General features: G+C 38.0%; 2 protein-coding genes, 1 long non-coding RNA gene and 2 pseudogenes across 3 annotated transcripts; 2 read left to right on the top strand and 3 right to left on the bottom strand.

Annotated features, from left to right (window-relative positions):
* Positions 1 to 3,934: 3,934 nt before the first annotated feature.
* LOC122147595 lies at positions 3,935 to 5,215 on the bottom strand (annotated as a pseudogene).
* Positions 5,216 to 7,050: 1,835 nt separating this feature from the next.
* LOC109102174 (transcription factor HES-7-like) lies at positions 7,051 to 8,056 on the top strand. Its single transcript, XM_019115507.2, has 3 exons — positions 7,051 to 7,162; positions 7,359 to 7,454; positions 7,544 to 8,056. Exons 1-3 carry the CDS (start codon positions 7,115 to 7,117, stop codon positions 8,054 to 8,056), a joined length of 657 nt encoding a protein of 218 aa, XP_018971052.2. The 5' UTR covers positions 7,051 to 7,114.
* Positions 8,057 to 19,818: 11,762 nt separating this feature from the next.
* On the top strand, positions 19,819 to 45,743 carry LOC122147474 (annotated as a pseudogene).
* Positions 45,744 to 54,440: 8,697 nt separating this feature from the next.
* On the bottom strand, positions 54,441 to 59,275 carry LOC109102163 (neuronal PAS domain-containing protein 4A). Its single transcript, XM_042770319.1, has 8 exons — positions 58,733 to 59,275; positions 58,206 to 58,369; positions 57,959 to 58,061; positions 57,564 to 57,870; positions 57,340 to 57,449; positions 56,964 to 57,099; positions 55,083 to 56,866; positions 54,441 to 54,972 (listed from the first exon to the last, which is right to left on the bottom strand). The coding sequence occupies exons 1-8, from the start codon at positions 58,905 to 58,907 to the stop codon at positions 54,944 to 54,946; spliced, it is 2,808 nt and encodes a 935-aa protein (XP_042626253.1). The 5' UTR covers positions 58,908 to 59,275; the 3' UTR covers positions 54,441 to 54,943.
* An 8,905-nt stretch (positions 59,276 to 68,180) lies between these two features.
* Positions 68,181 to 68,775, bottom strand: LOC122147473. The gene is made up of 2 exons (XR_006161648.1): positions 68,710 to 68,775; positions 68,181 to 68,508 (listed from the first exon to the last, which is right to left on the bottom strand). It is a non-coding gene; the product is annotated as an uncharacterized LOC122147473 (long non-coding RNA).
* Between the last annotated feature and the right edge of the window lie 3,314 nt (positions 68,776 to 72,089).

Raw genomic sequence — 72,089 nt, 5'->3', positions numbered from 1 at the left:
CCCATACATTAAAGGTACAAAATATGTAGAAATATTGGAGGGTTGCTTGTAATTACTACAAATAATGTTTATATAAGGTAATCCCCTGTACGTAAATGGTTTAAAGTGGTAGAAATATTGGAGAGTTGCTTGTTATTACTGTCAAATAATTTTATATAAAGTAAACCCCCGTATTTAAATGGTTACAAATATGCAGAAATATTGGAGAGTTACTTGTAATTACTGTCAAATAATGTTTATAAAAAGTAAACTACCGTATTAAATGGTAATAGTATTTAGAAATATTGGAGAGTTACTTGTAATTACTGTCAAATAATGTTTATATAAAGTAAACTACCATATTTAAATGGTAATAGTATTTAGAAATATATGGAGAGTTACTTGTAATTACTGTCAAATAATGTTTATATAAAGTAAACTACCGTATTTAAATGGTAATAGTATTTAGAAATATTGGAGAGTTACTTGTAATTACTGTCAAATAATGTTTATAATAAAGTAAACCCCCGTATTTAAATGGTAAAAATATGTAGAAATATTGGAGAGTTGCTTGTTATTACCGTCAAATAATGTTTATATAAAGCAATAACAGTTAAAAATATGTTTCCGAAACTTAATATCACAAGATCTTGATTTTTTTGTACAGGATAAAACCAATATTTAACAGGAATTTACTGTAAATAGATTGAATAATGACATAAAATAAAAGTTTAAATCAATCAATATACTGGTATTGGGCTTTAAATTAAGGTATCTGAAGGTAATTATACAACATTTTCTATGTGTTTTACATAGAAAAGTCTTTACTTTGACGAGGAGTTCTTGTAGAAGGATTGGATTATCTTAAAAATATATCAATAATACTGTATTAATACAGAAGTCTTTGTTTTAATATGTAATTTTAAGGTATTTCTGCAATATTTTTTAAGTTTTTATACAGATTTATACATTCGTTTAACATTCAACCGAGATTTTTTAATGAGATTTTTTTTTTCTTTCTACAGCAGTTTGACTGTAAAAATACAGAAAAATGTTTACGGTAAATACCCGTTTTCAAAAAACAAAATTTTTCTGTCAAAATAATTTAAGGTTGTTTACTGTAATTTGACGGTAAGTGGTTGGCAACTTTGCTGCCAGACTTTTTACCGTTATTTTACGATTTTTTTTTTTACAGTGCATTAGTATATCAACATTACTGTGTTTAAAGCTCTTCTACTAAAACTATCTGTCTGTAAAGGTATTAAATAGACAGAGAGCAATGAAGACACATATACATACATCCTCCCATAACAATTGTATGTGTGTGTGTGTGTTTTAATTATTGAGTCACTTCTCCAACAACATTTTTTAAACATAATTCCCTGCGGCTCTGACATAATCTAACAAAAGTTTTTCAGAATCTATGGAATGAGGAAATGAAATAGACCCCCATTAACCAGATCTGTCAACATTACAAGGAAGCTGGAATCATTAATGAAGACTCATTGACCTTACAGCTAAACATTAAGATTGAACACATGCAGACATAAGGTTTGAGAATGAAATAATCTCTTTTTCAAAGTTAGTTGATTCTGACTAAAATAACATTCATGGGACATCACTCAATGGATATCCATAACACAAAGACATATACAGAGAAATTCTGCACAAAATGGGATCCATTTTCAATGAAACCACAACATTTGTGCATGTGCGTGCCGGCGAGAGTGCCTGTGCTTTGAAGGACAGGGCATGTACAAGTGTGTGCCCGTGTGATGAAAGTGTTTGACAGCAGCCCTGCCTCAACAAATTGCTTTTGAGATGTGCCAACACAAATGTATTTAACTCAGAGTCCAATTAACCGTGGCAGGAGCAGTGACATCTCTGTGCTGGATCCTTGTCAATGTTTTCTTTAAGTCTCTCCCTCCCCGTTTTGTACCAGATCAGGAATGCATGAGTTGCATTCACTATTAACAAGACTAAGACTACACAGGTAACAGGATCAGCTCTAATCAGTGTGACCTGAGAAAGCTTGTGTGGGGATTTGAGGCTTTTTCTGAGGTGATTTCTTCCCTACCACATTTAATTATGATTACTGAAGCAGCATTCCTCCGTCCAGGCAGAGCGTCCTCTTTAATTTGCGCTTCACACTCCTTTATTGCCGGTCATTGCAAAACCTGCAGAAAGACACCAAATGTGCATCATGTGCTCTTTTACCTCACAATGAACAATGGCCATCTCATAAGTAATGGCACTGGTACAGAGAGAATCTACTGAATGCGAAGACGGCAGGAGGAGAGAGGGAAAAAATAACCATTATCCAAAGACATGTTCTATCTTGTCAGAAACCCTGTTTTCTCCAGCCAAATCCCCTGCTGCCTTGCTCAGAAAATATTCAGGCTTTGTAATAGAGATGTGAATGGCAGATAGGGAAGAAGTTACGGATTTATCCAAGACTGAAGGAGTGAGAGAAAAATTCTGACATTTATGAGAGAGAAAAGTCATGCATCCTCGGCTAACCGCCCAGGAACACCAGGCTCTCTGTACCTACAAGCCAGAGCTGGACTGAACCTGTTACTACTATCTTATGTTGCCCTCTACTGACCAGTAGTCTGAATCAGTGCAAATCTTTGGAGAAGCTTTCCGATGTAAAACCACCTCATATTTTTATCAGAACTGGGTTTAACTTATTAAAAATGCAGTATTTTTTGTCATACTGAAAATAGTTATATATGCTTGCAAAATTTATTTTAAAGGGTATAGGCCTACTGCAATCATAGATACCACAAGATGGCAGTAAAGTACTTTAAATTGCAGTAGGCCTAAGTGTTTGTGGGGGGGAAAAGGGCACACATTTTTCACTAATATTGACAATTTTTATTTTATGATAATGAAACTGTCTATTATAATACCACTTATAAAGCTTTGTGTATTAGGACTGATGGAAATTTTAAATCCTCAGCTAAGCCAAGACGATATGGTTTTTGACCATCAGGCCGAAGAGTTCAAATTGTATTTTCATTAAGTGGAAGTGATGTGACATACAGCCAAGTATGGTGACCCATACTCAGAATTCGTGCTCTGCATTTAACCCATCCAAGTGCACACACAGCAGTGAACACACACACACACACACACCGTGAACACACACCTGGAGCAGTGGGCAGCCATTTATGCTGCGGCGCCCGGGGAGCAGTTGGGGGTTCGGTGCCTTGCTCAAGGGCACCTCAGTCGCGGTATTGCAGGCCTGAGACTCGACCCCACAACCTTAGGGTTAGGAGTCAAACTCTCTAACCACTAGGCCACGACTTCCCCACAATGTTCAGATTTCTTGTCAGGGTTAGCAAACCATGCTAAGGTGTGGATTTGGAAGGACCGTAGTAATGTAATGTGTATCCAGTTTAATATATCATTATTATACTGTTTGCTGGTTCATGTCAATTTAACCTAATTTGGGAACTTTTACCTTTCTAAATAATGTGGTGATCCTCCATGGTGGCTAGCTCCAGTGAATGTTTACTCTTGTGAGCATTCTTCCATATTATTGCACCACAATAGCAAAAAGAAGCTGCTTATTATGGCTTCGGCACTAAAATTAAAAGAAAGTTCACCTTTAAAAAAAATGCATCTCTTTACCTTGGTTTTCCCTTCATTTCACTGCCCTGTGTCTTGCTTATTATAACGCAAACACAGGTTCTGTGTAAACGCTTCCCTAACATTTCCAGCTGCACCGGATCGGCAAGCTCGTACTTTGTACTTTAGTTGCTAATACTTGATAAATCTATATTTTATCCAATGTATACATCTCTTAAGCTAGTCTAGACTCATGTAAAAAGAAATCATATAGCTTTTCTTTTAAAATGAACACATGAACAGATAAAACAGATTTTATTCCACTACTAAAATTACAGGTACCAATGAAGACAAACATGGGTCAAAACAATAAATAGGCAAGTTAAAAGTACATATCATTTAAAACATGACAAAAGTAATACTGACTGGAGGCAAACATAAGTGACAACCCTATGTTCATGCCACACCATACGGTCATTATGTCCCTTTGAGAGGCAATTTCTCTATTGGAGCAGTGCCCAAGAAAAAGGAATCACATGGTAAGAGTTCAGCTCCATGGTCTCCATTTGGACTGGGTTCGAAGAAAAAAGGGTTCAGGTCTAAGAGCCAGTACAGGAGACTGGCAGCCTTGGAACTGATGCACAATAGCAGGCGGAGTGAAAATGGTGTTATGAGAGGAGGTTTAGAGCAAGAGGAGCAAGTAGAGGACAAAACCGGAAAGATATGGTGGCGAGTTTCTGGGAGAGGAGGATAAGCTTGTAAAAGTGGGAGATGATGGCAGGGAACTACATTCCGATGAAAAGTTTAGAGCCATACAAAGATTATTGAGGGTGTAAGAGAAGTTCCTGGTGGTAGTTCTGGTCTGATGGTGATAGTAGGAAGCCTGTCTGGGCCACTGGTTCATTTACTGCTTTGGAAGCACTGGTTAGATTGACCCTGAGTTTCAGAAGAACCTCTTTCTGCTCAAATGATTTAAACCTCCAGTAGAAGTCTGATACGTAGAGGTCACTGGTGGGGCCCACAGAAGCAGATACAACAGACTGGTTCGGAGCGGCTTTGGAATCCATTTGATTAGATGTCACAGCAGAAAGAGAGAAAAACATTAGATAAATTAGGGATGTTACTACAATAAACAACAGCTATTAAATTCAGATGGGTGAAGTAAAATCTGTAAAATCAGTAAAAACCAACCCTCTGTTTTTCTTGTGGTCTTTTTGATGTATTGAACTGCAAGGTCTAAAATCTCTGCTTTTTCCATTTTAGGATTTTGTAAACACTTTGGTAGAAGAGAGGAAAGTCGAGAGGCATTTTAGGGGTTTGTCAAGGAAATAGTGCAGAAATAATGTGAAGCAATGCATCATAAATTGAGGGCAGCCACTAACCGTGTCTGCAGTGTTCTTGAAAAGCAGATCTCTTAATGCTTCTAGGTTATGGTCTATTCGATCCCTTCTCTTCTTCTTCACCACAGGCTTTAACTTCTTTAAACAAAATTAAAACATGAACATTGTTAGTAATTGAATGAACAGAATGAATCAAATGAACATGTGCAGGCCAAATTAAATAGAATCAGAAATTATTTCTCAAATAAAAATATTTGAGAAATAATTGTTTGCAGTTGGTTTTAAAGAACCTTACTCTTTTTGATGCCTTCTATCTTTGCCATGTTGAGAGATGAACAGTTTGCTCTCTTCACGCTGATTCGTAGATGTGGGGAAACTGCTGAAATTGAGCCAAACTGGAATTTTAAGCCTCTGGTGTGGCATTTGATTGGCGGAGAGGTGGCAGTGATGTAGGCACCGTGAACTTTCCACCCATCATTCTACGGCCTTAACTTAACAGTCAGTAAACAGACGTGTTATGACATCTAAGGACAAGCAAAACTACACTGCCTATTTTTAAATATAGTATTTAAAACAGCCATTAATAAACAGACTGAAGCTGTATTTTAAGCATATTAAGAAACATTTGATGGCGCAATTGGTTGTGGACAAAAAAAGTTTGCCATATTTGATTGCGTGCTGCAATATGCAAATATCAGCAAATGGTTTTGAATAAACAGCTGAGGGCAATGCTTGATGTGAACTCCTAAAACACATGGCAAATGGCATCTGTCCTGACATTTTGGTGATTAAAACAGCAAAAAAAAAAACAATTCAGTAAGCATACACACAAAGAAACCTATATAAAGTCAAATCAAAGTGATGCACTTTTTAAACACATTTTAAATAAAATTACTGATAAAGAACACTGAGCTGACGCTCTTAATTTAATTGCATATTTATTATGATACATTATATGGATTGAAACAAATATGATATATCATAATAATAAGAAAATTCTCACTAAACGGAAAATACGATGCATTTTTGGAGTCGCGCGCCAATGCGAGATCAGCTCGTGGCAGTGAGAAGTACACGCGCATCCTGCTTTATGGTGAAATGGGGGGTGTGAAGAGGTGTGTGATGCCCAGGCTTTTAGAGCAAATCTGTTAAGTGTGCTGTATGGGAGTGTTTTGATAGAAGTGTGAGCGATTAGGCCAACCATTTTTGTCCCACGCTTAAACTTGTAACTGTTGGAATGGCCAAGTGGATCATCAGGAACTAAGCAAAGCAAAACAATTCGAGTGACATTTGAAACTTTCTGAATTTGATGTAACGGCCTGTTGGAAGAGAGTACAATATGTTTATAAATAAGTTTAAGGTTTTTTTTCCGTTGGCAATTTTTTTCCAACTGAAATTAGGTGTAGGCTATTCCTATAGCCCTCAGACGTTAGAAAGCGAATTATTTGCGAACACAAGAAAAGACCCCACACACATCAAAAGACCAGCAAAAAGACCACTTTCAATTGAGGCCACACTCCAGTGCCTCAACCAAGTCAAAAACACGTCTTCTTTTGTTATACAGGGCTTCAGTGTATAGGGAGGAAGACTGTGATCCGACCTGACAGCCTAGCGGCATAAAGTGGTAGTAAACCAATTTAAACAAGTAAAAAATACCTTCATTTTATTGTGAGATTGAATTTTCGAGATGAATGGACTTTGCACGGAAATAGGCTATCTATGAAAGCACCTGGGCAGAAAACATTCGGCATGTGAGGTATCGTTCTAACAATACTGTGCAATGTTATAACTGTCGAAATGGCTAAACTGTGCACTTTTTATTGTTTATCAATAATCATAAAGATTTGAAATTACAGCAGATAAAAGGCCTAATCGCCTTTCAGTAGTTCTTTTAAATATAACGCATGTGAATGGTTTAAACCTTCTTTGATAATCTTTGACAATACCTTAACTGAAAAGCCATCGTTTAAACATCCCAGTGGGGGACTAAATGGGTCATTATCGGCTCTTACTTCACAATTGACATTATTTACAGGCTTTGTCGCTTTCATCCAGCATGTATGTGAATATTAATGAGGGGCTAGCTCAAAGACGCATGTGATTGGTCCGTCTTCTTTTATCATTCATAATGAGAAGAGTAGGCGTGTATTGCCTGTACCATAAATGACTTGAACTCCAAAACGATGCCTTTAATCTCACTTTTAATTTCGTGAATCGCCAAAATGAGCAAACAAGCTGCTGACATACCGGAACAAAAAGACTCGAAACGGGTAAAAACGATACTTTATTTGTTTTACAATGTATTTTCAGACCTCTGGTAGGCTATATAATTATAATTCACATAAGCCTTACATATTAGGCTATTCTGATTAAATTTGAAATAAAGATTTGTTACTTATCATGTTAAGGCTTTTAAGATTGATATTTTACCATAATATTTAAACTACACCACTTTTGATGTTACAGGTCTCAAAACCTCTCATGGAAAAAAGAAGGAGAGATCGCATTAATCAAAGCTTAGAAACTCTGAGAATCCTGTTACTTGAGAACACCCACAATGAGGTAACTTAATTAATTTTTTTACTAATGTAGAAATGTACCCTGTATATAAAATATCTTTATCTGACCACATTTCTTCTTCTTTTTAATAGAAACTCAAGAACCCTAAAGTGGAAAAGGCTGAAATCCTGGAAAGTGTTGTGCACTTCCTAAGAGCTGAACCAGGACTGGGGACTGACCCTTTTCAAATCACTAGAGGAAAAAGAGCACGCACAGAGGACTCTGATGAGGACCTGAGTTCACCTTGCAAACGTCAGAGCTATCGTGATGGAATGAGGACATGTCTCATACGAGTCAGCAATTTTATTGCTAGCAAGAGCCATGAGTTTGGACAGGGAGTGGAAAAGGCATGTGAAAATCTTAACAAATCACAGCCAATGCAAGTCCAGCTACTGTCCACCCCACCCCACAGAGGAACTGAGGTGCATCTCTGTGAGGACTCATCACTGCCATTACAACAGCATTCACTCATGTCCAAACTGCAATACCTGCACCCATCTGGCTGTGCGAAGCTTGCACAAAGAACTGTTCTGTCTGCTCCCACCATGACTTCAAGAGCTAAGCAACCTGTAATGCTCTGTGATGCTGTCTGGAGACCTTGGTAGATGTTCGACGTCCGTAGTCCCTGCAATGCTCTCCAACGACTGAAAAGGGCCAGCTTGATCTACAGTAATTCACGATTTCAGCTGTGTGGGAGCAGCACTGGGACAATAGACTGTGAATTGTGTAAATATGTTGATTTTGTACAGTAGATGCCAAAGATTTATTTTGTTATAAAAAGGCATTGAGAAATCTGTGCCTGTATAGTGTTTGGTGTTCTTACAGCCAAACAAAACAAGATACACATTTGCGCTGAGATGTATGTATCTCTTAGTTAGAACTTTGATACTTTTATATCAACAGAACTTTTTTCAAGACTTTTACAAATCTATTTTTGGATTGAGAAATCATGTACTTAGTGGGGTGAACATTTCTAGTTTTTTTTTTTTTTTTACTTGAGTGCCAAGGAAACTTTTTTAGAGAAAAAGTTCATGTCATTTTTATTTTTTCTGTGTGTGGTTATTGCCATATATTTGTGTTCTTCTCTAACATTGAAAATGTTCATATCATCAAAAGATTCTGTTTTTTTTTGTTGAAACGAATAACAAGACATTTTTTTTTGCTGTTATTTTTCTTGTCAGCAGACTGTGAAATGTTGTTCATAAAGTATTTTCTTATACTTTGAACAAAGAATTAAATCCTCTCTGAGGATATATTCTTTTATCTTTGGCTCTTTCTAATATTTGCATGTCCCTTAAATAATTTCCTGAGAGATATTCAACATTGAACGGCATTGTTCTTCAGACACGGTGTGAATGTTTAGCGTTCCAACGTGATAACGGTTGGATAACTCGATAAAAGGTCTGGCATTTGCAGCTTTTCATTGGGCAATCATTTGGTCATCTCAGTGATGTTGCACTTAATGTATGGAAGATATAAAGTATTGAGGTGTAGATTGCTTAACCGTTGGTCATTACGGGCCTTTGTCAGAACATGATGTTGGAGTTTGATAGTACTTTGTCTATTTCTGTAGCATGTTCAATAGCAATATAGATACTCGATCCAATACGGTAGCATATGATGACAAAATTTTTTTAATTCACAGACCGATAATATTAGCAACAGTTGGAACAGATATTTAAGGAAAAATAAAGTTTTGAGTTTGGAAAAGTCCTTTCAAGTACTTTTTTAATACTTAAAACAGGTCAAATTTAATTATGATTTTATTAACAGCCATCCATTCTCTCTCTTAATTGCATCAGATTTTATAGCATATTATTTGATTTGGCTAGGGCACCGTTCTTGTCTGTATGTAACAATTATCTCAAGCTCACTATACGTGAGAATCCAGCATGAAATACACCCATTTAAACAATTAAAAAAAAAAAATTATTATTATTATTATTAGTTTTTTTTTGTATTACACTTAAGCTATTGTAATGCATTTAAAGGCGCCTCTTTTATATAAATACTTTCTGGATAAATTAATAAAACCAAAAGTTTGGTCTCAATTATCCTCATCAACATATCATCGGGACATCCAAATCAATCTGAGAGCCCAAATGATTGGAAAATTCGACTGCGCGTGACAAATGATTTGTGATTTGAATCATGAGGTCGTTTTTTTTCTTTTATATTAGGCTACTTTGACATAATAGGTCAAGTCTACTACTTCAACGACTGCGCTATCTACATGTGACAGTCAAACGGAAACCATACAATAAAGTATTTACAGAATAAAGGTTATCATAAAATAGTATGACCTGGACAAGTAGATTTACCACTAGATAGAATGGCTTAGTTGTACTTAATGCTCATACTCTTCCCTAAATCAACCTTTGCAAGCTTTGTTTCGCTTTGTGGTCGCTCTGGATAAGCCCTTAGATAAACGAGTTTGAGTTGAAATGAGATTAGCCCTTTGAAAGATGCCATGCACACGGTTGATGCCTGAACCGGTTATTACAGACAGATAAGTCTCCCAATGCCATTCAACACAAAAGGTGTAAATAGATTATCCAGACCGGATGTGTGCTTTTGTCTGTTCTGATCACCAAAGAGCATGCAATCAAGTATATCAAATGTACAATTATGAAATGTAGATGTGAAATAAAGTAGTCCTATATTATTCTTTGACTATTGGATGTTGTGCTACCCATTAGTTCTAATTAGGTTTAGCAAAATCCATACAAATTCATTTACTAAGCTAACAAGCCTTGTGCTCCATGCACCGTCTTTATTTATTTATTTATTTGACCGTGTAAAATAGTTGTTTAACCATAAAATTTCTTCTAAAAACTATTCAGGCCTGTTTTGTGCATCTTTTTGTCACTTATTTAATTTCATCAAGCCTAAAGTTAAAGAACTTTTACTTTTCAGTTACAAATATTTTAAATTGAATTTCAAAGCTTACTTTCAGTGTAATTTATGTATACTGACATCCCTCTAAGTGTTTTGAGAATGGATGGATGGATGGATCTTAACATTTAAAAAAATGAGTTTGTCCATACAGTTTACGCACAAATTCTATGTAGTTTTACCACGATGTGTCAAATTCTTGTTTTCTCAGGAGGTGTGTATAGCGGACACGAGTCTGGTTCATCTATTAACAAAACTTGGACAAAATTTAAATTTACATCCTAAATATTTTCCACTAAATTTTATTTCGCTTGTGTTGGGATGATTTACAGACATCTCTTACAATGTTTCTGTAAATATGGTCAATCTTCTTTTCAAACAAACAAGTTGTGAGTGGTCGATTTTTTTGCACCATGTAATGAGACAGGTCTCGCTCTCCAACGCTATCCCACAGCCAATTCAACGTCGATTTATTGCAGCTCTTGCCAAATTACGCACGAGCGTTAGGTGCTGACTTTCTCTCTGAATGTCACCTAACTCATGGGAACAACGTTTATAGAAACGGACATCTCACTTCACCTGGTATGTGGTCCTTCTGGCCATTTGGCAAAAAACTGTAAAATTAAACCGACGCGTGTCCTGACCTGGTTATGAAAACAAAACGCACAGTGAAGAAGGCACGCGCAGTGTTTAGGCGCACGCGTTTTGCCATAATAAACGTGACAATCACTGCCACACTCTCAATCAAACAACAGAACAAAGTGGAAAGCAGTGTATAATTGTTTTTTTAATAACCTATCATCACCACCAAACATAAATTACATTAAATATTTTTGTTACATTTACAATTTTGGAGGCTTGTGGCATCTCAAAGTCTGGAATAATAAAAGCTACTATTAGGACTACATCCCATGTTGCCGTGCATAATTCACCCTACTTAGTACTTCAAAAAGGCGAATAATACCTCAAAGACTGTCTGTTTTTAATTAGCTTTGCATAGTATTGCTTCAAATAAATAGCTAATCCCTTTAGAAGCTTTTCGCCACTGTTTACGATTTGGGACTTAGTGCGGGTGTGTTGGGCAACCTGTTTTTAATCGTATACAGCTCCCTTACAAGTAGCGCCGCTCTCTTCTAATGCCTTTTATTAAAATGCCGTTAATCCCCCGGCGGGTGGGAAATGAAGGGGACCAGGTCCCCCTCCGCGGGATATTAATTGGAGGTAAGCATCCACAATGCGGACGTCTGTGCTTCAGCGCTTCTCCATTGCGCGTCTGATGTCCTGTTGCGCAGAGGCGGATACACACCCTGTTGACCGAGCGCTTCATTGACATTACCCCTGAGCAACATCTGGCCGTATGCACCACTCGCCTGCCCCCTTTAATTAGAAAAAACGAGTCGCCTCACTGGGCAAACTCTGCAAGGGCTTTGGTACATGCTGATGCACAGCCAGTGGGAAGCATTACCTGACTTGGGTCTGGTGCTTTTGGAAATGTTAAAGTTTTTATGCATACAGACCCATATGTCTTCCTGTTTCCTTTTATTACTATTAATATAAATAAATCTATAAATAGCTACTTACTTGAAATATGATCTAAGATACTCAACATCATTCATTTTCTAAAGAAAATCTAAAAACTACACACTATCATGAAACCCAATGAAATGAACTAATGAGAAACTTCACAGCGTCCTGTTTTTTTTAAGTGACTCTTTCACTCATTGAGGTGTTGAATAAAGCCTGTCATGAACCATTTTGGAATGATCACAGAAACACAGTAGAATATCCTGCTCTAAATGCAAATCAAGCACTTTTGACTTCATGTTTATGTGGAACATTAAATTTGTATCACCACATCCTGAACTTGAGTTTTTGACCCTTTATCAGATCTGTGCTGGACCATGTCCTGGAAGGTAGGGAAGGGAAATGTGCTTGTAATGCAGCTGGTTTGGCTGCCATTCATTAGACACGCCAAGAGCTACCATTTTCCCTGGTACTTCACAGACAGAAAACAAACAAGATTCTCCAGAATTCCCAGAATAAAAATAGGAAAGGGAAATATTGTAATTTTAAACTGTTTTGTAACGGTCTTCCTTATTTTACATTGTTAAACACACGGAACCCTTTCTATTGTTTTGTTTGTTCAGTTTTAAAATGGTTTACTGCATGGTGCACCAAGCACCATTGTTGTTTATTGGCATCCAAACTTACCATTCTTCCTAAAAGATCCATGTATTTGTGTATACAACACATTTCTTGAAAACTGCGACAAAAACATCATAAACATTAAACCAAAAACTGTAATACAGTGAATGTTTGAAATTTTAACTGAAGTTATTTTACTTGCACAGTTCTTGTCCATTTATCTGTATTTTAAAACTATATATAATATAATATAAACAAAAAGTGTTATTTGTGTTCATTGTATCTGTGTATTTTATGGATTATGTGCCATACACAGATCTATAAAATATAAAAATAAAAGACAAAGAATTGAACAGTGTTTCATTTTGTCATGGAAGTTTATGGTTGTGAATAACCAAGCTTACAATTATTTTTAGTCTATGCACTTGTTTCATGTTAAGTGATTCATGTTCATGAATTTAGTGTAATTGAAATGCTTAATGAAAAGTTTAGCAAATGATGTCTCGCTTTAAAAACTTCAGTGTAGTGTACTTCGTGGCAGACAGTTTGAAGCCCACATAGTGCACAGTTGTTGTTCACAATTTGTAACAGAAAAACATGGACACAGGACTGTCATGAGGAATTTTCATTTATTATCATTGTAAAAATAAGGGTTTTTTTTTCTAATATATTTTTTATATTTATAAAAAAAACCTACATTTATAACACTATACTTTGTGTATAATGATGTTGCCATTCACTTACAGAAAAACTAGTTAACACCTGCTCCATGTTTCTAATACAACAGGTATTTGAGTGTGTTCAAACTCTAGAGATTTTTCTTTCTGATATCAGAGCAAATAGGAAATTATATGTTTTGTAATTTATATTCACCTCTACAGAAATGTACCCAAAACTCTAAACTTATGGACGATTTCGCTCATACTGAGAATCCCAACGACCATGTGAAAGGGCAAAGTGATATGAAATTAACATGTTAACTGCGAGGACAAAAAGAGGAGGCCTGAACATAAATAAACAAATTTATTGATAGCCTAATAACCTCAAACAAAAAACCTACAGAATTCTGTTAACAGACATGTAAACAAAATGTGTTATTATAGCAGGCTATTCAGTCTGATGTTTTGCTGGATAAGACTAGTGTCCAGAATATAATCCATTTAGCGACCTTCCCAACAGCCTGACCCTGAGCACGCTGGTACTCCTGCTGCAGGATGGACAGAACTTCCGATGCTGCTCAGACTTTCTCTCCATCTCCTTCAGTACAGTTTCATTAGGCGCTGACTGAGATGAAGAGAGAAGATCAGTTAGTGGTTTGTCTATGAATACAACAAAAACCAAGCACAACGTCCAAATTCTTACACATTCAATGCAGTGGCGAGTCATTATTCATACATACATTTCACCATTTTATGTATTCCAATCTCTTGCTCACTGTTGCTTTGGCTTCATCTAGATCTGGTTTGACCAAAATGGTCCAATTAGTTTGTAAACTGTATTTTGGCAATACAACAATGCAAGCTCTCCAGAGGGATGACATGCATGACGTATGTAAAACATCATTAACAAAAATAACCATAATGTCCATAACATGGATCATAACATATTATATATGACAATACAATGTATATAATACCGCATGATATCATTAAAATGCAAATATGGAAGATATCCTTTGTAATTGAGCTCTTACCTCCTTAACGCGATATTATTTTCAGTAAAACTGTGCCTCCAGTTTCTGTCTTATGAAAGATCATACTTTTACTGACATCTGTGAAAATAAAACGAGTTAACAGCTTCTAAGCTCAATAACAGAAATCAGTGCGCATTACAACAGCAAGCAAGCTAGCGTTACTGCGTTGAATCTAACACGTTTTCAACAAGAATTAGATGTGTCATTCTCTGTGCCTTGTTAGAATAAACTTCATTAGATAATCTTCTCTGTGCATGGTTAACGTAGTCAAATATAGAATAGATACTGTTTAAAATGCACGTCAATATGCACATAGCAGAGTGGCTGGAGAATTGCTAGCATGGCTAGCTACCATTATGATGCTATATTCTTTTTTGTAGTTGGGTTGAATTTCCTCCAACTCAGACTGTAATTTTCTATGAATCGCTTCAGCCATCACACCCAGCTATTCTAATTTCTGATCCCTTTTGTAAACCGCTTAACCGATAACAAACAGAGGTAACGTTATCTTATAACAAAAGCAGCACAAACGGGGCAGGGCACACAGTCCTGGGGCGCACGGGAAATGACGCAATGGTCGTTGAGGGTTTTGAAATTCGATAAATAGCGTCTCTTCGCCATCTAGTGTTAAAAATTAAGCATTTTTTTTTTATCAAACGGCTCTTCAAATAAACCCAGTGGAATGGGCAATGATAAAAAATATCATAGAATTTCAATCATTTGCTTGCCTATAATATTTTATTTAAATATTGCGTAGCGCGTTCAATATAATGTCATTTCATTATATACACAGTAAGTATAGGTGCAGTCCTCCTCCTGTCATAAGGGGGGGGCCAGTCTTATCTGGTTTCACCCAAAACCATCAGAAGTGCACCGTAAAGGCAACATGGCAGCGCGCCATGGTTCAAAATAACGTGAAGGTCTTTTTTTTTCGGGGTACGTGGACACATATTATCCCAATAGAAGGTACTGTCAGGTATATCATAATAAATATAATCTTCTGTTTTAACACATGTAAACTGAAGTTGCTTATTAACCATATTTAGATTAAAACACTGTTCATGTGCTATATGCATGTAACGTTAATGATGAATTACTACTTTTTAAGCTCCGTTATATTTATCATCATTGTTATTATCTCTACATTTTCGTCAAACATTGTTTTAATCCATTCATTAGCAAAACGGTGCGGAAACTACAAAATACAAGCACTACTTTAATTCTACAGGGTTGTGATGGCAGTCATGGGGCTCTTTGTTTTCCACTGTGTAATTTTTCCACTATTTACTATTGTGAGGCAATGATATCTTTACATCTATTTATGCGTGCATATGTACTAAATATGTCTGTTAAATGTGTATTACTTACGAGATGTCACATGCTTTCTTGTATAGAGACAATCAAAAGGGCAAACTGGATTTAAATCTCTCTGATCATGTGACTATGTACACCAGCCATGTAAAAAACCAAGCCAAATTAAAAACACCTATTTGGATTAAATAGTTTATTTTCATTAAATTAACTGGTCCTCTGTCTGTTAACCAATCACACAAGAGCTGTGTTAAATGTTGGTTAACCCAGTACCATTAATTGCTGATATATTATCATCATTATCATATTATTATTTAGTATTATTGATTATTATTATTATCAGCAGGCACAACTGCAGGTTGGATGTGTTTTGGCTATGTTAGAGATTGTTAGTGTGTTGTGGTACTGTAATGTTTCTCCGAAGTGCATCAGTCTTAAATCTTAAAAAAAGTCATAATCTTGTGAAGATTATCCATCTTATAAGGGGGTTAATCAGAGTGTCTGATTGTGTTTTGTGCAGGAGTGAAGGGTATAATTGGTTTAGGACCTGTGCTGTAGGTTCAGTCCAATAGTTGACATAATATCAACAAAAGGAACTGACATCTTCTTTTCTGGTGTCATTATAAAACCACAGATTAGATGCTATATTCTGGCCACAGAGGACTATAACCATCAGATAAAAGAGGAAGAGAATCCTGTGCTGGGTCCTGGTTTTGGGGTACCTACCATTCTGGATATTTTGGCTGTAGAACGTGTTGTTTAGGGGACATTGATCATTTCAAGTAATGATTTTGTTTGTGTGGCACAGCTCAGAGCTGTTGTTGTAAAATGGCGGCTTTTGAACACAATAGGCAAACCTGGCAAGCCTGTTTTGTGAGGATGAGCCAGATAAACTGCTCCAGTGCTGTTGCTCATTTCAAATGCAAAAAAAGACCGCATTCTGGTGAAGGAGCAGCAAAAAAACAGACTGCTTTATTCTGAGAAATGATCAAATTTGGTAATAGAAACTATTTTATGCAAACCGATGTTATAAGATATTGAAACCGATAACTGACCCTAAAATACACTCTCTAAATTTATCACTATAATTTGAACCATAATATCCTCACAATGTTACATTGGTGAATGAGTCTAGTGCTCATGAGTGTTTTAATGCCATTATATTTGACAGCAGTGATACTTCAGTGCCATTTGAGTATTCCCTATCTTTTTCTGGTTTGCTGTTGTAAATTAGGAGGTAGGTTTAGCCTCTTTGCAGAGGTTATCACAAATTGCACTCTGCGGTCTTGTCAAAATCAATATGCACCCGGAGGGTATCAAAGGAACTGAGCTGAATTCTGAAAAGCAGCCTGCATGCTGAATTGGGGCATATGCTGCATCACTGTTTGTATAGATTAGAGGAGGACAGAATCTCAGTTTTTGTATCTATGCTGGTTCATTTAGTCGCATTTAGTGAGGCAAATGTTTTCATTTTAAAGCAGGAAGGCCAATTCCCCCCATATCTTCCCAATTTGGCAAGCTGGTAGAAGGAAATATATAATTTTACCAGTCATTTCTGCCAATGCTAAATGTTTTATGCACATTCCTCCTCATTTATTTTCCAGCTTTTGTTCTACTTTGCGAAAACCACAATTGCTTGCTCAGCAGTATTTTAAATGGGACTATTCTTGCCTCAACAACATGTTTCCCATGTCCGCAAGTTCAAGTTGTCTCAAACCAAAAAAAGATATATGCAAGAGAGTGAGAATCCAAATGAACTGGCTGGCTTTCAAAAGTTGAGCTTGTAAATCTATATATGTAAATGTGAAGCTGCAGGGGGAATGGTTTTTTGAGGTTCTTAAATCACTTCATAAAGAGAGTCTGTTCTCTCTTTGTCATCTTAAATCAGGAATGATGTAGCCCTGCTAATGCCATTGACTCCCTTGAGTGTTTCATTTTCCTCAAACCTGGTTTTATCCCTTTGAACTGAAGTTTGAACCGAACAGCTTTAGGTCTCTGCGGTCTCTTGTACTATTGCTTTCTCTGAATTTGCATTAAGATATTAAAACACTTTACTGAGTCTAGGGATTTTTAACATCCAATTTTTTTTTTTTTTGCTCCACAAAATAAATAAATTAACCTGAGCCACGTTCATTTATTGCTAATGGTATATTGCTATATTTTCCCAGTGCAATTTAAAATCCCAGAGCTTGGCTTTTCCTTTTTATCATCATGTTACAGCCAAGATACTTCAGTTTGAAACATTGCAATTGCAATCTATTTCAGGGCACCAATTGTTTGTACACCTGCTTCATTATTCTTCTTGTTCAAACAATATAAAAAAAAAATCAAATAGCACTTTGGCTAAAGATACATTTGTAGCAAACAATCAGATACGGATGTACCATGCAGTGATGGTTTCAGTGTTTCCAGAACATTGAGCCTAAAATCTGAAATTGTAGACCTAATCAAAGCATTATATAATAATTATAAAATTTTGTCATTCAGTACATCTCCAAGTCCCCAATATTAAGCAGCACAACTTTTTGCAATGTTGATAAGAATAAGAAACATTTCTTGAGCAGCAATGTTCCTTGATCATGTGACACTGAATAATGGATGCTGAAAATCCAGCCTAGCCGAGTTTTTTACATTTTAGAATATGTTTAAAACTGTTTTGATCAAATGAATGCATCTTTGGTGAGCAAAAGAGACTTCTTTCATAAACATTGAAATCTTACCAACCCTACCAAGGTGGTGTATGCTGTTTCTTATTTCCTAATCATAATATTTCAAACAAAACATGTTTTTTTCCTTAGAATATCAAATATTATTCTCAAGCAATTTAATCTAATTTGGAAAGCCGAAGAGTGCTTCAAAGCAGTGAACGCAGCAAGCACAGTGAAGTTTGACAGAACATGCCTGCAGTCCATATTCACTCATCCTCAGACTTTTTTTCTTTCATCGTGTATTTTATATCCCCATCACGTCAACAGAGTTTTTTTAAATTGAAAATACATTTCATGCATTTTTCTTCAAAACAGTCAGAAACACTGTTATTGTCAGCACAAAGTAAACCATCCCCCCAAAAAATTTGGTGCCAAACAAAATATTCTGAATAAATTGCTTCAATTCAACCCAACAGGATTGTTGATTGTCCTCTTCTGCCTTCTGAATATGTTAAAATGGTTGGACCTCCTGCCAAGAAGTGGAGGTTTTACCAGCAGCCCAACCTTCCGTGACTGCCTCTTAAATTGATTTGAGCTTCAACATGATTTTTAAAACAGCAAAAAATATGTTTGAACGGCGAACTGAAAGGCCAGCTTGTGGGATGGCATTTTAAAGAAAACCCAGAGAATATTTTAAACGCAGTGTATTGGTGATTGGCGGGAGCCTATATGCTGCTGCTTCTGCTCTCTTCAGATAGTCTGTGTATTCTGAGATCCAAGACGTTTTAGTGCTTGTGGAAAAGCTCTCTTTGCTTGTACTCCTTGCGCACAAAGATGCAAGGCTTAACTTGGCATTAAAACCAACGGCGCGTTTCAACGTGTGCGAGGTGTGTTTATTTCACCTCTGTCCTCATCTCCCTTGCATTTATGAATATGCAAATAGTGAGGTTAACCTGGGAACAAAGCACTGTGAATAATTTAGAGATGTTGTTTTCACCTGGGTTGAACAGTCACAGAATGAGTCAAGTTCTCCCGTCATATTTGCAATTAGCCGTGCTGCGAATGACGTTAAACGCAGAGTGTCTTTTATTGCATTTGGTGTATATCAGATTATGGAGTGTGGTTTTTATGACTCATGCTTCCCTGAGCGCATATGTTTCAGGTCATTTGAACCACTCACCTAATTGATTGAATCATGTAATTGAATTCAGTCTTGAATGGAAAAACCAGATACTACTCTTTTGACATTGCTTCTGGTGCTAATTCTGTGCATCGCCAGTGATGTTTTGGTGCTTGGTGGTTGCCATCCAATCTGCTCCATCGGCCCTGATCTAGACCCATAGAGTGCTAGCTAAGTGTAATGGATCAGCAGAGTGCAAGGAACCATTGAAGGCAACCAAGCAAAGAAGCTTTGTGAGTGTGTGTTGCACCTGTACTTTTATCCCTTATCTCTGAAGGGCCTGATGTCTCATAGCACTTCACCTCGTCTTCACTTACAGCATCTTTAGATAAGGCCGCTGTGCACCTCCTGGGAGAGCTTTTATGGATTGGAGAGCTTTTGTGTAACTCACTTTTCAACCTCTGGACAAGTATTGATTTTTTTTGTGTTTTCATTTTTAATGAATTAAGGAGACCTCAGTAATTACCTTTCCCAACAGGCAAAGGGGACGGACAGACGTGTGGCAGGCCAGACACATAGACAATGTCTAAGATATCAAAAGCAGCCAAGGCGGTGAAAAAATTGGACTGGAGGTGTGATCAGAGCAATTGTAAGGTCTGGACAAGCGGCTCCTGGGCCTCCACTGGGCCCCATCCTGGGACAGGTAAGCTTTCAGACCTCCCTTTTCACCATTTCATTTCAACTTTGTTATTTTATTCTTTATTATGTTCATGGCCTTTGTTATGCCTCAGTGCAGTGGTTCTTAACCAGGGGTACTTTCAAGGGCACCACAAGATAATTTTATAAATGGACCAAACAAACAATAAAATCAGCAGAAGAAAAATTAGAAGAAAAAACTCAGAACATATTAGCACATCCAGTTTTAAATGGTGTTTTTGGTTAAATGACTGAAATAAGGTCTGTGGTTAACACAAGCTTGAGATATTTAAATTTTTTATTCTATGACATACAATACATCAGTAATACTCATAATTTTTGAAGCTTTTACTTAACTTGAAAAAGGCAGTTGCTAACAAGTGGCTAAATGGGACAACAGAGGTTGTTGGTGACGTTAAACATCACATTGAACATGTCAAGTCACCTGTATTTCTGTAGCGTTTTATTGAGTAGAGATGGTTTTGAAGCAGCTTTACAGTATTAAATGGGAAACTAACAGAATCGATGATGCAAACTTAATCAAATATGAGGCAATCTACTCATAAACTCAACAGTCTACTTTAACATCCTCACTGTTTATATTAGGAACTTGCAAACTATTCTAACTCAAAATTTCAGGGAAAATGTTTTTTTAATAAAGACTGAAAGAGTTATCTGAAGCTTAATGGTGGTGACATTGATGGTCATGCGATCGTGGTGTATAGTTTTTTTTTGCCTACCTTTAGTTTTTACTTCTCATGATTGTATTTAGGCTTCAAAATTCATAAAATTTGTGTTAATTTGCAAAGATTATCATGATGAAGATAACAGGTAAGTATTATAAACTTTTGTTGGTCACAGAGCTTATTTTCCACAATAATCTTAAAGCCAATGGAAAAATCCTATTTGGTTTTTGTCGATGGAACCAATGTGATGCTAACTTATGGGTTAGCCTACAAAAATATGTCACCACTGCAGCACTCTATTTGGTCTTTAAAACTTTTGGAATCCTGTAATTAAGTTTACAGAAAATAAGAGTGTCTGGCCTTTGAATATTGTTGCATATGATGGTGGTCTTTAAGGTTAAAAAGGTTGAGAAAAACGAATGGTTAGGAATGTAGCAAGAGCAGCACGACATAAAAATTGCTGTTACAAGCATGTCTCTTGTCGTTGCTCCTTTGACCATTTCAAGCTGTCTTCTGCAGGAGTCGAATGTTCAGAAAGAAAATCTGATGTCATATATTTACAACATAACAAAAAAGTCTGTCTTGATCACTGTAATGTGATGTTTCTCTACAGGTTGTACTTGTGCTTTTCTCCACCATAGGGACTGACTTGAGAAACTGTTTAGCCAAATGTTGACACAGGCTTACCTCTGCTCTCATATGTGAAGCACATTCATAACTAACAATCTAATTACAGCTTTAATGATGTCATTACAGTCCCTTGCCCATCATGATGATAATAAATGAGACACAACCTGGCCTCCTGAGTGTGCTTGCCTGTTGAAGAAAGCTGTTGCGAACTAAATATGAGGTGTAATGAGCATCAGTCAAGCAAAGCAGCTCCATATGTCAGTGAAACACGTGTAGTTGTGTGTTTGTTTCATGTGTCAAAACCGTGCTCTTGTCAGCTCTGTTTGCGCTCTGCTTTGCCTTTGTGCCTGTGCTGCCATCTTTGGCTCAACTTTTATGTGTATTAAACTGTAAATAAATTGCAGTCAGTAGGCATTCAGCTTACAGCTCTGGCCCTTTAATCTTCCCGCTTTCTCTCTCCTTTGTTTTTTCTCATCTGCCTAACCATTCCTGACAGGGTAAGCTCATAGAGGTAGGCTGCCTGTCGGCCGGGGGGCAAATTTAAACAAACGAGAGAAATAAAAGAGGGAGCTCCGGAGGAGGGGGCAAGCTCACAGCTTCTGTGGAGGAGAGTTATTACAGTCCAGAAAGAAATTATCTCAGCTGGATGGAGGAGAGAAGCAGAGGAAAGAATAAAAAAGGGGCATATTAGACAATAGTTCAAGTGTTTTATACGTTAAGAGTCAAGACCAGGTATACTAACACCGTGTTTTTTCATTGAGGTAAATGAGTGAATTTCTGAAACGTTCACATCACATTTCACCCCTAAAAATCTAAAGGAAATCTATACATATATTAATCATTACAATATTTTGCACTGAAACATTATTTTCATGTCAATAGTGGAATAGTTGAATAGTTAACGTGAAAAATCATCATTTATTATTTACTCAATCATTTTATTTTTATTCTCTTTACTGTATACTATATATATATATATATATATATATATATATATATATATATACGCACACACACACACACACAAATAATTTTATAGGAATAAATTACATTTTAAAATATACATATTCAAAGAGTTTTAAATTGTAATAATATTTAACATTGTTACAGTTTTTACTGTATTTCTGATCAAATAAATTAAGCTTTGGTGACCTTAAGTTCCCCAAATATTTAAATATATATCTTTATAGATTAATCAATAAAAGATATATATTTATCTTTTAGATTTTAATTATTTTAATTAGATAAAAAAAAAAAATTAGAATTTAGGGGTCATGTGCTTAATTGTCCTCAAAATAATGTCAAAATGCAAACAAAATGACTTTTATTATGCAAAACACTTAATTGATTCTATTAATTTTGGGGTGAAATATCCACTCATTGAACATTATGCATGTCTGTCCTGCTAGTTCTGTTCTTTTCACTGATTTCTTTTCGTTACTGGAAAACTGAACAATTACAGGGGACATAACATGCATTTAAAATGAAGAGAGAAAGAGAGAGAGGTGAAAGGCTGAGAAATGGCATTCTGGTTTGGTTCATACAGTATGTCTATTATACCTCTGAAGCTAAACCAGCTTCATGTGGAACTGTTCTCTGTAATTCAATTAATTTATAGCTAGACTTATTTTTAGCATTTGCCATGCAAGCTTGTCCGCTTTTATGTTTGGTAAATATTGCATGTAAATCATGAATGAAGTGCAGTATAAGCTCTTAGCTCTTTAAAAAAGGAGTCCCATTTCAATTAAAATGAGTAATAATGGTTTATCAGAGCAGGGGTGGGGGGATTGTAGAGGGCTTTAGAGGCTACTGATGGAGAGTGCATAATACACATCCCCCCTGCCGTAATCTGCACCAGGATTCATTCTCTATCACCACATCAGAAAGTGTGTCTCTCTCTAACATCATACTCTGATACGTACAGATGTGTCATTGGTAACCACAATGGAAAAGACCTTCATGCTGTGGTAACTATGATACATTTAAAGGTGGAGATTAATGGTGCCATCACTGTCCATTCTGTGTACAAATGCCTGGGGGCTGCCCATTTAGGGGTCTAAAAACGTCTGAGACAACATTGAGAAACTGAAATATAATTTGAATCTAAATAATAAAACAAAGTTTTGATGGCATGTGAACTGTATGTACAGATGGTTAGATGCTCTTGCTTCCAATGATCCAAAAGAGCATTTGTGCTTCAATCTGAGCTGGTTTCACACAGACTTCTGGAGCTCATTTAGTTTGAGTGCTGCTGTCATTAAAGAAAAAAGGGGGATAGTACAAATACTTAAAAAATTAATGTAATTTTTTTTTTTGTCAATTTTGGCCTAAAATTGCTGTGCTGATAATATATTTAATGAATCATTTTTTATGAAATTTTTGTTGAAGTAGAAAAGCGCAATTGTGGGAAAAGTTTTACTGTTGAAAGTGATTGACAGGTACTTTCGTTACTGTCTTTGCTCAACCATGAAATGCCTATTTAGTTGATGGAGGAACGGATTAATTTGTTTGTGAAGACCAAACCATAAAAAATTATGATTTTTAAAATGAAGTTCCATCCCATTTAATTTTGGAAATGTTGTCATTAGGTTTGACAGGTCTGCACAAATCTCACATGTCAGACCAACAGATTATGGGTCGGGCTGAGACTGGTTAACAGTGGTAGAGGCAGGTGTCTATTAAACATTTTATTACTGAGCGGAATATTAACAGTGGCCATGCTTCACAGTACATGGTTTAATTCAAGTCCTTGATGAACACCACAACGAACAAGAGTAACCATATTAATTGTTGCTCTTTAAAGAAGGCACTTAATTAAACAGCTCCCCCCTTTGCCTCATTATCATTTTGTCTGGGAGCTTCACACCACAGTAGGCTGCTAGTGTTTGGCTTTACAAATCATCAGCTGTACAAACTACAAAGTGTGCTAATACGATGAGTTATCTCTGCTAATCTTGCCAGAAGCACAGAGACTCCAGGGATAGTTACAAGCCTACAAATTCCAGTTGTTGGCAGTTTCAGGGCTCTTTCATGACCTCTAAGAGCTCATGGGAAATGTAAGCTGGTCCCAGTGAGGTTTCAGTGGGGTCTAGGCTGACGTGAGAGAGTGAGTGGCTGTGTCCGTGAGTGCGTGTGAGTGTGTGGTAGCGCGTAGAGGATGGCACTGGAGACGTGCACTCTTGTTCCTGCTCTGTGGATTGCTCCGATGCCACCCCACGAGTCTGGTTTCCAGTTCCTGTGGCGGCTCCTGCGCCCTGCATCCCTCTGCTGCCCTTTCTGTGCCTCTCCCAGGCGGAGCTCAACTTTACTGCAAGAGCCAGCAGGTTTTTCCCCAGGAACACCGTGGATACCCGTGGGTCCCTGTACCACAGCATCCCGAACCCTCTGGGTACTAGCGTGAACACGTTAATGGTCACCAGGCTAAGCCACGGATAGATGGCCTCTTTCCGAGCCGCCTGCAGCCCAGGAAGCGCAGTGGCACCCAGCTCCGTGAGCGACACGCATGGCAGCAACAGCAACAGCACGTAACAGTAAAAGAACACAAACCCTCCACCCAAAGAGGAACCCCCACGCTTCCCTGCACCTCCCACAGGCCGGCTTGCAGATCCAACACATCGAGCAAGTCAATCACCACCCACAGGAGCCGGCTGCGCACCTCCTGCTTCCTGCGGAGTGGAGTCATGTAATCGGCTCCTGTCAGGATGAGGAACAGTGAGGGCAAGCACACTGAAAGTAAAAGAGTTAGAGTCTTGCGGGCAAGAGGATCCGGAGGTCGTCTTTCCTGTCTATAATTCTGACAGACAAAGAAAAGCTTCAGCTGCAGCAGTGAGAGGAAAAGAAACCAGAGTGCGTTGGCGAAGCCCCGACGGGGAGAGCGAGCCTCCGAAATCACACCGGTGGAAACAAAGCGCAGCGCCAGCAGGAAACACAGGTCACCCAGTGCGACGGCAACACATGGCCATACTGCAGGACGGGCTCCACCTCGAGGTCCCAGCATGCTCTGCTCCAGCAGATAGAGGTCGACCACAGCCATCGTGCTCACTGTCACCAGAGTAGACACGCACACCTGGGGGCGAGGGCAACATGCTTGAGGAAGAAGGAGAAACAAGGACATAGTCAGACTGTATATCCTGATAAGGATATGACCTGCATGATTATGTGCTTTTACAAGACTGCAATATACGGAGAGAAAAGTGCAATTTCAGAGTAAATTAGCCATATATCGTCAAACAATACTAATTTATGGCCTTTTAGTACATTTTTTATGGACTGAGCAAATTGCATGGTTTTCTGCAATGTGCAGGTCAACAATAAACTATTCATGCACTCCATTGAAGCAGCTTCATTGTTTGGTGATGTTTAAATTGGAGAGTTTTTCTTTTTCAAACTTAAAGCTGCAGTCTGTAACTTTTTTTTAGTTAAAAATGATCTGAAATCAATATTTGAGCAAGTACATAACCAGCCAGTGTTCAAAACTATTGCCTTACTTTAGCTTGATTCACAGGGGTTAGCTTACAATAATGTTTTCTAATTTGAGTGGTACTGGTATGTTTTTGAGGGAAATTCGAGCATGCTGCTGCGCCATTATGTCATGTCATCAAACATAAAGAAGTTGTCCAGGCTACTAGGCTATCGCATGTGAGGATCCTGCAGGAGGCGGATGGTTTTATAGAGCCTTTCTCAAAGCAGCTAGAATAATTATATTTATTATTTTGATGGTAGATTGTAATGTGTCACCAGTTCGAAGGGAGCATAATTTGCTTTTTGGGTTAAAGGAATTTCTTAATATGAAATTCGAATGTAATGACAATTAAGAGATTAGACCGTACAGAAATTGAAATATACATGCTAATACACACTATATACACATAGTCACACAATGCTGATGTTGTTAACATTAACGAAGGGAGAACAATAATAATAATTTTCATGGTTTGATGTGATATGAGCTAACCGATCTTTAGATTAAATCACCATTGGAACCGCGATTTATTGTAATGCTTTTTCCTCAGTTAGTCAGAACAAACCGTGGCAGACCAACGCTATCTCATGACCAATTCATACGTATATTACGAGGTGGCTAATTCGTACGAATTCATACGACCTCACAAATCATTTTGTATGATTTGTCTAGACCCCAGTGACTGGTAGGTTTAGGGGCGGGGTTAGGTGTAGGTCATTCGTACAAATTCATACGAATTGTGCAACTCGTAAAATACATACGATTTAGCACAAATCGTATGAATTTGTATGAATGAGTTTGTGCAAATTCATACGAATTAGCCACCTCGTAAAATATGTACAAATTGCCGTGAGATCAGGCTGGGCAGACTTGTTACTTGTTCAGATGACAATGGTGAAAATTCTTATTTGGGTCATATATTCCAAGACATAGGCTAGAATCTGTGAGTGCAAAGTACAATATCCACACTAGGAGATCGCGTGACCCTTCGGCAGCACTCCACAAAACATTAGATTCATCCGCACTGGAGCCGAGCCGGCGCACAACCCACACAAAGAAGATAATTCTGCAAACAGCTCCAATTGCAGGGTTTCAAACAGATGGCAACAAAGAGATGAAACTTACAGTCTGCAGCTTTAATATCAAAGGTAGCTGCTGAATGTCTGTACTGAAGGTCTTGACTAATAGTTTGCGATCCTGGGCTATTTTACAATTCATGGCATTTCAAAGGCTTGTTTAGTTTACAAAGCCTGTGACATTGACTGGATTAATAAGATGAGGTTTGTGGCAGTACGGAGTATAAGCATTTCCCTGGTTTAGAGAGGGTGTTAGGGTGGCCAGGGTCTTTTTTTTCCATCACTTCCATACACAAGCATATCTTTCTGCTTCCAGTCTAATTAATTTTTCCCAGTTGATGCTTCAAATATAATAGAACATGGCAGAATCTCTTTCTTTCTTTGTACCTTTCTAAATAAGATTTTTCAACTCATAAAAATTTAAATCCCTTCATCTTTCCAAGTGTCCCAGGTTTTCTGCATAGTATATAGCATTCATGTCAACCCTTGTTCCCTTATTAATTAATTATATCGAAGGAAACCCAGACACCATTTCAAAAGCCTCTTTTCCTCGTGGCTTGCCTTCCGTGCTGGTTTTCTGTCACATATTGCAATATTTTTATTGTCTTTAAATTTTCAGTATGAAGCTTGACTTGATCAAATCTGATTCTCTGGCTCATTTTGAGTGCACTGGGCCACCTACAAAATGGCGACGCTCAATCTTAATACTGTCCGAGTGGTGTTATAACACTGCATACTGATGTTGATTTTATTCATGTCTCCTCAAGCCATATTTCAGCAACGGACAGTGTAAAACTGTGGTATTGATTCATGTAGAGAAATGATCGTGGGCTTTATGGTGAAATCGAATGCAGGCCTTCTCAGCCGGATGGTGCACTACAGCCGTCTGACCATTTGTGTCTGATGTGAATGTCAACACCACCAGACAGAGAGCTTTTTAAATAAAAAATCATTACTGTTGAAGATATAAAAGGGTGTCAAGAGGGTTTAAGATACAGGTTTGCTACATTTAGTTTTATTGGATTTTTTAGCTTAGGTGTTACAACTACTAATTTACCCAAAAATGGATGATATGAGGAAGAGTAAATTATGACAGAATTGTCATTTTTGGGTTAACTATACTATTACAACTCTTACAACTCCTAAGACTCCTTAGGTGTATGTGTGGATATGTAGGGAGAAAGTGTTAAATGGTGAAGTGAAATGGAAATTGAATGGAGTGAGAAAGGGACGGCGAGAGCATGGTGGTGATGCATTCCCTTGAGTTTTACAGACCTAATAAAGTGTTACGGTATGATGGTAATAGTTCATAAATAAGCTGAGGGAAATGAAGAAGGAAAAGAGTGACGAGTATTACACAAAAAGCACAGGCAACGTGCTCTGGGAATAAGGAGATGTTGTGTTGGAGAACCTGTTGATGAGAATAGAAATGGAAATATATTCATAGCTTGGGAACTGTAGAAATTAAACGCATTAAATAGGAAGTGTGGAGGAAATGAAGGGAGTATGTTGGTAAATGACCTAGAATGATTAATCTTCTGTGAGCTCTGTGGAATGAAAAGGGAGTGTGCGTCACTAATATCTGATTCTGACTGTAGACTTTATTTTTGTCTCTATTACTGATTTTCTGCTTTGGAATTCAGTTGAATCCAATAATCTAAGACTATGAGTGTTGAACTTAGATGAGGCCATGTGATCCTGAAGAAAAATTTTTCTGCACAGGACACATATTTCATTTTCAATCAGAAAAATGATAGAAGTTATTTTAAAACAAAAAAGAATTGAAACCCAGAAGGTTTGCCTGTAGGTGCAGAGCTTATCTTTTGATTCCACTGTCAGCCCCGTAATTCATCAGGTTATCAAGTCACTTGGAAGATACGGTGTTGTTTTATCCAGGCACATTCATAATAACTAGACATCAGTACTGACAGTCAGTGCATGCTTAAGCATAAGGGATGGCTTCAGGCTGCTGGTTACAGTGCATCATTTTATGCAATTTTGCTACACAAATGTGTTCTTTGATCTGCGCTTGTATTAGTAAGTCAAAAGAAGTGCCTTGAATAGTCTTTTGATGTACAGGCACTATTGTTCTTGCATCTTATATTCAGTATTTATATGCTTCAAATGTTGCAATGTGATGATCGTGTTATTGTGTCTAAAAGCAGAATTAAAATAATTTCTCCATATTTATTATCTGACACTTAAACATAACTAACCTATATTGTTCATTTGCAGTAGCTATTTGATTCTAAGTTGTTTTAAAGGGATATAGTTTACCCAAAATAAGTCATTTTGAACCATTGAAAAAAAGAGACATTTCTCAAAATATCTCTTATGTTCCAGCTAAAAAAAACAAAAAAAAAGTCATACAGGTTTGGAATGACATGGGGGTGAATTAATGATGACAGAACTTTGAACTATGCCTGCAATGTTTTAGAAGATAAGAAATAATGTAATGAAGTAATGAAGACAATGTGAGGAGAAATGTAAAAGCTTCTAATTAACACTCTAAAGTGAAGGTCATAATTAAATATTGTAAATGTTTAATTGCTGCGTGCAAGTGCCCATAATCACGTCTACCTCTCATTCTTGGAGATACTCTCTGCTGGACTCATGCCACATGCCCTCATTTACGAGTAAACGGCTGAAAATGTCCGTCGGTAATGTGCCATTGAACCATTCCCACACAGAGAAGATCATCTGTACAGTGAGAGCATCGGTGTTCGCGAATAAATGGCATCATCTGTCTTGATGCTTGCAAGTGTCGAGCTGCTGCCACTGCAGGACATGTGTGATCAGACCTGTACCACTTCAATATATCACCATATTGCGACAGGTGTCAATACATTAGGATCTTCCCATCCGAATAAATGGTTGGTGAGGTATCAGTCTCACCAACTAGCAGTGAAACATTTGAACTTTTAGACTTGAAGGCTGCATGAATAATTGAATATCAAGTTGCAAGAGAGCTGAACTTAATGCAACCAGGATTAGATGAAGTAGAGAATGTATTTACCCCACAGCATGAAGACTTGACACGGCAGTCTCAATCTAATAACCAGCGCAGACCTGCAGGCATCAAGACTATATTATCTGAATCCAGTGTCCGAAATCGCGCTGTTCGTCCAGTTATGACACTGTACGGCCGCTCAGCATAACTAAACGAGGAAAATAATCCAGAGAAGTCAGCCACACCAAGATCAAAGACTACATTGTCCATAATATAAACAGTGATGTGCAGTTTATTCGGGCGAAGTGATGAGGAAGCGAGCCTTTCTGTGTCCTGACTTTCTTTGTCGCAAAAATCCTTATATAAACGGCATGGGGTTTATTCCGTTTTCTCGACTCGAGCTCGAGCAGGATCCTTCGCGCTCCATCCAGACTCTCGGGCGGCTGCGAGGACGCTTTTTGCGGGCTGAGGTTTAGAAGTCCGTCAGAAGTGCGCTAGAAACGTGTTATCCGCTAAATCTGTAACGGAAGCCGCTTTTTTCCCGAGTATCTCCTTGTCTTCATACTTCACTAAGGAAAGGGCGCAAAAGAACGCGTCGCGAGACAGTTTATGATTGCAGTGTGTCATTTGTAGGCAGCTTACGTGCACTTGTACCCCTCCCTCCGCTCGCTCTCTAACTCTACTGCCTTTAGTTGCTTCTCTCTAAGCCTCTCGGATTTCACTTCAGAAAGCAGGCGGGGATATTTGAATGGCCTCGTGCATATTGCATGGGAGTCACCGTCCGGAAGGGTCCGTGCTACTAATTACTGCTGCTAGTGCAATCATTGCTATGATAATTACATTGTTCCAGGCTGGAGAAAACAACACCCACGGTGTCCCTGCTGTTAGTGACGAATGATTGTGTGCTGAGATGAACTAGAAGGTCCTTTCAGATTGGTTATTTGCCATTTAACATTTTTTAATCTAGAACAACTAATTGTGAGGACAGTCCCCAGGGTTAAATGCCTGACTGAAGACTGGTGACTGCATTGCATGGATTACTAATGCAGTCTTTGTATTTATAAGCAAATTTAAGGTGCACTCAGTATTTTTTATTTTTTAAATCTTAAATAGAACCTTTGAAAAATGTACAAAAAACATGTACAGGCCTAATAACAGCTGAGCTAAATAATTTTTTTGTAAACGGGTCACGTATGGATGGACCTACTTCCATGCCAGTATTTCTAGGTAGACATTTCCAATTTAGTCCCTTAAATTGAGCAATATGTTGTAGCTTACCCAACTGAGATGTTAATATCTCATATTTTGATCATGATCATTGAAAATCAATGCTTTAAAATCAAAACGGCTTTGTCAGTATCTTTTGTGTCTTTATGGATGCAATTAATGCCCAATACCACCCACACCTAGAAACCTTTTTGCAAATTTTGGTTCCCGATTATGAAAATATTTGTTCCCGGGAGAGAAACTGAATCATTTGGAGTTGAAAGGAACAAGAATTTCTATCGGTCTACCAACTCCTGTGAGCCAGACAATCATAATTCTTGAAACATCATACCCTAAACATGGTTTCCCAGAGAAGACATTTATTGGGAAAAAATATAAAAATATGGTACAACAACAAATCTGATTTGACATGCACTGACCCCTTTTTTATACAAACATAGGCCCATTTTTATTATGTAGAATATCTACGAAAAGTTGAGGAGGAAACTTAATATTGATGGGTTTAGGAACTGCTCTTGCATGATCAGAGCACCAGTGTGACAGGAGATTGAGCTGAATTTCATTATCTGTCAAATTTCTCCCACAACTGCTCTGACAGGCCTGTTTCCACTGTCTTTATGGCCTTTGTGAAATCAAACGTTACTTCTCTTGTATTTTTTCTTTACAATGTTCACCTCATTTATTCATGGTGAGGGGTCATCTTGGAGTTTTAATCAGCCAGATGGAAAAGAAAGGCATAGAGATGGCAAAGTCATCTTTCTTGTCACAGTCGTCTGTGCGCACTACTGGTTTTTCAGACATTTTCCATTCCTTCCCTTCAATATTTTTTCACCTTTGTTAGCTCCACCCACTACTCTCTACATTCTCTCTCTCTCTCCATCTCTATCACCTTCTCTCTCACTCGCTCTCTCACTCGTCCCCATGGGGCTGAAGTGTTTGAAGGTCACTCTGATCTGGCTAGCTTTCAGCACAGAGGGAGTGGGAACGGCGGAGAAAATTAGACAACAAGAGTCCAGCAGTGCACAGTCAACACTTTCACCCCCATAAAGTTGGTAAAGACTTCAAAAATTGACTTATGGAAAGTTACGGGCCTGATTGGTGCCCCAGGTGTGCACTGGCAGAAGCTCGTCCCAAGACACTCCTCACTGCATCCATCTGCTACGCATTAGAGCTCTTAGCTGACACCACACATGCTCCAGCCACAGCGAAACAATCTGTCTTACAGACTGGAAGAATCTCACAATGAGCGCACAGCTTGATATACTTTTTTTGATCATTAATCCGCACCTTAACATCTAAGTTATATTTCTGGAACTTAAAATATCTATAAATCTTACAATTAAAACCAACCCTGGCTCAACTGATAATGATACTCTATTAATTATCAGCAGTCTTACTGATTAACCGACTGCAATGTTGCAGAGCTCCGATAAGATAAGACATCCATTGATGCGATGTAATTCTCTGAAGAGTGGGTCTGAGGAATTGGGCTCTTTACTTTAATAACATAACATTTAATGAAATCTTTTCACACTCACTGATTTCCATCAGACGTTAGACATCGGCAAAGATACGGCTCCCTCAAAGCGTTTACTGTCCTTTTTAACTTTTTCAATGCCGTGGAGCCTCATGCTCTGTCTTAGACCTTCACCCTGTGTTTTATTATATTTAAATAAATCTGTTTGTTGTGCTTTAATAAACCTCTAGAGGAGCAACATGTCATTGTTTCTTCAGACTGAAGTAGGTATAACTATCAATATTGGCTGTAAAAATGCACCATAAAATTGACCTGAAAATAATGTGTCCCCAGTGGCACGTCTCGCCCTGTGGCATTTGCTTTGAATACATTAATCATCACTGTTTGTACTTAAGAAGAGATGTGTTTTTAGATGTGTTTGAGGTTACAGTGGAATTTGGGATGATCAAAGATAGAGCCATTAGCCATTCTGACAAAATTTTGTTAGCATTCCACAATGTCTGATGCAAACATTCTGTGATCGCCCGTGGATCAAGCGAATAGACATTAATCCTCTTTGCATTCAAAAGCAGGACCCTTCCCAGTACAAGGCCTCGTCCATTTCTCTCCTGAGCTTGAGGCTGCATGACGGGTTGGACTGGTTTGAGGGTATGAAGCTAATCAGCTGTATGACACCCTTATAGGGAAGAATGTAATAAAATGGGAAGAGTTCTGCACATTAAATTAGGGAAGGGGAACAGGAGTAATTAATTAGAGTGTCTCACACTGCAGAGTTTAATTAACCCCTCTTCTACACCCCTCACCTCACCCCCCCATCTTTCAGGATGTTGGCGTGGGCAATGAATTGCCCGTCCTAGGGTGCCAGGGGCAATTAATCCTGCCTGCTGCCCCAAGGCCACATCCCCGTCATGCTTGTGTACACACACCCTTTTTTGCACTTCTGTTTCACTCACCGTTACATATCAGTGCGCACAAGGAGGGAACATGAAGTGCTGTGTCCTCTAAATCCCACACTAAGAGAGCGCTCTGAAAGAAACTGTAGTTATGCACTCCGACTTCATCTCACTCTTTACTCTTTATATCCTTTTGTTTCTTATTGTCTGCATCTGAATTGTCTGCAGTAAAAATTCATTCATCATTCTGTCATCATCTGCTCACCCTTATGTTGTTCCCAACCTGTATGACTTTCTTTCTTTCATTGAACAGAAAAGGAGAAATTATGAGTTAAATTTTGTTCTGTTAGTCACACAAAGCTATTGGATGACTACATAGGAATTTAATGGGGTGTAATTATTGTTAACTAAAACTATTAAAAAATTTGTATTCGTAAATTGGAAAAAAGCAGAAATGAAATGAAATACGGTGTAAATATTAGATGAAAAACTTGTTGCTGTGGCAGCTAACAGAAATTAAGTACTAAAAATGACAAAAAAAAAAAAACTAAAAAAAATTAAGGCTAAATTGAAATATTAAAAACGGATAAAATAAATGTGTAAATGGCAAAAACACAAAATTGCCAAAATGAAAATGAAAAGCTAAATCAAAATATTCATAGACACCATAAAAGTATATAAATAATACTAAAAGAACACTGCTTTAATGACTTTTATGGGGCTTTTGTGTGATGTTTGAAGCTTGAAACTTCAGCTTTGTTTCTTTGTACTTTCTTGGAAAACTTCTCAGTTTATGTTTTGCAGATTTCACAAAAGTTACACAAGTTTAGAACAGCATTAGGGTTAATATAGCATAAATGACGCGATAACAATTTTTTATTTATTTATTTTTTGGTGCACTATCCTTTTAAGTGCCTCATTATGCTGTAATTGAATTTTTTTATATATAGCAATTCCCATCACTGATGAAGTCTTTTGTCCAGCATCTTCTATCCTCTTAACTGAGCCATGCAATGTTCTGTTCCTTCCTTATGTGTTAACAATTTTAATTTGCTTAATTTCTTATTCATGCATTTAATTATGCAGGTTTTCACTTAGTTGGAAGTCACACTGTCCTCTAATGCCTTCTCCTCAGAGGCTTTGGTCTAAAGTGATTGAACCACTTGAACCCACCACCACGCTCCTTTTCCTTTTGCTTCTCTTTAATGGATTGAGCTCACAGCCCTCACACATACATTCTTTATTCATGCGGGTCCCCTATGGCCTCTCCATACATCAGCACTCTGAAGCCTTTCACCCGCTTTGTCAAACGGACCTCCTGAATGTTAGTATTGATCTTCATTGTTGCTCTCATAGGGGACATGACTCGAATGTAACACTGTTCTTATCTGTCCTTACAGGAAATATACACACGTGTGCAATATTATTAGACACACTTATATATGTGGCCCTCAATCTGTTACTTCTGAAACAACTGTTACTTTCTGAGTCTGTTCTCACTCTTTTTATCATTCATCCATGTCAGCGACCATCTTGTTAAAAAGAATTGCTGAAGCTGAAAGCTTACGTTATAATAATGAAACAAATGCAAAGTGGGAGAACTGATGAAAAGAATGAATAAAGGAGGAGGTGTTTTGTGAATCACAAATACAATCCAGATGCAGATACCCTGCCCAACATATATTAGATGAAGGGGTTTTTACTCTGGTTATTAAATTATTCCCCCTGTTAGAGAGTTGTTTGTTTCCCAAGAACATATTTCATAACAAATTGATCTATAAGCATGATTGTTTTGAAAGCATTCATGTCTGGTTATCTTCTCACACAATTCACCCAGGATTTTTCTTCTGTCAGAACCTTCAACATGAATGGCCGCTTTATCTATTGATATGATAAACACTTTTAATATTCATCTCAGATAATAAATAATGTGCGGTGTCCAAGGTTGGTAGCATGCCTCCATCAAGGTACTGCAACCACTTTGTTCTTCCCAGCTCTGCTTTTATCAGATGCAATTGAGGAAAGAGGAGGTTTAATTGGACTGCTTGACTTCTGGATGATTAGATCTTGGTTTTTAGAGAGCTAGACTGGCAATTTGGCCTGCACTCGAAAGTGAATGTATCTGCCATTAAACGCACAATGTCTTGGTCATCCGGAGCTTTATTTTGTAAAGATTGCCAGAGCGGTCTTCATCTTCTAGCCTTGTCCTTTCAACCAACAACAGATTCCCATTTTTATAATAGCCTCACTTATGATATTAAAAGCACTACGCAAAGTGCAATTACTGTGGATTCTTCCATTGTACCCGTCTTTGTTTGGCACAGTTTGAATGTCTTGTGCTTCTGATGTCAGTACACCACTATAACCTTTCATCCTTGTTGCCCGCCTGCTTCCCCCACCATCATCAGACGACCTCTTCCTCACAGATCTGTCTGCTGTCCTCTGCATTCCACCAAGTGGCTTTGCTTGTTTGAACTTCTTACAGACCAAAAACAACTTTAAATAAAGTTATCAATCAACCATCGGAAAAAAAAAAATAAAGTAGAAGTGGTATGGAATCGCAGCCCAAGGGTTTTTGAGGCTCTCCTAACAACCTCAGTTTAATATTATTCCATATTTAATTAGGAATCACCCACCGCCTTTCTTGTTTACTTAGATCTGTTGTTCCCGCTGAAGTCAGAGCTCGGGGAGATGCTAGTGGGTTGACATGGGATTACTATTAATAAGCAAGTCAGGAGGGAGATGGGCTGCCTGCCAACCAGGGCGTTTGTTTTTCATTTCATTAGTGTTGAGATTTTTTTGATTATTATGCAGTGTACTGGGCTGAACAGTAATACCTCTGGATTTGTGGGAAAATATTTGCTATTCTCGCATGACAGTGTGTGCTTTAAATAATCTGAAAACATTGCATCAGTATTTACAAGTTGGGATCAAATAACAATGGTGCTTTGAAGGGAGTTCTTTGCAAATTTACTTTGCGCCAAAAAATGCTGTTTATCTTGGCCCGTATATCACATAAGGGATGTATAAAGAGTCTGTTATATTTTGCAGCTTATTTTGGCCAAGAACTGCCTACTTAGACAGGAAAGGTCTGACTAAAGTGACCACGCTTAGTTCAAGTTGTTTTTACATGCTGTTTAAAGAAATTTGTTTATCTGAAATACATAACAGTTTGTGCAAAATTAAGAATTCCATTTCAGTTAATCAAGTCATACAAACTTTGCTTAATTGAAAATTCTATTTAAATAATTTCTTTGAGTTTCAATTCATGTAAATTGGACTTCCCAAATTATTTCTGAATGCCGCACAACCCTGGCTGATACCTCAGTAGTATGAAAAATAATTCAAATCAAATACTTACTCAGCATTCTGTGATCATGTATACAGAAAAATGAGTGAGATACACTACTGTTTAAAATGATGGGGTCAGTAAGATTTTTAAAAAGAAATTAACTTCTTTAAAACAGCAAAAAAAAATAAAAAAAAATAAAAAAAGACACAAAAAAAATATAAAAAAATCACAAAAAGATCACAAAAATTATAAAGACATTTTAAAAATTCTATTTCAAATGCTGTTCTTTTGAACTTTGTATTCATAAAAAAAAAAAATTACAAAGAAATGTATCCACAAAATATTAAACAGTACAATATTAAACATTTTGTTTAAGTTTCCAACATTGATAATAATAATAATGTTTATTGAGCACTAAATCAGCATAGAATGATTTCTGAAGGATCATGTGACACTAAAGACTGCTGAAAATTCAGCTTTACCATCACAGGAATAAATTACATTTCAAATTATTATTTTAAATGTAATAATATTTCACAATATTTCATTTTTACTGTATTTTGTTCCAATAAATGCAGCCTTCACAGGAAAGAGGTCTTTCAATTACATTACCCCAAATGTCGAAACGATAGTGTATGTATTATTAGAAATCAAAATGTATGTCCATCCAGTAGTAATTGGTACCTATTATTTCACAGACATAACTCTGAAACATCCACTAATACAATTCTGATTATTTAGATATTTTTTACTTGCTAGCAGTTGATGAAGATCTGATGTCACTCACTTGCCAGTTCTTGGCATTAGATGCAATATGCATCAAACAGTCAGGGGATTAACTGAGGGTGATTGAAACTGCATTGGCAGCCCTTTCCTAATAGTTCCAACTGTTAAATAAAGCTCTGTAACATCTACCACATGATAAAACAACTGTTCCAGTCACTGTGGATCCTTTGCAAAGTTCAAGTGCAAGGAAAACTTTTACAACTGTAATGAGATTACAGATTAGCAGCCGCCTCTGCAGTCAACCCACAGAAAACACTCATGCTCTGGTGAAGCCGCACAGGAGAAATGGCAGCCAATGTTGACTTAATGTCAGCTATACATTTAGCTTTCTGCCTGGCAAGGGCCAGGAAAGAGAATCTAATTTATCTGGAGTCTCAGAGGCATGATGACTGCCATACTCTGACATACACACTCATACACACATACACATATTCTCACACCCTTGGGTAAATAGGCTTCCACTAGCCTCTCTCGTTCACTTTCTCACTCACTCATGCAGGCATCCAAGCATGCCGAGGCATTCACAGTGCACCAATGAGTTATCGAATGATTGACACCATGCAGCCACTCTAAATGGCTATTGGTATTCATCAAAAGAATGCCACAATGAATAACGGCTAAAATGTGTGTGGGTCTAAACCTTTCTGAATGTTTTTCCTATGCCTTCTTTTCCAGAAAGGGATTCCCATTGGGGCCTTCTGCAAAGACTTCAATGAGAAAACCAAAGACCTCAAAGAAGGTATTCCTCTTCCCATCAAGATCAACGTGAAGGTAATGTAACCACTAATAAGGAATACTGTTGGTGTTTTTTTTTTTCACGTCAACACCACTTTACCAATCAGTCACAGATATGAACTCTTGAGGGCCTTATAATACACCTTATTGCTTTCAATCAATCTTGCTCTTGTTTGTTTTGCTGCTCGTTTTCTCATTTTATGAGTCCCTGGAGGCGCTCGTTTACATTCGCATCCCAGGCACATTAGCAAACAGCATTAGATGCGTCGCGAATGCCAAAGCGCGGATAAGGCCTTCTTCTGACATTATGATCAAATGAAGGTATTGAGCGAAGTGGATTAACCCCTTAACTGTCACTCACATTTTTGAACAAAGACTTGAAAGTGCACTTTCCAAACTAAATTTTTTATAATTCATGAACAAAAACATTTTATAACATGATATTGATGTACCATTTTCGCTGTAATGCAATGTCTGATTTTAAAATGGGTTTTAAAGGATGAATTTTGAGATTTTAAGTTTTCAGCTGATATATCATTTCTGATTATTTCTAAAGTGTGACAGAGAAAAAGGCAATGAAGAAGACTTTTTTTTGACAAGGTCAGAACTCCTGTGTAATGATGTAGATTTTTGAGGGTGCACTCTTGTCATAAATTAATCTATTACTTTTCCTACATAATTTTTAACAAAAAACATTGGTAAAATATCTATTTAGGAGTCTTAGACCTTTCCAACGATATATAGTTTGTCATGATTAGATAAGGATTTAGTGAAGTAAATGTAGGCGTCCCGTATACGGGACGGGGTGACAGTTAACAGGTTAAACAGAAGAACAGAGCTTTCCCGATCTGAGCGTGACTCGTAAATGAGGAATAGTCATTGATGCGGTGTATGCAATGTTCATCTGGCCTAAGTTTATCTCCTCGTTCACCTTCTCAGGGCGCATCAGCACATTTATTATAATGTTTTTGTCAAGGACAAAATTTTGTGTTTGAATGCAAAGACCGTAAATGTACTCCAAGTTTCTTGGAGAAATGGGGCCGTTTGATGGATCCCTCAATTGTGTGCATTAACAGCTTTTTTCCCTGACACCTTTTAGTCTTTGTTTCCCTCATACGATCGTTCCGTCTCTTCTAATCGAGTCTCTCCCATTTTTCACCCGCCCTCTGTAACAAAATGAGAGGTCTAGCACTTTCTCCTCATATTCTCAGTCTTTTAAATAAAGATGGATTGATGGCTGTTAGTAATGCTTGCCGAGTCAATGCCAGAGCGCATTTGAGCAAAGGCTCATTATGAAGGTGCTGAGAAATGGCTTTTTATTATGAAGAGGTCATTGTTCACTAATTTTAAAGTGGCACGACTGTGTGAAATGAGAGTTCTCATTACAGTTGTCTTTTACATTACAGAACTGTTGAAAAGCTCTGGTGTGATTTCAATTGAAAGTCCCAGTTTCGAGAACCCTCTGTGTCTGTTGATGCTGTGGTTTTTTTTTTTTTTTTTTTTTTTTTTTTTTAGGGTGATGCTGTGGCAGTCCAGACGGCGGTGCAAACATTGTGAGGAAATTATATGGCCACATTATGCTTCGGCACTGCCATCCAATCCATTCTGGGGTGTTTTAATGTCTCTGGCTCATGTCTAATGCTCGGTCTCAGTCAGAACCCCAAACACATAATCTTTTCTTCTGAGCCGATTAAGCGAGTGTCTGTGGTCCAGTTCTGCCACAGTTTGAATCCGGAGGCTTCTGTAGCATAAAGAAGAACTAGACATCTTCAGTAACAATGTCACCTTCATCTAGCTCATCTCTTTGTGTTGTCCTGTCAGTCGTGGTTGCCCGAGGGTGGGAATTGTCAGCCTTTGTTGTTGGCTCTCCTTTGCAGGTACATCAGCTTTCGTTCCAGGACCAGATGCAAACGTTTTTCAGAGGGAGAGAGAGAGAGAGGAAAATGTGTACCTCATGCTGTTGTCATTCATCATTTGTTCCTTGAATACACATGCAACAGCTCACTGTGATTTTTTTTTTTTTTTTTTTTTTTTTTACTTTTTGCATGATCATTTCTCATCATTTTTTTTTTTTTTAGACAATAATAATAAATGACTTCAATTTGGCACATTCTGAAGTCTGTGAGTTGTGCTCATCTATGCAAAATTTGCTTAAACACTGTCAAGGTGTGGTAGTTGGTTGCCAGGGCTTCCTGGCTCAAGTAATCCCCAGTCTCCATGACATATAACTTGTTCTGGTCCCTTGTTATGCAATTTAATTTAAGTTTACATTTTAGCAATTTTGTTGTGTGCTGTTTTTATTTTTATATATATTTATTTTAGTTTTTGTAATTTTAATATTTCAGCCCACACTCGTTTTTATTTTTTGTGCAAGTTTCTTACATTTTCATCTACTTTTTATATTTTATTTTATTTCAGTTTTTCAGTTAATGAAAATATTATTGTTTTAGTTTGTTAACCTTCACAACATACCTTTTATTCATTTTTATTTACATGTCTGATTGCTTAGATGTGTAATAGCAGATGTACAATTTAATTGCACAAGTTACACACAATTGCAAAACTCCATTAAACAAGCCTCTGTATGTCTGAGCAAAAGTAATATTGATGTTTGAGCACCACTATTTATTTAGTTTGTGCATAACAAATAAAAACTGTGTATAAAGAAATGCAAGAGTAATGGAGTAAAGAGTAAATCAAAAAGAAGAATGGTGAGCAAAAAGAGGAAGAACTTTATATACTCATACTTTATACTTTTTTGTTATTTGCAGTATTTATGAGGCTCAAAGAAACAGCTCACCCAAAAATGAAAACACTTCATCATTTACTCACCCTCATGTGATTCCAAAGTCATTTGACTTTTTATCTTCTGTTGAGGAATTTTAAAAAATGTTCACCCTGCTCTTTTTCATACAATAAATGTAAATGATGACCAAGGGCTATCAGGCTACAAAAGGAAGAAAAGTCAAATAAAATGCAACTCTTCAATACGACTTGTGCTATATTGCAATCCATATAACAGCTTTCATTGTATAGATAAGAAATGTTTGGACATCCATAAAAATACCATCATTTGTGTTAAACACAAAAAAGAAAAAAGAGGTTTCTTACAGGTTTTGAAAGACATGATGTTGAGTAAATTATGACATAAGGTTTATTTATTGGGTGAACTATCCTTTCAAGACATCCAGAACATAAAACTCTATTGCTAAACAAAGGGAAAATTTCTTTGTATGATTCATTCTTAGAGTCTTACAGGCAAATTAGACCCTAAAGTTAGCGCCCTCAAACTATACTGATGAGCATTCGACAGGGATTGAAGATTAGCCTGGGCTATGTGATCTTCAGCTCCAGGGGGTGTAGAGAATATTCTGGTTGAGCTCGCAGCACAATGCTTGCTCTAGGCTTGAGCCGGATGGCTGCAATGCATTTTTGCCAGGCTGTCTCCCCAAGTCAGACTGCCTGTGAAGTCCCAGTTGTCCTATTAAGCTGTCTGCTGCACACTCATTGTTTTTGAGCCTCTCTATGCAGACTAATCCCTGCCTTAAAGCTTTGGTTTAGGCAGGCCTGACTGTCGAGGGTGTGTGGATGTGTGCGTCTGGCTTCTCTTGACTCAAGTTTATGAGAGGCTGTCAAAGTCTATGGATGCCAATGAGATTCTGTCAGGGTCCAGAGACTCTGTTTGATGCTAGGATTTTGGCACCTCTCGCTATCGAAGAGGATAGTGTTAGTGATACCACCCGCTATGTGCGATGAGACTGATAGACAGAGTGCGATAGCTTGACGCCCACAAGTCCGAAAACGAAAATAACCTTCTGTTCCCACAGTCTCGATAGATAATCGTCAAAAACAAACTCAACATGCAATCCATATTGTTTATAAGGGTTTTATCAAATATTGTAAGCTTTATCATTTATTTTGTAGTTTTTATATGATTTTATGACACTGACATATTACTGAATTTAGATTCTATTCACACAACATGGGTTTAACTCCCATTTTCTCTTTTTCTTTTGCTATCAAGCAAAGCTTTTTTTTATGTATGCACTTATAGTGAGCACACCTATTTTTTATTTTTATTTTTTTTTTCTTCTTTTTTGATGGAGCAACAGCTGCAGTCCTGGTTCACTTGGTGCCTTAGGCATAAGACAAGACACCAAAGGGAAAAACTACTTTTTAATGATTTTTATTGGTTCTTTTTAACAAAATTTGTAACCAAGCAAAATTGGCACTGAACCTGGCCAAGCACTGTAGTTTTATAGAAAAGTACAGTTTTTTTTCTCAGGAAATTTTATTTATTTGTCTTATTTATATCATTTTTACAATATCCTTGTATTATTTATTTATATTTTTGGCATTTTCTTTTATCTCCTTCCATATGAATGCATGTAAACCTTTATGTAAATATGAAGTACTTAAGTCATTTTGATCATTTTGTATTCTTAAGGAAAAAGAGAAAAATCGAGATGGGGAATTTAAGCAAAGTTTAATGGCAATTTAAAGGAAATAATTTGCAGCATTTACAACTCGATAGGGACTGACTGTTTTAGACTAGAATAGGAAATTTATGTCACAGCATTTTAGACAAATGTAATTTGCCAAAGATACAAATATATACACTACCATTCAAAGGTTTAGGTTCAGTACGATTTATTTATACTTTTATTTATAACACGTTAAAAGGGCATTTATAATGTTACAGATATTAAATAAACACTGTTCTTTTTAACTTTCTATTCATCAAATAATACTGAAAAATTTATCACAGTTTCTAAACAAAAATTAATCAAAAAAACATTACACAACACATATAAAAATAACAACAAACAAAAACATCATATCACAAATAATAATTGTACACCAAATCAGCATATTAGAATGATTTCTGAAGGAAATTTTCTGATCATATGACACTGAAGACTGGAGAAATGTCTGCGGAGAATTTAGCTTTGCCATCACAGGAACAAACTGAAAATAGTTATTTTAAAATGTAATAATATTTAATATTTAATATTATGGCTTCTACTGCATTTTTGATCAAATAAATGCAGCCTTGGTGAGTGTGAGAAGCTTTTAAAAACATTAAAAAAAAATCGTACTGACCCAAAATCTTTGTATTTTTATTTCTTTTTAATTCACCTGGCTACAAAATGACCCCTTTTTTCTTTCCTCTAGTCCGACAGGACGTATGACCTGAAAATTGGGCAGCCCACTGTGTCTTACTTTTTTTTGAAACAGGCCGCCGGCATTGAAAAAGAGGAGCTGGAAAGACTGGTAAGCGAGACCTATTAAAGCCAGGGCAGCTATGGCCATACATCCTTCCTTCCATCTCTCAGCACTCAATTTGTATAACTCACCACCACCTTATGTTTCAGTAATGGACAGACTTCCCCCTGCAGGGTGTTTTGGTTCAGATTGAATTTTTTGACTGATGATATATTGATGATGAGCTGCACTGGTAGAGAGCTAGGCAGTTACTAATGGGAATGCTGCGGTGAAGGTGGCATGTTAAAAAAAGAGAATTATGGATTTGCTTCATTTTTGTACATTTCACTCCACCTCAATTATTCTTTCTTATGCGCCCACTCTTTCCTCTTCCTCTCTCTTTCCGTTACTTCCCCCCTTCACTCCATCTCCACTTCCATTTTTCTCAATCATGACCAACCATACCTCCTGCTGGTTTCTCTCTGTGCTACTGTGTATCATCACCCGTCTCTTTTCCCTCCCGCCTTGTTCCTCCACTCAGGGCATGAGATCGCAGGTATGGTGACTGTGAGGGCCGTATATGAGATTGCACGGGTCAAATCACAGGATGACAGCTTTAAGCTGCGAGACACCTCAATGCAGAATGTTGTCAAGAGCATCATCGGTTCAGCCAGATCCCTCGGCATCAAAGTTATCAATGAGTGAGAGTCCTTCAAACTTCATTCTACTGCATTCCTCACAACATACAATATCAGTCAAATGTTTGGATACACCAACTCATTTATATCATTTTTACAGAATAAAAAAAAAAAAAATTATGTAATAGCCAAAAATGTTCTCTCTGTCTATGTTTATACTGTATATACACAAACACTACCAAAAGTGATCAGTAATTTCTTTAAAGAAATTAATAATTTAATTCATCAAGGATGTATTAAGTTGATTAAAACTGATGGTCAATAAACTGTTAGTTTTGTTAGTTTTCATAAAAAAAACATTACACAGTGATGACAAGAAGAAGAATTGATTGAAGGATTATTAATAAGAAGAAATATTTCTTGAGCAGCATATCAGTATAATAGAATGATTTCTGAAGGATCATGTAACACTGAAGACTGGAGTAATGATGCTGAAAAATCAGCTTTGCATCATAGGAATAAATTACATTTATTAAAAACGTAAAATACATTACAATAGAAAACGTAAATAAAAAAAAAAAAACTTTTTACATTTATTTTTATATTGTAATGATTTGACTGTTTTGATCAAATAAAGGCAACCTTGATGCAAAAACATTAAGCATTAAACAACCTTGATGCAAAAACATTAAAAATCTTACCAATTCCATACTTTTGAATGGTAACTAGTATATCTCTTTAAAAAAAAAAAATCTAAAAGTTTTTGCTTTATGGAAAAAATGCATGCGTGGGCATGATTTACATACAAAACTATTTTCAAGCATTCACACTTTCTTTTGTGTTTTCTGCATGTCTGGTCTCTACTGTGAGTATTAAACATCTATCTTTTTCTTGTATAAATATTGCAGGCATCCCACCACCTAAAGACCTTAATGAAGACATGTGAATAAGTAATGGCTGAATAAATCAAGTCTTACTTCACACGCTCACCAATGACTTCATTTCTTGTGCTCATTTGGAATTTTATGCCATTTCTCACTGTTGAGAATTGAGCTTGATTTGCAGCCTTTTAAAAATGAATAAAAAAAATTGTTTTTTATAATTAATGCCTTAATAATGCTGAGAAATTGTAAGGGATGCTGCTAGTATATTTATTGAGACTATTCATTAAATGAGTGTTTGCTTGACAGCTACCAGAGCCTGTTCTATCCTCTGTCTCTGCGACATCAAATGTCATTGAGCCATTGAAATTTGGCAGCATTTAGACAGGCAAAAAAAAGCAGCCTGTTCTGTTAGCAGAGTCTTGTCTTTTCTTAAACCAAACCTCTTTAATAAATGAACCATGTCACTGAGGCATAAATGGCCAGACCCATCATTTGTGTATGAGGGAAGAGCAATGCTCGCCTTGCATTTCAATCGATCTCTAGAAATGTTTGAAATTCTAATGTAATGTAGATGTATCTGTTGATATGCCTCTAATCTCCGTCTTCTCTGTCACTCTCACGATGCTCCCCCTCTCCTCTCCTGTCATCCCTCTGTTAGCCTGTCACCAGAAGAGTACGGGGAGTTTCTGCGAGAGCGTGAGGAGAGACTGAAGGCAGAAGCAGAGGCAGCAGCCGCTGAGGCAGCAGCAGTAGTAAAGAAGAAATGAAGAGCTGCTGTGTGCTAGAGTTATTTATCAATGCAAAACCCCCATTCACGTGGATTCGTCCTACTGTTCCAGACGTGTTTTTTCTAATAAAATGCTGCTCATTTGCATCCAAATGTATTAAGGTGTATTTTTTCCTCCGTATCTCTCTTTGATGATACTATCCTGCCTCCTGACTTTTTTCTACTACCTCCCCCACTTTCTCTTTTTTTCTTTTCTCTGCCTCCTACAACCTTTTTTTAGGCCTCTGAGCCACTTTCACCTACTCTTTCTCTCACATCCATTGGCTTATCTGTCTCTCCTAGCCAACTCTGGGTATAATAATCCAGAGGTTTTTTTTATAGCTGCTATGTCTTTGACATCTGTGCTGAAGTAGATTGCCCTTTGGCAACACATTGACACAGGTTGATATGCATTGACATAAGGACATTTTTAACACTTATTTAAATGGATTGGATGCACCCAAAGAGTTCTTAAGCATTTTCTTGTATTAAAAAAAAATGTATATGGGTTGAACACTGTGAACTATATTATCAACCAGTGATATATTAAAAGTTGCACATATAGTTCAATCTTTACCTGCCTTCATAAACTATAGTCATGCAAAGATATATATATATATAGATATATATATATATATATATATATATATATATATATATATATATATATATAATATATATATATATATATATTATATATTTTTTTGAAACCTGTGATACTTTTTTCAGTATTCTTTGATGAATAAAAAGTTAAAAAGAAGAGCATTTATTTAAAATATAAATCTTTTCTAACAATATACACTACAGTTCAAAAGTTTGGGGTCAGTAAATGTTTATTCTTTCTTTTTTTGAAAGCTTTTATTCAGCAAGGAAGTGTTAAATTGTTAAGAAGTGATAGCAAAGACTTATATTGTTAGAAAAGATTTATATTTTGAATAAATGCTGTTCTTTTTAACTTTTTATTTATCAAAGAATCCTGAAAAAAAGTATCACCGGTTCCCAAAAAATATTTGTTGCCACATTGATAATTCTATTAATAAATCAGCATATTAGAATGATTTCTTAAGGATCATGTGACACTTTATACTGGAGTACTGGCTGATGGAAATTCAGCTTTGCATCACAGAAATAAATTAATATTTTAAAGGATATTAAAATAGAAACCACGGTTTTTATAATGGGACTTTTCAATTTATTAGTAAAACAAGATCTGTGGTAAATTTAAATTAATGATACAAAGTAAATTACACACACCCATACTAAAAACATGATTTTTTTTTAAGCAGTTATGTTTATTTTTAAAAACATATGTTTGTAATAAGTAAATACATTAGACCGTTTGGGCTGTGAGTTTGTGCAGTTTAGCACGGACCTTATTTCATTCATGAATTGAAAAACCCCTTTATAAAAACCCATAGAAAAAATCTCAAGAGAACTCAAGATGAATTAGTCTTCTGGGTTTTGATGTCACAGCTGCAGCACTCTATTCGCATACATTAAAAGCTGTAGCCTACAGTAGTAAAAAAACTTTACCTGTGTAATCTGCGTACATACACTCTACTTTATAGCATATGAAAACTGCTTGTATTGTCATAAAATGTGAACTATTTTATCGCCCAGCTGTAATCTGATAAATGCAACTATAAGGTATGAAGTTCAACCAAAAAATGTAAATCTGCTGAAAATATACTCACTCTCAGGTCATCCAAGATGTAGTAGTTTGTTTGGAGAACAGATTTGGAGAAATTTAGCATTACATCAGTTGCTCACTAATGGATCCTCTGCCATCAGAATGAGAGTCCAGACAGCTGATGAAAACATCACAATAATCCACAATCCAGTCATTATAGTGCTTCCTCCATTGGTAAAAGACACATCAAAAAAGTTGTATTCCCACATCAAAATCTACCAGCATATTTGTTTAGAACTGTTTTGACTGCTTGGCTTGCAAATGGTGCTTGATGTGTACATATTTCACTGGAAAAAAGCAATTTTATAGGTAGAGGACTCATTTTAGTTGGAAGCAACAGTTAAAAATGTCTTAATGGTGGATTTGTTTCTTACAAACAGTTTTTCGATTCACAGGATGTTAATCGACTGAGTGGTGTGGATTACATGTGGATTATTGTGCTGTTTTTATCAGCTGTTTGGACTCTCATTCTGACGGCACCCATTCACTGCAGAGGATTGGTGAGCAAGTGATAAAAAAGCTAAATTTCTCCAAATCTTTTCAGATGAAGAAACAAACTTTTCCTTTAGAGATTATAAACATTAACATTATGATTGCTTGACTATTGGGATACAGCTTGGGAAAGAAGTCTTGGAAATGCCAGGCTGTATAGGCAAAGGGAAAATGTGTAATGGATTGTAATTTGGTCTGTGATGGAGTAGCCCGAGTGACCCAGTGACTTCACAAGCACTGTCAAATCACTTGCCTTAAAGTCAAGTGCATTTGTGATTGTTTTCCAAATGCTTGTCGAAAGTGTGAGTACCACAGTAGACCCTTTAGCGCTCTCTCTGATTTGAACAAGATTGCAGTGTCTGCACTCTATCCAGGCTTTAGTGACAAAGTGTTCTACATGTCGCTGACTGCAATTTCACGTGAACAGGGAAGGACAAGAGATAACATGAAGAGGATGTGATTTCTCATATGGCCTTTTGCTAAAGGCATCAGAATATGTATCTTATGCATTTGATGAAGCGTGCCAAAGTGCAGAATCTCACAAGAGCCCTGTAAGAGTTAAGAGGCAAGTCTTTCTCAGACGGTCAAATGAGATTTGAACTGTATGAACTCCACACTACACTGCATCCTGAATATTGCAAAAAGTAGATAAAAGGACCCTACTTAGTAGGAATCAGAAATATAGCACAGACCTTGTTCAGGGTAGCGCCATGTTGAATTTTTGACAAGAATGAAAACAAGGCTGTGAGATAGAAGTACAGTAGCTATGTTTTCATCACCTTGTTTTTATGCACATTTTGAAGTATCGCATCAGAAAGAGTGATGGAAATGGCAGATTTTGAGAAAAAAAATCCCTTAATTCGCAAAACAGTTTTTTACGCTCACTTGAGGTAGTTTTTGACTTAATGATAAATCAAAAAAGTCATGTGACTTTGCACTGTGGGATGGCAAACCTGACTAACCAGGACCGATCGTGTTGCAGAGCATGGAAATGTTGTTATGGTCATTCTTAAATGCCTGAGCAAAGTCTGTCCTCAAAGTATTACTGCATAATTGCATCCCAGAACTGTTTTACATGACTGCGCAGCGTTCCCAAACAGCAGGCACCCACCTCCGAAAACAATGACCACATTGTGTTTCATCTGCTCGCTCTGAGGTGCAAGTGAACTGTAAAAAATTATTTGTTGGTTTAACTTAAAAAAGGTAAGTATCCCGGTTGCCTTAAAATTTTTAGTTCATTTTAAACCATTCTTGGACAACATACGTAATTTTACACATGTAAACCAGTTAATACACATATTTACTTACCAAATGTGGTAGACTGAGAAAATTCTCACACTTTTTGAAGAAGATCAGCAAGATGGCTGACGATGGTCTTCACGAGCTATACCGCGATAAGTGATGGTTTTTATTTTGTATTTGTTTGTTATTTTGTTTGCAATTTGAAAAAATTACAACAGTGATGAAGTAATGGGGAAAACGGACATCATCACATGAAGTTAGAAAAGCTACACAAAATTATCAGAATATGTCGTTGACAAAGGAGAAAAAAATTTAATTAATAAAAAAATTGTCTCTTAAAGATAGCTTGCAATAGACTCAAGATTGTTAAATATTTTAGAAGCCTTGTGATAAGTGATATTGAGAACACGATATTGATTAACACATTGAATTTTAAGTTGAGGGGCAAATACTCTAGTTCAGATAACTTGCAAACTATTTGAGACAGTGTAAACTTAAAACATTAAGTTGAATGAACAAATTCAGAAACTGCAAGTTGTGTCAAATTGAAACCAAAAAAAAAATAAAAAATCATTGAAACAACTAAACTGCTAAATAACTGCTAAATTTTTAAGCGTAGCTTATAGGATATATGAAAATTATTATATTCAGTGGCTTCTCCTACTTTTCACAGGAAGTGACGATTTTGTTCTCTTGACTCGTTGGATGGAAACGGTGCTTATTCGCAATTGTTTTAATGCATATTCCAATTTTGCGCATAAGTTAAATTCGCAATTTTGGATGGCTTTGTGGATTCGTACTGTAGTTTAACAACATGCCAGTTGTTCAGCTTATCTTTCCAAAGAAGCTTTCAGTAGACAAAAGACCATAAAACAGTTTTTAAAGTTTTTAAATATACACGATCTAGTGACTTTATACAGTCGTAAACACTGTCTACACAGCCTTGTTTTCATCCGCGTAAATTTCAGTATGGCGTCTTTCCTGACTAAAGTCTATTTCCTCTCATTTTATAGTGAATATAAGATTGGAATTGCCTGAGTCATTAAAAAAATTAGCAAATCTTGTACATATTAACTGTAGCCAGAGTCCGTGCAAAAGTAAAAGTGAGCTATACACCGCCATGATGAGTAGCCTACTATCATATTGAATGTTTATTTGCAGTCTGAACTACATGTAAATTATAACAAGAATTTTCTTGTTGAATCTGAATGTGTACATTTGTACAATTTTCTTAGAAATACCAAACATTAGAAGAAGTTTGCTCCACATAAGCTGAATTGATGCTGAGATGCAATTTGAGCTGGAAGATAACGTCTACTCCACTTCAAAGAACTGCAGAAGAGGATGAGTGTAACCAAATGGGCAGCAATTTGAAGATGAAGACACTCAAGTGGAGACTTAATGGAAAAGACTTTCCAGGTTAGTTGAATGTAAAATGAGACCTCCAATTTATTTATAAGACTGAGGTAAAAGTTAGCATACACATCATTATTCTGAATGCATAGGCTAATGAATTCTTTATTGCTTTCATATTTATGTGGGGGAAAACTCTGAAAGGGTGGAAAGGGTCATAGTATTAATTTGGCTTGTTTCATTAAACAAAATGAAATTAAAACTGCTTATTTAAGTAGTTTTAATTAGTAGTTTGATTAAGTCACCTCTGTATCTGTTCTAATGCATATTTACCTCATGTGTACTGTAGCCTACCTATTGCATTTCTCTCAGCATTGATTATTAGTTATTTTGTAAACTCTTGAATCTGCATCTTTACATTGAAACGTTTTTCATTCAGATATTTCCATATTATAATGTTTTCAGATTTGTTCTAGTATTAGTTAAGCTTTATTTCCATTGGGTTTCTTACTGGAGAATGAATAATACTTTCAAGTAACACTTTACAATAATGTCCCATTAGTTAATGTAAGTTAATTTATTATCTAACAATGAGCAATACATTTATTACAGTAGCCTATTTATTCTTTGCCAGCGTTAGTTGATAGAATTACAATTGTTCAATGTTAGTTCATGTTATCTCAGGTCCTTTAAATAATATTAAAATATGTAATTTTGATTTAAATAATGTATTAGTACATTAGTATTAGTATTTTTCACTGCTACTTCATGATAACTGTAATTAATTGATTTGAATTAATAGAACCTTATTGTAAAGTAGTACCTGCTTCCTTGTTTACTAGATCTGAGCGCCTATTTTCGGCTAATCTAATTTTTTTGACTTTTCATAAAATTGTAATTTAATTCACAGAAGGCTCCTTGAATGTCCACATGGTGGCACTACATCTTTAAAGACTGTTTGCAGGTTGCTAACAGACACAGATAATCATCCTTTGGAGAGTGTAACTACCTCCTCTCCTCTACATCCTGAATGGAGTGTGCTTTGCATATTCCTGTGAGCTAAATGTCTTTAGCCTGACAGTCCAGCTAGATATGTGTCCCTATGTGCATATCATTTTCAAACAGTCATAACTAGATGCTTTTGTCTATAATCTGAGAAAAATTTATCTTCTGATCTTGGCTTCTGACTGATCGTCTTCGAGCCCAAGTGAGTGGCTTTGCTTTGATGTGAACTAGACTTTGTCAGCTACCTCTACCAACTTCAAAAGTCTTTCTGCATAATGAATGCAATCAGTTACATAGCTGTTACATATCTGTTTGATAAACCATGCCACCCCACGGCTGATGTGCTGTAATGAATTTCATTTTACATGTCATGTCACAAACGAAAATACACATATGAAGTTTACAGTGGTCTAAATTGATCTAGAAAAAGTGTTGGGTAGAATACTAATCTCTTCCACTTTCTAATGTGTGTGCACTGTATATTTCAATAGGGGGCATCAGTTGTAGTTTATCTTATATTTTATATCATTTATAGTTTATTATATATACCACTACAAATATTGTCTCTGTTTGCTATATGTACAAACACACAGATTACTAAATGCTCTCTCTCTCTATCTAGTGGCTGTTCATTTTTTTTTTTTTTTTTACACTGAGATTCAACATTAGACAAACATTCATTACTTGTATTTCAGATGTATGATGTGTATCATCATACCTTTATTTTTAACCATACGTCTAAGAATAGTAATTTTTTTAGAAATACATTTAGGAAATACATCTAAGAATAGTAATTTTCACAGATAGAAAAGAACAGAAAAAAAAAACTATGTTCAGTGATCTTTCTGTACATCGTAAGCATTGATTTGTGAAAATAAAATCATTCATATGGGATGTAATATAGTTAACTGATTTCCCCCAATGTTTTAGTTCATGGTTAACAAATGCTGTTATCCTAATTTTAGGATGCTATATTCTTAGGATTACTACATAGATGCATTCTATTTGACACCAGATGGTGTGAGAGAGCCAATCTGGGTTTCTGTGACACTGCTTAGTCTCAATAAGCTGCAATGGGGGAGCAATAAGAGGCTGGAACAAAATGTTCAAATGCTGACGCACAGCTTGGTTCTACTCTTTTATGACAGATGGTTACTATACTTATGATGCTTGATTATATTTAAGCTCCCCAAGGTGCATTGCCTAAAAATAGAAGGAAAGAGGGAGAGAGAGAAAAGAGTTAGAGGGGATTGTGCTTTACATAAAAGAGCTAGAATTGGGAGGAGGCTTTGAATCACATCTTTTGGTGACTTAACATCGGTTGCTGTAATTGGCTGACTGGCCCTTGTGCGTTAAATTCATTAGCATAGCAACACAGCTCTCCTCTCTCTCACACACTGTCTCTCTCCTTATTGGGAAGGATGCTGTGAGGAAAGGGAGGAGTGGACTAAAATTGGTGCCCCTGAGCAGGAAAGCCCATATATGGAATCTGATAACGCTGTCATGCGACGTCAAAAATAGCAGGTACATTTAATGAGAAAAAAAAGAAAAAGAGGGGGGGGGGGCTACGTGCGTGTGGCATTCAGTACGTGAGTGCGTCAAAACGGGAAGCTGGCAGTCTGTGAGAGTGCCTCTATGTCAAGTGTGTGCGTCAGTCTGAGTCAGATAGCGTCTCATCGCAAGTGTGCGTCAGTGCTGTTGCTGAGCAGTCTGCGCTCCGGGGAAAGAGTGAGGAGAACGCTCTGAAAAGAAGGGATACAGCGACAATGGTGATGGAGTAATGGGAGCGAGGAAAGGACAGTGGTTAGCAAAGGGAAGGCATTAGGAGAAATAAGAAGCCGACACATGAGTACTTTTAAGTGCACTTTAATATAAATGCCTCTGTTTTGACGATCAAATACACTTATCAGCGACACAAAAGAACACTGATCCACAATGTCCATTCTTCATAAATAGCATATGTCAAGTATGTTTTCATCTCATACGATAGAAATGTCTCTGATATGTACAGACGGTTGTTTGTACAAATGTACAAATGATTACAATCTTTAACCATTCCGCATCATGCCTAACTAGAGGCATGTGCACCAAGCACCCTGTAAATCAGCATACATACAATAAAATACTTATTTTTAAACTTAGCATGTAAATAGCTAGAACATAGGAATCAATCCTTTACTTGACCGTAGACAACTCTACGTTAGCATGTCGACACCATGGGAATAGAACCATTCTCAACCCGTGTCGATTAGAAACTGAATAGAAATAGAACCCCATCCATATTTTCTCACTCATTTTTTAAAACAAAACTTTGCTTTGTTTTTTTAACCCCTCTCAAAAAAGAAGAATCGATCATTCACACAATCATTGTCACCACTCCACACCGCAAACAGCAAAGTTACGATGTCACTGTGGTATTCACTGAATAAAGGTGCTGTTTCACTTAGGTCTGCAAACTCTTGATGTGCCAGGCACACAAGAGTTTCAGCAGATTGCAAGCATTACAAATATTGATGCTGCAAAGGTCCAGTGCAATTCCTTCTAGCTATGTCCATCGGAGTAGCCAGTTGAATGGATTTGTTACTCCGTCCCTCAGTAGTAGCTAGAAATAAGTCCAGTAATGTCCGTGCATGCAAAGCCATGCACAATATTTTGTCCCTCTCCCTGGCGGCTTCCCCTGCAGCTTGTGTCCACCGGCCAGTAGGACAACAATGTGAAAACTTGACTTGTTGCACACAAAGTGGAATTTGTTCACATTTGTACATCACATTGAAACACATTTGAAATGACATGTCCAAGAATTGCATTCACAAACTCAAAGCCCAATGTAGTCTGAATTCAGTCGTTTTTGTTATTGTGTCTGACTTTATGGTTACTGAGCTGGAAGATTGAAGAGTAAAGTGAATCAGCTGTGGTAAACATGCTGATATTGATACTTTTAGAAACTGGTCACTTTTTGAAATACCAAATATTGATTTATTATGTGATACTTTACACACATTGGGCTTTGTGTGTATGATGCTGGATGACAAGCGTTGAGCTCTCTGTTGTTTCTTACTAAAAGGTTAATCTTTTTTCATGTCCTCAAAGTTCACAACTGAGGTTTTTCACTACAAGGTGAATACAAATGCAAGTCTGTAAGTCAGTTTACACTTACAAAGTCAGAGCTGTAACTCTCACTCATAAGCTCATGTTACATTATAGCAGAAAGACATAAATTGATCTCTTAGTCCTCTTAGGACTTGTTTAAGACTAGTATATTGCATTGCTACCAAAGGGTTGCACCATTATTAACACAAATGAATGGATAATTAGATGAACAATTGTGAACATGATGATTTACTCTCCATGGATTTGAGGAAGTTCAAGTCTTTTTTGGCACTATATACATTATGTATATATTTATATAGTTAATTAATATTCACTTTTCAGCAAAAGTAGCTCCATGAAATATGACAATATGCCATACTTAATGAAGTAAGTCACAGACTTATTTTAGAACGGAGGATCACTTCCACTCCCATCTGAAAGACAAAAAGAATGAACAGGGGACAAAATGTTAAAACCAATAATAACATCAGTTTGACAAAAATGGCAACAAAGCAAAGTGATCAGCAAAAAGGCCAGCTCTCACCTTTGCGGAAGCACTGTTGCGGTGCATGAATTTGGAGTTGATACAACTCAGGTTGTTGCCCCAAGCCGGGGGTGATCGAGGCACCTGCCCCAAACATGGGTTCCAGGGCGGCCAGCTCCTCGAGGAGGGACTGGGCGCAGGGCAGGCCGGGCGATGCGGGGCTGACAGGCGAAGAGACAGGCAACAAAACTGGGGTGGTGGGGGAGGCAGTCAGCTGCAGTGGTGGAGATGTTGGTATGCCCGTGAACAGAGGCGATGATGCTACCTCTGTCTCCATAGCAACTTCACCTGCCGCCTTCCCATCTGCCATGTTGCCTGTGTTGACTGGCGACATCATAGCCCCTCGCCCGGCCTCATTGTTACAGTGCGCCGATTGGACGCTACAGAAGTGACCGGCACTCACAGCAGAGACCCCGTCAAAGTGCAAGGGTGGGCACCAGCACTCAGGACTGGAGGGGGAGGAGGGGGTGCTGGAGTGGGAGTAGGAAGAGGGTGTCGGTGAGAGGGGAGCGGAGGACGTGAGGTCCTGCAGAAGGGTCTCCAAGACACTCTCCTCAAACAGAGAGTCATCATCAGGGAAGATGGGCAGGTCCAGGCCTTTCCAGGACTTCAGTGGGTAGAATTCACCCAACAGTGGGATTGAATCAGTTCCCGCAGAATCAAGAGATGGAGACTGAGAGCGTTCAGAAATGGTGGAAGGAACCAGCTTGGTCAGGAGTGGATCTAGGTAGAAGCCCTCTACTAGTGTGCTGATGTGCTGGGCTAAAAGCGAGATCTCCCTTCTCTCTTTTTCTCTCTCACGTAGTGAGGAGAAGAAGGGTAGACTGGGCTGTTTTCCAGGTGAGGCTTCAGGTGTGAGGAGACCTTCTGGTGGAAAAGGTAGTGGCCCATGGGGGACGTCAACATACAGTGGACCACGGACTTCTGGTAAAGTCATAACTGTACAGTCACCATCACCTGGACTGTCAGGAGTAGGAGGGAGTTTCTCATAGAGCGACCCACTACAAGGCTCCACTGGGAAGAGGATCTCTGTGGTCGGAGATGTTATATTGAGAGGCAAAATAGTTGAGAGTGTTGTCGTTGGAGGAGGTGGACTGCTTTGTGGGTTTGATGGCGCAGATGGAGAAAGAGATGGAGCCATTGTCGTTGTTACTGTTGCAGTTGGAGCAAGGGGAGGTGGTGAGGTAGCCCCGGTAGGATCAAAGCTAAAATGAGGTTCCCCAAAGGGGAAACTGCTTCCACCTAGTTGAGGTGTGTATGGGGGTGTGCACACAAACTCCTTGGTCTGTTGGGCCTGGGAGGTAGGCACAGGTGGAAGAGGAAGGGGCAAGGCTGGTAGAAGAGGATCTATTTGGAATGCCGGTGGCAGCAGAATATTCTGAGTGAGGAAGTCCAAGTCAGACACTGTTGCAACCGTGACTGGAATGGGAGATGATGCAGAAGAAGGACTGGCCACAGTTTCACTGGGCTCATGTTGGAAGAAGCTCTCCTCTTCCAAAGAGGAGAGACTGGAACGTGGGCCACTCTCCAGTTGTGCAGGCTCCATTGAGGAGCTTCCACCTTGTTCCTCAGTAGATCCTGCACTGCATGTGGCCGTGCTGAAGTCAAATGACTGACCAGAGAGGCCACTGCTTCCTGGTGTAAACACTTGGTCAGGGCTTGAGAGTGTTTCTGGACTCTGTAAGCTTAGGCTTTCTTGTTGGGAAGTGCTTGAGCCCAGCACCAAGGAAAGCTGGGTTTGTTCAGAGCTCAGCTGCTGCCTGATTGACCAAGCCTCTGTCTCACTGTGGCAAAGAGAAAGAGACACAGAATTAATGATATTCTTACTTATTTCAGTTTTAGCCATTATTCTTGACTTAACAGATGTAGGCTGAGCCTTACCTGATGATGAAATTGTTACTGACAATAGGGGTTTCCCCAGTTTCCAGCTGCAAGACCATGTAAAGCCAGACCCATGAGTGATCTGCAGTCTCTACACGGACCACCATCTCAGCCCTGCCCTCTCCTCCCTCTTTTACTGTGTGTGGTAAAAAGATGGGTAAGTTAAGACATTTTCAACTTTTTGCAAGGTTTTGTGTCATGTCTTGATGGTTGGTCAGAAGTGCTTTTTTACTGCAGATGCACATTACTCTGTATTGCTTTCTGTAAGTGTCAAATGTTGATAGACAACTGTGAGCTAGAAGAGTGCTCATGCTGGACCTAACCAAGCAAATGTGGCTGAGTTTTGTGTGTTTAGTCATTCAGGAGTGAGACTCACATAGGCTGCAGTGCTGAGCTGAGGCATGTGAAAGATCCTGAGGATGCAGGAAGCTGTACCAAGATTGGGATCGCAGAGTCTCCACATTTAGACCCAAATAAACATTCACACTGTAAGTAGAAAAAAAAGGGAAAATGTAAGAAAATTCTTTTTTTTTTTTTTCAAAGCACATTATTGTTAGTACATCACAGTTTTATAAAATGACTTCAGTCATTTAACCTCACCTGTCTTGTGCTTCCTGAAGTCTCATGTCACGGCTGTGCTGAGAATGGAAACATGGCAGGAAGAAGCTGCTCTCTAGTGCTGGAGCTGAAGGTGGTTCTCTGTCTGGGGCAGTTCCACCTTGGGAAGTGTGAGGCTCCAGAGGAGCACAGAAACATATCCACACTGGGTTGGAAGTCCAGTAGGCTCCTGGGGAAGACTCGGTGGGAGTTTGTGACAGGCAGCGGGCTCGGATTAAAACGAGCTTATTGCCTGCACTCTGCCTACGCACTGATTTGGAGGTGTTGAATCTGCAGCGGAACAGACGATCTAAAGAGGAAAGGCACAAAAATAATGAGCACATAGATATCTCATATGTATGTATATCTCAAATGTGTGCCATTTTTTAAGGTCTTACCTGTGTCAGGTGAAGTTGGAGGCACCAAGTTACTCCTCATAATAAAATGGTCTGCAGTGTCTATTATGTCGTACACACTGTCCCCTTGAGCGACCAAATCTACCTAAATATTCAAAAAGAATACAATGTGGGTGAACTTCCTCTTTCATTCATATTGCTTATGAATAGGCTGAAATAACTTGAGATGAAAGGGGGAGGGTATCTATAAACATTTAATGAGAATAACTTTTTTGTCTGTTTCACTCACCATTGAGTGTCCGAGATGCTCAGAGACGCTGTCTGACAGGTACAGTAACTTGCCTTCTCCAGTCAATAGCAGAAGAAAACCTGGCATCATTTGTACCAACTCATTCAGTTCATGAAATGTGAGGAATTCCGTAGTTTCCTCAGCACTGCTATCTGCAGCTGTATCTGAAAAAAGTAATTTTAAGTCTGAATAAACTATTACATTTCATTCATAAGAAAAGCAAATCCACAAATGCGATAGCACGATTTAATTTCAGCACCATGGACAGCGTTTCTGTTTCAGCACCATGGAGAGAAATGTCGTTTTAAAGCGCAGTTTGAACTACATGTTCTTTTGTATCTTAAACATAGTTCTCTAGTCGTATATTTATACGCATAAGCAGCTCAGATAGTGTTAAAAAAATCAAGATGCACCTGTTGCAACAACTCGTGGCAACAAGAGCCTAAAATGCAGCAATTCCTCAACCCTAATTCAAGGATTACAGAAAAGACTTTTATATTTTCCAAAACAACTGAAATTATATTTACCTTGACTAAAGAAGACAGACTTTCTCGTGTACATGCAAGCCAGTGACATGATATGAAGATAGGACAGACGAGACTTGTCCGCATCGGAGATGGGCAACAAGTCCTTCAGGTTCCTAATTTCCGCGTTTATCTGGTCTCTTCGAGCTTTCGACGCTCCTTTTGTGGACCGATACATTGTGGTGACTGACGCTAAGGACTCTTACTGAGCTTCGCTGAAAGTGTAGACTAGGGTGCAAGTTGAGAAAAGTGTGAGGCTCCTTCCCAAAAGAGTTTAGGCGCGTTCACAGGTGTGTCATCTCAGCACATGTCCAGAGTACGTATGCTCTTCTCCTTTCGCCTGCCTGTCCCGGGTTTCCCCCCGCGGTTCCGCCACAGCGCCTGGCTCAGGTTGCGGACCGGAGGCTGGATGGATCTTTTCTCCGGGTCGGAGATTGAGTCAGTCGGCTGCTGCTGGAGCCGTTTCTCGCCCAGATATCCGGAGTCCGTAAATCTGGTGGAGTAACATTGCAAGCCGGTAACTTATATAGGCTGGGGCTTCACCAGTGTAGGGGGGCTCCCAACGCGCCAACACCGACGTAAAAAAGAGCGCAGGGGAGGGGTATGGAGTAAAAGGGGGGCCAGGGGGATTTATACGTTTCATATCAGTGTAAGCAATACTGAATCTCACTCGTCTCACCCCTCCCAAACCGTGAGCTCTGACTCTGCTCCGACGTCAGCATCCCCTCTCTCCGTTGATGACGTTGGCTTGAAATCGGGAGCTCCGGCGACGCAAAAAGCCCGATTTGGACAAAACCGAGCAATGGGCGGGGACAGAGTGAAACGTAGACGGAGTCACCGCACTCCGGTGTATAGACGTGTACAGAGAAGGGGGGTTCTGTTTCTGAGCTGCATACGAACTAGATAGAGGACTACTCTCCCCAAATCCTCTTGGCAGTGCTGATTGCCTCCAACCGACCGAGTTCAGATATGATTCAGAAAATGATCTTCGTGTTGTAGGCTATTCCAATGTCTTGCATAGAATGTTCATAGATGCAGAAAGTGTTTGCATGGAAGCACGGATGCAATCCTTGACATTAGTGCTGTAATTTCACGCATTGCTGCTTTATTTGCATCAGTTTCCACATCTGACAAGCTGTGTGACGACAGAATATATTAAGGGATATACAGTAGCCTACATTCACAAAATGGCAGCTTGTAGTAGCTCTGACAGCATGCGTGACAATGCGCTGCGCTTATGATGACTTTAAATGCAGTAGTGCATGGGGTAATCGAGAACACAGAAATCTCTGCCTAATTATTATTAAATGCTTTATTTCTGTCCTTATAAGGGGAACATTGGGCGCGCATAGACAAGGACAGCAGCACTTAGTTATGTCTTATGAGTTTGTGTGCGTAAGGCGACATTGTGGGGAAGAGCCAATGGCTCACTCAGAATCTATCAGCGCAATATGTAGTCACAGTAATAGGGGACACATAATTGGTTGCTCCATTATGAACTTGAGATGCTCCTGACGAAGGCAGTCTGAATGAGACAATAAGTTTAAGAATTAAATGGACATCAGGTAGGGTTATCCAACATGCTTAACTCACTGAATGGATTTTGTTCATGAGTGATATCTCTTAAAATACCCAATGTATCCGGGAAGTGTAATATATTTTGTTTAAATTGCATTAATACATTGCAAATTACAAAAGTATATTGTGGTAACACTGGTATTGTGCTATTTTTACACATTTTAATTCAACATGGTAAACACATAAGAAAACGTATTTAAAAAACACAAATTTGAAAGCAATGCATAAAATATAGGTTAACGACTACACTCTCAAATTCTGTCTACACGGTCAACATTCTCTGTTATCTAATGTCAGTTATGATCACAAATCAAATTATAAACCACATATGAAATTTTGCTTTAAACTACCGAACCTCTGGGTGGTGGCTGTGTCATTTTACCCATGTAGCTCATGTAATTGGTTAAACTGGTATTAAACTTGAAACCACTCCCTGGTTTCCCCTAATTAACGTAAAAACACCTGTCAAACAATTGTTCATTTATATCACAAGCTCTACTGACGCCTCTTTGCATCCTCTCTGGACAGTTTGTTCCATCCATAATCTCCGACAAGCCGAGTGTTACAGTCTCGTGCAGAGAGACTCCAGCCCTCGCTGCGGTTCTGCCATTCGAGTCTATTCCTTTTCTGAAGAGGAAGCGAAGTAGTCTGTTTAGTGAAGGTGAGCTATTTTTAGCAACATGCAGAAACTCGAGTGCTTTTAGGAAAGTTACCACAGTGTTATCCTTGTGGCTTGCTGAGGTCATTCAACGATGCAATAAAGCACGCGTTTCATTTTCATTCATGATAATTGACCAGCAGCGATCAAATACATAAATACAAATGGAGAGGAATAGCCTATTTATTTATTTTTCAGAAACATGCTATTTTATACGGAATTTAAACGTGTTCGTCACTCATTCACCGATCCGTCACAGAGGCACCCGCATGTCTCTGAAACCTGTTGCGCGCTTGATGAGAGTTCGCTTTTTCTAAAAATAGTCCATGGCTAGTGTCTGACAAACGCACGCAGAAAGATTCACCGTCCTCGGCGACACATTTAGTCTTTTTAATCACACATTTGTGTTTCGTTGTCAAAAATAGATAGAGGAGTAATTGGGGGTCGAATATTAATTGTCAGTGGGTTATGTGATATATGCGTGATAGGCTATCCCTTAAACAAGCCTAAACTGGTTTGCTGGTTTTGTTGGTCTCAGGATAGACTAGCTGTTCTTCCAGCCTAAATCCTGTCTTAATCTAGCAAACAGACAAGCTTGACGGAAGACCAGCATATTGGTATACACTGGTTTAAGATGTTATTTTCAGCAGACTTTACAATAGAGATGTTTTCAATAAGTTCTGATCACATTTATACAGAATTTGTGCAAATGTGATTATAGAGGGAACATCAGACAGGAAGACACACTGAACACAAAAGAATCCTGAGGGTGTTGCTGTACACATGACCCTTAATTTGCCTCCAGGGTCTCATTATCAGAGTTAATGTCCTATTTGGTCAGCTCTAAACTAACTATTGACTAATGCAAGATTCACTGAATTAAAGTTTTACATTTAGTTCCCTTTGATGGGATAGAAAAGACATCTTGTAGTTGCTAGACTAATTAGGATGCACTCATATTCAGTGGCAGAATCCTTCATTAGCTGATGCTGGTTATAGATCAGGCTGATCCATACTGATACTTCATAATCACAGTGCACCATCCGTGATTAAACCATGGCAGTGGCCACCAGTTAACAAATTTCACCTCTTAAAATAGTTGGTGGGTTTTTGTGTTTGAGCAAGCCCACAGAGTGATTCAGAAACATTGAAGCATGCAAGGCTTTCTGTGTGGCTTTCTCAAGGTATAGTTTGTATGAATTGCCTCTGCTGTTTGATATCTTCAAAGCAGAGACGGCATAATATGGAACACCATTGATATTGAGGGGGTTTCCTTCAGCACCCATTTCTTGTAAATTGGTTGTAGTCAATGAGCACCACTGAGTGCAAATTCTTTACAGTTAAATGGGTGGTCACCGTATTTTAGGATCCAGTGCATGAACTGGATTCAAATGCAAATGTAAAAGTTTAATCGAAACCGATTTGGAAAGCAAGTGATGTAATGCTGAATTTCTCCAAATCTATTCCGATGAAGAAACAAACTCATCTGCTTATTGGATGGCCTGAGAGTGAGTACATTTCTTTTTGGTGAAATATGTCTTAAACCACATTCAATTCAAAATCAAGTTAAAGGTGAGAAAGGCTTCTGAGTGGATGTTCTATAATAGTTGCTGTCAGACCCGTGTTACATCTTTCCAAAATGTCTTCAAAAGTTTTTGTAGTGGTCATTATATTACAGTCAGGATTTTCTAAGCATCTAGGGCAAAAAATAATAGTTTAGTGCCTTCCGGATGTGAGTAAATGGATAATGCCCAGTATGAAATCCCTCTTTTAGCAGGATGTCCCTGGGAACAGGAAGATGTAATTTAGCCTGTGCCCAGAGAGCATGACTGAGTTGATTTTGTCCACATGAAGCCTCCTCTGATTTTACACACAGTGGACAAAAACATTAAAAAAAAAAAAAAAAAAAAAAAAAAGATTGTGAATTTCATTCTTAAAATCAATATGAGACTTGTGTGAAGGCAATTTCGAGATAAAAAAATTACAGTAATAATGGTGCATTTTTGAAATTAACCATCATGCCATGCGTTAAAATACATATTTATTACGTTAAGACTCAGTTGAGGTAATTCAAAAGTCATCTGTTCAAGTTTAATTCTACTTTTCCATCAAAGAGTTTTGTAAGTGCAATCAAACTGCTCCAAAAGTAAGAAGAGCTAGAAAAATACTTGAATGAGAAACAAAATGTCATTGGCCTCTTGTGCTGCTGAAGTATGCCTGTCCTCTATCTCAAGATTCTTTCTCTCTGCACTGCTGTTTATTTTTACACAGAGAATCAAGGTCTTTACTCTGCCTCTTGAAAGAAAGGAGCTAACCTGTCGCCTAGCAACACCTCCCACTCCTGCTGAAGCCAGAGGAAGAGAAGAAGGAAAGAGGAAGGACTGAAGCTGTCTATGAAACCAATAAGAGAGACAGAGGTAAAGAGTAGGGTATGGGGGTTGCCTTTTAAGTCAAGAGAGGCCAGCGCATCATGCCAGTGTGGGTATATTTGTGATATCCATAGTATACTGAGAGACGATGAAGTTGCACCTGTCGTGGCATTTAAATCATCTACATTTAAGTCTAAATTGTCTAATGCATTGTTCAGCCGTGTGCGCTGCTTGATTCATATAAACTGTTGTGAGTGAGCAGATGTAACACTCAGACACCCACACACTACCTCCCTCCCTTCCCCATTTCTGTCAGAGATACTTCCCCAGCCTGCAGCCTGGTGTATTTTTAGACCCAGGGCTCAGAACAGTGGGAAAATGTGGACTTTTGTTAAAGTATTTCTATCTCTCTATCTCTCTTTGGGTTTCTGTGAATGGTGACTACTAATTCATGACTTTTTCGTTGACAGATGTCAGTACTTGTTTTAGTTTTGCAGATATCTTGCCCTTTAAATCAGTTCTTTCACTGTTTTTAAGGAAAATTTCCACCAATCTATTTATAGTCCAGCAAAAGTGTTCTATAATTCCATAAGGTCTTTTTTTCCCCTCTTGCTGTTTAAGCTCTCTACTCAATTCCAGCACTACATGCCAGCACATTGTGCTCTCACCCTCCTTTTTCACTCCCTCTCTCTCTCCCTTCGTAAGTTGTTGCTGATGCAAGGTTGCCATGGTGATGTGATGTAGATGTGTGACATCAAAACAGACCTCAAGCAGCAGATTTTTTCCCCCTTTCAGTCTGTCGCTCGCTCTCTATTCTCCAATCTCATTTCATATTAAGCCAAAGGCACTGCATTACAAAACAACTCCATGAGCTTCTGATCTAAACCAACCTCACACATGTAAGAAATATCCTTTTAACTGCGCATCCTGCAATTTCTCTTAAAATAATACGGCTCTTAGTGACCATAAGCGATCCATTATCCATCTTCGCCATTCAGGTCTGCCTTTGATAGTAGCCATCATTGATTCAGTGTGTGCGTCTTTGCCCATCTCTGTGCACTTCGATCTGAACGCATTGTCAATGTGTAGTGCAACTATAATCTTTGTAACAGTATTTGTAGTGCCCAGGTTTGTTCTTTGTCTTTCTAGTTGTGTATTTGTTGTTGGGGTCCACATTAAAAATCTAGGATTTATAAATTCTTCTAAGTGAAAAGTATTTTCTAGAATGCAAGTGAATGTTTTTAATATATTAACATCTTGTGGGCTCGAAGTGAGTAATCAGATGTTTTTATTTTAATTTGCCAGTTCAACTATTCAGTCAAATTGTAATGTGCTGATAAAAATGTAATTTGTTATATAAAATATGTATGAAATTAGAAATGCAAATGCAAGGTCAACAAATCAATGGAAAAACAAGTGAATATGAAATTCCATAAAACATTGCATAACTATTAGAATAGAAGAGAGTGGGCAGAGATGGTTAGAAAGAGGAAGAGAATGAGGCACAGGGAGGGGAGGGAGAAAGTAAGGTACTTCAGTGCCGTTTTTTAGCTGTAGGCTAAAGTTACGATTATTGCTTTTATCCATCCTCAATTTCCCCTTGCCTCCCTCTCTTTGCAAGCAAATATGTTTGCCCAAGAACCGATATTTCCCCATGATTAGTGATCATCTCAGCAGAATGAACACTTCCACACCATTGGCAGTAAGTAAGCAGAATGGCCCATGTCATTCACCCTGGCTGGATTTGAACAATAGCTTTTTTTTTTTTTTTGGCCGGCTGAATCACTGGTATGAATTTATGAATGGGGAGTCCATTACCTGACAGTTTTCCTCAATTCACGCTCCGAGTCATCTACACTGAATGGACATCCTGTAAGTTTATTGTACTACTATATGAAACACTTTCAGAACTTGACTTCCTCCCTATTCCGAAAAGACAATCTATTGAGAGCAAGCTACAAAAATAGTTTGTTCTGAACTTCTTTGACAAAACAAGCCAGGGAGTTTAATACACCTAGAGAGAGTAATGTTATCATTCCTATTCATCTCAAAACCAGATGCTTGGCTGTGGTTGTTGTTAGCCAGTCAATTCATCCTAAGTGTCAGAGAGAGGATGGAAAATGTCATGAAAAGAAAGATTCTGACTGTTTTTGATGCAAAAAACTTTACTAACATGTCTCATGTATGTGTGTGTGTGTGTGTGTGTGTCAGGTGGGAAATGCAATGTAAATGAACATTATCAGGAAAAAATGTGCAAAAATTGCAGTATACTCAAAGGTACACCTTTATCTACCATTAAGGTACCAATATGCAACTTATTGAGGGTAGATACAGGTACATAGGTGTACCATTGAGGGCACATTCCCAGTTAAAAGCCATTTAGGTTTACACCATGTGCATTATATATAAGCTTTTGTGCTTTATGAACTAAATGAAAGTCATATAGTAGAGCAGTGGAATGTGAGTGTGATTTGCATTTTTGCAATATGTTGCTAAATCTGCCTGAAGCGTCATTTCGTTTTGCCACAGAAGCTGTTTTTTAACACCCTATGTTAACACTCAGCAGTCAGACTCTCACCCGCAGGCTTTTTCATGGTGACAGTCTCTCACACATTACTCATTCACTCATCATGAGGATAGACTCACTTTACAGACTCTCTCTCTCCAACTCTGACACAGATGAGCAGCGTAAGTAAGTCCGAAAAGACATCTTTTACCCTCTCTTTGGCACTTAGCATTAGGCCTCAAATCAAAATATGTGCATGAAATACAGCAAGCCATAAAGGGTTTTACATATTATGAGATTGCAATGATGATTCTGGATGCTTAGCGTTCATATATATATATCATTTCACTGTTTTAAAAAATATGCTCTCTTCCTCAATGAAGGAATTCTCTCTTTATTGCCTTCCCTCTGCTCGCACGCCCACGCAACCATAGCAACACATTGCCGTATCATAGTAACCACATTTACGCAGGGAGAAAAAATTAAGGGTGGGTTGTAGAGGTATCTTTTCACTGACCACCATGAGCATGTAGCTTGAAGATGGCTCCTCGTTTTCAATGTATGACAAGGGTGAGATTATAAAAATCATTTATCACTAAATTCAGATATCAAACCTATATTTTAAGGCTTTTTAATAGAGATGAAAGCATATAAAGAAATGTAGCACACTAACCAGATATTTGCTATAGCATCTTATTTGAAATTACTGTCAGTCCTGATTCTAGTTCCCAGTTTGTGAGCCATATAATATAATTAGCCCTCCTCGTTTGGTTCATCTGAATAGCCAATAAGTGGCAGATGAGGTAGATGACTCTTGTTATCAGAGTCACTCCAGCTCAGATGAGGCCCTAATCAAGGCGCGTCGGTAATATTCAGAGGTCAGTTTAATTCCCTTAAACAAATGGCCCAATTATCAGTGACAAACATGTGTCCCTTTTCACTCTCCATCTGTGAAAAAGCCCCCATCTGCCCTTCTATGGAGATCCTCCTTTATTCGGGGTGCAGTGGACTGAAGCTAATGAGACATGCTAATGGAAAACCCTGTAAACCCCAATCACCCATTTGGAGCTAGTTATTCTCCACACGGACCTTGCTAACTGTCTGTCGAGGGTCGCAAAACATTACAACTGACACCTTTGTTTATAAGACTATTTCTGATCTCATATCAGCTTTATTAGACAATCCTGCTGGAAAATCCAGTTTAAGCTGTGTTGATGTTCTTTGAAACATGATCGCTGGTTTTTAGTTTGGTGGACCATCAGTAAACCAGATACTAACTGCTTAAGCCATCTTACAGAGATAATTTAACACCAAAAATGAAAATGTCGTCATTTTTTTTTTTTTTTTTGAAAGTCAGTGTTTTGTTCATATAAAAATTTTTTAAATTTATCCATTTAAAAAAAAAAAAAATAAATAATCTTTACATTATTAAAAATAAAGGTTCCAAAGGGTTTTTTGTTTTGTTTTGTTTTTTCATCTATGCCACAGAAGAACCATTTTTGGTTCCCCAAAGAACCTTTCAGTGAACAATTAAATTTTAATTATTCAAATTAATTAAAAGAACTATTCTAAATAACCAGTTCCCACTATGAATAACCTATATGTTCAAAGCAAGCTTCCATTTTTTTTCCTTTTTGGGCGAACTGTCTTTTTAAAATGTCAAAGTTGGTTTTCGAGACCTGGTGGATGGTCAACCATCTAAACCAGTTCCAACTAGTTTAAACTTGATTGTTATCTGTCAGACTGACATGTTTTATTTGGTGTTTATATTTAGAGCTACATGTAAAATTCCATTTTGCTTTTCCCACCGCCTCCCCACACATGTTTAGCAAATATAGATATCATGAATACTTGTCTGTTGTTTGTAGTTAATGCAGCGGATGTCACGGATGGTGAGTGCTTGTTTTGTAATGGCCTAATGTGTTTGAAAAAGGAGGCGGAGGGCAATAGTGTTTCCCCTTTTCATTCAAAAATAACCATGGATATCCAGGTAAATATAGTACTTTTGTCTCAATGACTGACAGCAGCTGTGTGTTTGTGGGGAATTTCCTGAGGGGTCACGTATCTCAATTAATGTGCGCACTCAAGCATGAAGGGAAAAACTCTCTCGTTCCTGGCTATAAAAAAAAAAAAGCATTCGTTCCTGGCTGTGCAAAGAAATAATCAGATCAGCAGTTTTTTTTGGAGTTGCCCAGACTTTTTGCCACACAGTTTCACTCTGGTGAGGACAAAATGAGAGATTGCAGACACAGCATTGAGAATCACCTTCCCAGTGTGACCGGTCTTTATCTTCTCTCTGCGTTGTGTTGATATTTTTTAACCAGACTGGACAACAAGAGATTCTTTGGACCACTTTTTTTATTCTGAATGAATAAAAAGGAAAATTTATGAAAAAAGTGTCAATCCGTGGCCTTTCTCCACAATTTCAACATTGATCTTTCCCCAGCTGCGCTTACCGCGAACTGCCATCATATTACAATTATTAAATGAACTGCATATGATTAAATCAACAATATTTAACATTTTTCTCAATGTAAAACATTTCACATGAATTCAAAACAACAATATTAACAGAAACATGGATAGAGAACATACCTGAATGAATAAAAAGGAAAATTTATGAAAAAAGTGTCAATCCGTGGCCTTTCTCCACAATTTCAACATTGACCTGCCAGTCAAAACAGATAATTTTAGCCACGGAACTTACACGGTTAATAAACACCAAAAGAAAATACATACTTCATGTTACCCAACCTCTATTAGTGTTACAATAAGATTAAATTGTATTTTTTAACAAAAAAAAATACATATTAGTCACAAGAAACAAACTAATTTAAAACTTTTTTAGTGAGAGCTCAGCAGAACTCACCTTTCCCCAGCTGCGCTTACCGCGAACTGAAGGAAAACAACCGGAACCTAACTCTTAAAGGGGCCACGTACTATATTTTAAACAATTACAAAATAACACTGAAAAATTTACATACAAGGATAGAAACAGCTCAAATAACATTCCAGATGAAAGAAAAATTCCCAGAATATAAAAATAATTATATAAATATAAAACAATTGATAATAACAAAGGGAGGGATTTTGTGTGAAATTAATAAATTTATATAACACCTGTTACATTTACCTCCCCTAATTTCACCAAAATTCTGCATGTGCACAAAGAGGATTTCCTAAAGAATCACAATGCAAAAACTCAATAGTTACAGCAATGAAAGCCATCTGTCTCGACAGATACAGAGAAATTTGAGGGTGATCAGGCCCCAAAACCTCTTAGTTAAGTATGTTGCCAAGTACACCATACCACACTTAATCTTTGCAAAAAAAAAAAATCCTCATTCACATTATTCATATATTAATCACACTTAATGAAAATGTACCCCAAAAAGAAAAAAATAGAGAGAGTAAACTTCTTTCTCAATCACAAAAATTAGAATAGGCTTAAAAGTGACTGAGACTTTTTCTGGAACCCTGTCTGACAAGTTTGCCATTTTAAATGGTTTTTGGGCCATGGTCTCAATCAGACGGTTGACTTTTTTTACAACTCTACCAGCCCGTGTAGTAATCGTGCCTTGCGCTTGTTCAGGACCTGACATTGACACATCATCACGGACCGGCAAATCGGAGTCAGTAATACCTGAATTGGTAAAGTCAACTGTTGCCGATACAATGTCACAATCAGAAGTTCCTTCTCTCAGTGTTTTATCAGAGAGCATCTGGTGTTGACTGTCTGGAATGGAATTAACACAGTAAGTGCCATCACTCTCATCTTCTTCCGTTTCCATTTGTACATCAAGAGATTTTGAACTCCTTGAGACATCCTCATTTAGCACTAATGAATGTGTTCTGTTTTCAGGATCTTCGTCCTCCAAGGAATCAGTGGAATTTGTTGATCGGCTCTCACAGTCAGAATCGTTTGAGCAATCAGCAACAGTAGATCCACATGTTTCATCCTCAGGACATGTCACTGGTAAGAAACTGATGTCTAAGAGCATATTCCGATGTACCACTTTGGTGTGTCCTTTGTCATCCTTCACTTTGTATATGTGTGTCCGAGGGTCATTATCCACAATGGTGTACACAGTAGATTCCCATCTATCTGCCAACTTTTCTTTTCCCTCTTTCTCCTTTATTGGCAATGAGCACTCTATCCCCATTGTTCAAATGTACTCCCTTCATCTTGCGGTTATAAATCTTTGTCTGTTTCCTCTGCTCCTGTACAGCATGTTTTTGGGGCAATTTCAGCTGCTTTGTGAAGATGAGACATTAAAGTTGCAACATAGCTGCTGTAGTCAACAATCACTGGATCCCTTTGATACTTGCTTGAACATTACGTCCACAGGTAAGCGTGGGACACGTCCAAACATGAGTTGGAAAGGTGCGTAACCCGTCGTCTCATGTATTGTCGAGTTGTACGCGAAGGTCAGAGTCTGAATCTGTTGTGGCCACTTATCCTTAGATCTCAAGGGCAAGGAGCGAAGCATATTTCCTAAGGTTCGGTTGAAGCGCTCCGTGATGCCATTTCCCATAGGATGATAGGCAGTCGTGCGAGATTTGGAGACCCCAGAAAGTGTTAGCAATTCAGCAATGAGCTCACTCTCGAAGTTTGTACCTTGATCCGTGTGGATCCGCTCAGGGAAACCATATACACAGAACACATGGTCCCATAACTTCCGAGCAACTTGCTTAGCCGTCTGGTTGATGCAAGGAAAGGCGTGTGCAAGTTTAGTGAAATGATCTGTCAGGAATAACACATCCACTGAATGCCGTTTGCTATCTTCTGCACTCCAAAAGTCAAGACAAACCAACTCCCCATAGGTGCAGAAGTTTGAATGCTTTCCAGTGGAGCACGAGCAGCTGGCTCAGGTGTTTTGGCCAAAATACACCTCTTGCAACACTTCACATATTCTCTGATCTCATGCTCCATCTTGGGCCAGAAGAAGCGCTGTCTTGCAAAGTGAACTGTTCTAGCCTGTCCTTGGTGACCAGCAAGATCGTGAAGACCATGTAAGGCTTTTTCTACCATGTTCTGAGGCAGAACATACTGATGTCTTCTCTGTCTGCTTATTGGGTCCTTAGTTACCCTGTACAGAATCCCATCACACATATATAGATGATCCCATTGCTTGACAAGAGCCAGCGCTCTGCAGTCGAGCTTCTCTCTCTCTCTCGTCTTGAAGGGCGTCTTTTACGAAGTACAAAAGGGAGAACCTTGGAAATGGTAAGGTCAAGCTCTTGACTTCTCCCCAACTCATCATGAGAGAACACAGGCAGAGGTTGTTCACTTTGGTTAGTGGCAGCAACCTGTTGAACTAACTGCACCAACTGAACTGCTCGCGTCACTGCCGCTGTTTCCCAGTCATCTTGTGCTTGGCAAAGTGTCTTAACTGCTGCTGGATCACACGACTGCACCGTGACAGCTTGATTGACATCCAGTCTGATCACTTATCTTGTGGCACTCAACCTTCAGACGAAACACATCCTGTATTCCTTCTTTTTCTACAACATCAGCTTCGGTAAGTAAGCGATTGTAACTCTCATTCATGAGCCTATGACTAATTGACCTTGCAAATGGATCTCTGCTTAAGGTATCAGCCACAATGTTCTTAACTCCTGCAATATGTTTTATGTCGAAAAAATAAGGGGCTAATTTTGAAACCCACCTTTGTTCACAGGCATCGAGTTTTGGCTTAGTCATAATGTGCGTAAGTGGATTGTTGTCAGTCCAAACTGTGAAGCTGTGCCCCTTAAGCCAGTGGCTGAACTTTTCGCACACACTCCACTTCAAAGCCAAAAACTCGAGCCTGTGCGCAGGGTACTTCTTCTGTGATGCAGTCAGGGTTTTGCTGGCAAAGGCAATTGGCCGAGCTATATCTTCCCCAGCTGGAACTTGGGATAGCACAGCACCTAACCCATCCAGAGATGCGTCAATTGAAAGAATCAAAGGCCTAGAGAAATCAGGGTGTGCAAGCACAGCACAGTTCAGCAACTTCTGCTTAAGTGTATTGAAAGCAATATCACATTCCTCCGTCCAATCACTTGGATTCAGCTTTCTAAACGAGCCAACAGGCTTCCTAACTTTCTCTTTACCTCTTCTCTTCTGACCCGCAGTTAAAGCAAAGAGAGGCTTGGCGATCGAAGAACAATTAGGAATAAAGTGTTGATAATAGAAAATCATTCCTAAAAATGACTTGATTCTTCTTGCTGATGGAGTGCAACCATCTTCCTCCATAAGTTGCAACT

This window comes from Cyprinus carpio, chromosome A14, assembly GCF_018340385.1.
Source record: "Cyprinus carpio isolate SPL01 chromosome A14, ASM1834038v1, whole genome shotgun sequence".
Classification (NCBI taxonomy): Eukaryota; Metazoa; Chordata; class Actinopteri; order Cypriniformes; family Cyprinidae; genus Cyprinus; species Cyprinus carpio.
This window is presented reverse-complemented; position numbering and strand designations above follow the sequence as displayed.

Coding starts and splice junctions, on each gene's coding strand:
- LOC109102174 (XM_019115507.2), top strand. CDS start 7,115: ATGAGCAAACAAGCTGCTGACATACCGGAACAAAAAGACTCGAAACGG. Junction 7,163..7,358: donor AACAAAAAGACTCGAAACGG/GTAAAAACGATA, acceptor TTGATGTTACAG/GTCTCAAAACCTCTCATGGA. Junction 7,455..7,543: donor TTGAGAACACCCACAATGAG/GTAACTTAATTA, acceptor TCTTTTTAATAG/AAACTCAAGAACCCTAAAGT.
- LOC109102163 (XM_042770319.1), bottom strand. CDS start 58,907: ATGTATCGGTCCACAAAAGGAGCGTCGAAAGCTCGAAGAGACCAGATA. Junction 58,370..58,732: donor GTCTGTCTTCTTTAGTCAAG/GTAAATATAATT, acceptor TACTTTTTTCAG/ATACAGCTGCAGATAGCAGT. Junction 57,871..57,958: donor TCCAACTTCACCTGACACAG/GTAAGACCTTAA, acceptor TTTCCTCTTTAG/ATCGTCTGTTCCGCTGCAGA.